Source organism: Ursus americanus, chromosome 4 (assembly GCF_024610735.1).
Source record: "Ursus americanus isolate L20-20 chromosome 4, mUrsAme1.1.p, whole genome shotgun sequence".
Lineage (NCBI taxonomy): Eukaryota > Metazoa > Chordata > Mammalia > Carnivora > Ursidae > Ursus > Ursus americanus.
The window spans coordinates 82,541,080-82,602,027 of record NC_142130.1 but is presented as its reverse complement, the minus strand read 5'-3'; the positions used below and the strand labels follow the sequence as shown (position 1 = coordinate 82,602,027).

The 60,948-nt window shown below is 39.6% G+C and overlaps 1 protein-coding gene and 1 long non-coding RNA gene across 2 annotated transcripts; one reads left to right on the top strand and one right to left on the bottom strand.

The window, feature by feature from the left end:
• Nucleotides 1-1,031: 1,031 nt before the first annotated feature.
• LOC148110278 (uncharacterized) lies at nt 1,032-33,171 on the bottom strand. The gene is made up of 5 exons (XR_015724248.1): nt 33,062-33,171; nt 29,204-29,337; nt 26,694-26,861; nt 16,697-16,769; nt 1,032-3,801 (listed from the first exon to the last, which is right to left on the bottom strand). It is a non-coding gene; the product is annotated as an uncharacterized LOC148110278 (long non-coding RNA).
• A 151-nt stretch (nt 33,172-33,322) lies between these two features.
• ADAMTS1 (ADAM metallopeptidase with thrombospondin type 1 motif 1) lies at nt 33,323-42,619 on the top strand. The gene is made up of 9 exons (XM_045785477.2): nt 33,323-34,522; nt 36,166-36,512; nt 36,878-37,010; nt 37,381-37,548; nt 37,992-38,278; nt 38,497-38,683; nt 38,774-38,949; nt 40,288-40,463; nt 40,613-42,619. The coding sequence occupies exons 1-9, from the start codon at nt 33,844-33,846 to the stop codon at nt 41,310-41,312; spliced, it is 2,853 nt and encodes a 950-aa protein (XP_045641433.1). The 5' UTR covers nt 33,323-33,843; the 3' UTR covers nt 41,313-42,619.
• The last annotated feature ends 18,329 nt before the right edge of the window (nt 42,620-60,948 follow it).

The window sequence follows — 60,948 nt, the reverse complement described above, 5'->3', positions numbered from 1 at the left end:
TGATGTGATTCAGCCAAATTACCTTGAGCTTCCAGAAAAATATGAAAGATGGGAGTTAGCAATTGTTTTGTTTCACTGTTTCACTGCTTTAAGTGTCTATGTGTTCTCCATAATTAGACAGAATTCTATGATCATAGGAATTGCTTAAGATAAATTCTCCCTTGTGCTCCGGTACCCTATTATCAAGAAACACTCAAGGCTGTTTCATAGTAGACAAGAACCTCTTCATTAGAAAGACCATTTGAGGAGGGGCAGGAAAGATTTCTTCACTCTTGGCCTTTCCTTCTGTGTGGAGAGTGTTCCATGGTTGGCACACTCCCAGCTCCCCTTACCCTCCCAGTCATTTCCACACAGTTTATCTAACTGGGGAGTTTGCAAAGATAACCCGGGCTAGCGAAACCAGCATCTTCTCTTTTTCTCTCGAGAAACAGCTGCCTGTATGTTCTACTTTACTTCTCTGTGAGCCAGCTGCAATTTTGGAGGTAGTGCCCGGTCACGCACTGCCGTGAAAAGGTGAGGAAGGCTATATATAACTCTATATAGCTCCATACATGGAAGCCAACGTCCTCCCAGATGCAAAACACATACTCCAATTTCAGTATGAACTGTAATAAGGGTGATATTTTTGTTCTCCATATGTTGGCTCATTTATTGTATTTCTTAATCGATAAAGAATTTGAATGGGAAGTAAGGTATAATTTATTACATCCCCCAAATAACTTCTAAAGGTATCGTACTGTTTTATATTATTAATTTAAATACATTTGTTATCAATATTTACAGTAGGCTTTTTTCCACTGTTAACATACTCCAACTACTACTTTAGTATTCAGTGATACTAATGCATTTTTGTCAGTTATTAGAATGTGCAGCTATCATGAATTGTTCATAGAAATTTGTCGTTGTAATATGAAATAAATATTTGCAAATGTGATTTGCAATATACAAGCATTATATTCTTAATTTACTTGTATTGTGACTTGATTATTTACACAGAGGCAAAAAAAAGAAGCAAATAATAAAAATCAGCTTTAACGTAACACTTTTTACTGGCGTTTTCTATAACCCGTAGACATGTAATAACCTGTAGACATGTAATAATGTATTCACTTGGATTCAGATAAGAGCGTCTGTTCATTCGAAGTTTATGATAGAGGCAAAACTTCAGAGAAAATCACATCAAATTATCCTACAAATGCCAATATTTTTTGATGACAAAAAAAACCCCCACTGGTCTTAAAAGCTAAGAGCTACAATTCAAATCAACTTCAAATGTTTTGTGTTGGACTGAAAATAGAAGTCATTTCTTCAGTACGTACAGTCTACAAGCTGCTGAGAAGACAACGTCTTTTATGCATTGAAACATAAAAGGAAACTGAAGTTTGTCAACCATCGCTCTTTTTTTTCCCCCTCATTAAATTACATTTACTGGAAGGTCACATAATGACTATCTGCTTTTTAGTGCCACCTTTTGGGGGGGTCTTGAATTACATAACAGCAAAATTGAAAAACTAGAAATTTGTGTGTGTTAATTAAAGTTACCATATTAAATTTATGCTTTTTATTTTTCCCATTAACTGCACAGTTTCTCAATAGAAGCAGATATACAGTTTAATGAATATCTGCGCCCTTATATTCTGTAATAAAACAGGAACCGAAAAGTTTCCTTAGAGCTTTCTGGCTCATAGGGTTCAACCCTGTCCATCCCTGAAAACAAACCCCAGCACTCACATCCATATAAACTCTGATCTAAGCTATATCTACTCTTCCCCTTATAGGAAACTTAAAATTCAGTGGACAACCGTGGACACCGAGAAGGACTGTGTCATCGATTGACAGACACAGCCAGAGAAAACTCCATGGTTTTTCTGATGCCTCACGATTTGCAGGTGGTTGAGCTAAAATCAAACCCAAGTCCATCACTGCAGTTCTGTGAAATACATTTACCCACTTCAAAGAAAATATTGGCTTTAACAAACATGCTTTGGTACTGCTGTCCTGGTGGAGTGGGTCGAACTGCAGGGAAGATGAGAAGTCGGCTCTCAAAATTTCACAACAAAAATAACAGAATTGCTCGCTGACATCTGGTGTTTTTCTAAAATCACAGTCCTGAATTTGGCCAATGACAAAGATGCTTTGCTCTAAGTTGGAAATGGGAAACATCACTGATTGACCCCGCAGCACCTGCACTGACTCCCAGAAGTCTTTCATTAAAGAGTCTATTTGGCGTATTTCCCACCCATTCATCTAGACCCCCAGAGTCCTATTCCTATAATGAATTAGATCATTGAAAAATAAGAAACCTAAAAATTATTAGCTTAGTTGACATAGAAAATATTTCACAGATTTATAGTATGATTTTCAGCCTTCAGGTCAGTAAAAACATCATCTCTTTAAACCTGATTTTAGAGTGTGCTGTAAAACCATAGAAGTTTGCCACTGAAATTTAATGTTCCTTATACAAGTACTTCTTTTACATTTGACTCCTGAAAAAAAACTGTTGCAAGTGAGTCTGTATCATTTAAATTATTATGACTATAAAAACAAAATTAGCCTAAATCTCTTTGCTTTCAGACAAATCAAACTTCGTGCCCAATTATGGTAATTAGATCATCTCAAGTACTTGATCCCATTTACTTCTCTGCTCTTTGCTGTTGACCTCTGTTCTGTTTTGATTTCATTCCAAATTGTCCTACCTTATGCTACGTTTACTTTTACAAATTGTCTTAAATCTTGTTGGATGGAGCTCAACTGCCAAAATGAAGGAGTTAATTCAGGAATTCAATTCCAGCAAGGAGGCTGTAGTCACTAGACCTTAGAATCATACAGGAGCAGTATGGAAGAGCCCGCTGCTCATGAGCCTTCCAAGACTTCATGGGTCTTAGCTGAGGCCATTGATAATCATTGCCAGCGGAGAGGTAAAGCAAAAGAAAACGAAAGCAAATAAGGCAAGTGCAGCAGAGATATGCATCAAACACACTGGGATAATAGGCAAGAAGACTCGCAATCAGTTTAAACAGAGCTAAAGATTTTTAAGAGAAGGCTTATGAAGCCCCCTGGGTCTGAACGAAAAGCTGGGTTAGCAAGAGTCTAATCACCAATGAGAAGTCAGGGTGTCTTATTGGAAACAACATCACAGTGGTCAGGAATTTAGAAGTTCATGACAGCGAACTGCAAGGGTAGAGGTAGCATTTGAGAAAGGGACCAGTGCTTCCCTCCTGGACCTATCCATTCTGAAAAACACTGTCTCCTTCTGAGAAATGAAGAATACAATAAAGGAAGAGTACAAATCAATGAATTGTATAAACGAATACATTCCATACAAGAAAGAGTACAGAATTGCATCATGTTCATTGGTTTTTCTAACCTTTGGGACTAGTTTCCATATGTCACATGGTGTGATGAAACACAAATTTGTTTCAAAGTCTTTGTCCTAGGGAAGTGTAAGTTGCCTGCTTTGGGTTTGTGTGTTGACAAAAATTAAAGCTAATCAACGATGTGCTACATATTTCACTAGAATGAAGAATAACTTTGTTTAGGAATCAACATAAATATCCACAAACATAGGAAAAACTACAACTTTTCAGATTCTTATTTGCTTTAAATTCAGGGAAGTATTTAAAAAATAAACACACTAAGGGTATCTGGGTCGCTCAGTCGGTTAAGCATCTGCCTTCAGCTCAGGTCATGATCCCAGGGTCCTGGAATCCAGCTCCATCCAGCTCCAGGTTGGGCTCCCTGCTCAGCAGGGAGCCTACTTCTCCCTCTGCCTGCCACTCCTCCTGCTTGTACTCTCTTTCTCTGTCAAATAAATAAATAAAATATTTAAAATAAATAAATACACACAAACCATGCAAATCTCATTGCCTTCTCCTTATTTTGTTAGTACATCAAGAAACTATTACTTCTAGTAGTAGAAAAGAAATACAGCATCTGTGATAAACTATTATTTCTCTTTTCTATTTACAAATTCTACAAATCAGTTAATTTATTGTTTCCTTAAATAGGATCCTCACATAGTGTTTATCCCCCACAGACTTGTCTTCACGCTATTTAAGAATTTCAATATATTGATTGTTCCTCTTTTACAAATTGGAAATGCAGCCTCAGAAATTACTTGATTTTTACCAAGTTCATTCAAATTTGATTTGCTCATTAAACTCTAGGAAATCTAGTAATTTTTTTTAAAGATTTTATTTATTTATTTATTCGACAGAGATAGAGACAGCCAGCGAGAGAGGGAACACAAGCAGGGGGAGTGGGAGAGGAAGAAGCAGGCTCATAGCAGAAGAGCCTGACGTGGGGCTCGATCCCACAACGCCAGGATCACGCCCTGAGCCGAAGGCAGACGCCCAACCGCTGTGCCACCCAGGCGCCCCAGAAATCTAGTAATTTAACGCTGCTTTAGTATTTTATATATTTAGATGTTAAAACCCTAAAGAATGTCCACAATTATCTGTTCTGCCCATTTGGCTCCCAACAGAAGATCTGGATGATACTTGGAGAACTTTATCTGAAATGTATACCTGGACTCATCTAAAAGAAATGTCTTCTAAGGTGGATTTATATCTTCTATATGCAATTATAGGTTTTATATTGCTCAAATCAGAAACATTTATGTTATGTGACTTCTAATTACAAAATTACATTAAGTGTAACCCAATTTTCAGGAAACACAGTTTTAAAACATTAATTCAAAACTAAAAATGATATTCATTATTGTATACTATATAGAATAAATTTACATGATAGAAAAAAACTAAAAACTACCATTAATCCAGAAAATCCATAATATTAACTGATACACCTAGGAACTAAATTTCTAGGTTCTTTTTTTTTTTTTTTTTTTAAGAGAGAGAGAGGGAGAGGGTGGGAGGTTAAAAGGGAGAAGAAAAGAGAGGATCTTAAGCAGGTTCCACATCCAGCATGGAGCTTGACTCGGGGCTTGATCTCACAACCCTGAGCTCATGACCTAAGCTGAAATCAAGAGTCGGACACTTAACGAACTGAGCCACCCAGGTGCCCCTAAATTTCTAGGTTCTTATGCAATTTCTCCTTTTAAATATAAAAAGTCAGAAAATCTATATAAATTAATTAAGTGGAATAGAATTTTTATTTAAAAATTACATACATTATTTTCAAATAAACTTATTTTTAATAATTCCAGATTTACAGAAAAGTTGCAAAGAAAAAAATACAGGAAGTTCCAATATACTCTGCATTCAGATTTTCCAAATGTTGCCTCTTACATAACCATGGTTTACTTGTTAAAATTAATGAATTGAGACATTGATTAATTAAGTTACAAACTTCATTCAGATTTTACCAGTTTTTCCAATAATCCTTTTTCTTTTTCAGGATCCAATCCAGGTAACCACATTGCATTTCACTATGTTATTTCAAATAAAAACATGTTTATATTTATTCTGGATATAAAGAACAAATATCAGTAATACAATAAATCTTATTTGAATTTTTAAAATAATGTAGTGTAAGTAGAAATCGAATACACTTATTTGCCAGTAGGCTTTATAAAACTTAGAAAAAAATTTAAAATACGTCTCTGATTTCAGTCCCTTTAGTACCTCTAGTGTAATTATTATTTTCATTTGCTCTTGGTTTATTATTAATTGACATGAGTCTCTTGTAGAAGCATAAAATTATATGAAAAGATTGAAACAATAAATTCACATACACTCTGAAAAAGTGGAATTTATATTTTCACGTGTTTATTATATTATTATTTGCCCAGTATATAGAAAAAGGTGGGAGGATGGGGTAACTGGGTGGATGGGCATTAAGGAGAACACGTAATGGAATGAGCACTGGGTGTTATATGCAACTGATCAATCACTGACCTCTACCTCTGAAACTAATAATACACTGTATGTTAATTAATTGAATTTAAATAAAATAAAATTTAAAAAAATAAAGATGGGTTTCTGTGACCACAAACTGTCTGGGTTAGAGACAAGGACAATTTATGTAGAGATGGTAGATGACATATCTGAGAAAGTGAAGAGACAGAGAGAGAGAGAGACTTCAGCCATACCAGGCTTGGGCGTATCTGGGGAATTGTGAATAGAGAACTACCTTATTAAAGACTTTTTGGAAATTGAATCTGGAACCACTACCTATGGATTTGTAACTGATATCATAGGGGGTATAGCATGGAGAAATCAAGAGGTGATCAATCCATTGCACTCAGGAGTCGTCAATTATACTGAACAAGGCTTTCAAGCCAAAAAAAAGTAAGGAAAACTCAGAAAAGACCAGAGGAATCATGCAAATATGGTTAAATGATTAGAAAACATGATCTTTAAGACATGGACTTGTTTACTCTAGAGAAAGGAAGCTAGAATCGATCTTCGGTTTGAAGTTTGGCTACTACCCTGAGGATGCAATGACTACATCTACCAACCCATAACAGATGGAATTAATCGCAACAATGGCAAGATGTATGTGAGATAAAGAAACAAAATTTCCCCCTGATTATGGAAGTTATTAAACTGTTGAAAGTTCAACAGTGTTTTCGTTCTTAGCAAGTAAAATGAAATAGCAATTTTAGCAAAATTGCTTATCATGTCCTTGATTTTCTTGAGATTGTCACCACTTAGACTTCCATCTTTTAACAACATGCCACGTCTGGGTGTTTCTAAACTTCATACAAATAGAATAATACTGGATATAGTATCATTGTTTGATACTATATATCAAAATTATATTTTTTGATCAAAATTACATTTGATCAAAATTATATTTATATAAATTAATCCATCTTAGGGTTGGGGTTTTTTTGTTTTGGTTCTTGGGTTTTGTTTGAGCAAAATTTGCTTGATCAAAATTATGTTTATATAAATTAATCCATCTTAAGGTTGGGTTTTTTTGTTTTGGTTTTTGGTTTTTTTTGAGAACGATCTTATTCTCTGGCACCATAAGGTATTCTGAGCAAATCTTATATTTCCTTTTCCCAGCCAACCACTTCACAAGAAGCCCTGGTTCCTTCTATCACAAAATGATATTTAGGAATCAAGATCTGGGCTCCAAGTGTGCTTATTTCTACTGGGTTGTCATTACTTTTAGACCTGCTCAGCACATAGAATGCAAAGATATGTTTATGTATACTAACCCATGCATACATACACATTATATTTATTTCTGTATCTATTTATTTGTGTATTGAAAACATAAGTAAATATTTTATAGAAAATGAGATGCAAGGACATATATTGAAAATATTATTAAATGTTCAAATATATATATGTATATATGTATATACATATCTCACAAGTTCATACAGACATTTCCAATTCCCATCCAGCACCACAGGGTTCCCTCTTGTCTTTCCCCCTTTGCCTATTTGTAAGGTTTTCCTCAGAGGGTAAGAAAAAAAAATTGGCTCCCATTTTCTACAGTATATTTATTTATTCAATCATAATGTAAATCATACTACATAAAGTAGTTTCATAATTACTAACCCATACCTCCATGAGAAACAAATTTACTCACTACAATGCATTATTTGTGTAACACTTTTTTTTTTTTTTTTGTATTTGGCTTTCGATTATCCACTTACTCTTTGTGGTGTACAGTTCTACCAGTTTTTAAAAACTGCAAAAAGTCAAGCATCCGCCATTATTGTTGTGATACCAAACAGTTTCAATGCCCCCCAAATCCTTTCATGCTGACCCTTTGGGTCAACATCTCCCCTCACTTCTTACCCTAGCAACTATAGATCTGTTTTCCAGCCCTAGAATTTACTTTTTTCCATAATAACATATAAGTGGAATCAAGCAATATGTAGTCTTTTACAGTTGGCTTTTTCTACTTAGCAAAAAACATTTAAGATTTATTTATACCGTGTATCGGTAGCTTTTTCCCTTATATTGCTAAATAAATATTTTCTTTTATGATTGTACAACTGTGTCTCTATTTATTCACTGGTTAAAGGATAACTGAGTTGTTACTAGGTTGGGCGATTAGGAATAAGTTTGCTGTACACATTCAAAGAAAGGTTTTCATGTTAATACAGATTTTTATTTATCTCGTGAAAATACTGAGGAAAAAGATTGTTGAGTCGTGTGGTAAGTACACGTTTAACTTTATAAGACTAGAATAAAGAGTCCAGCGATATTGATTTACATTATCAACATGGTGCTAATGTAATTCAATGGGGGAAAGAATGATGTTCTCAGTGTGATGCTGTGGTGGAGTAAGGATGACCACCAATTTGTAGATATCCCTTCCACTGAGACATAGTCAGTCTCCCTTCCCTCGAATCTGAGCTTTCCTATGACTTCTTTCCCCAAAAGAGTATGAAGGAATTGACACTATATCAATTTTAGACCATAAGTGGGCTAGCAGTTTCTACCTTGCTCTCTTGACACCATGAGCTGCTATTTAAGAAGTCCAACAACACTGAGGTCACCAGACAATGAGAATCCAAAAGGAAGAAGCCTCCATTGAGTATGAGCCACCACGTGAGATAGAGAGCAAGACAGAATAGTCAACGAGCTTGATCACCACACATTTGAGCAAAGAAGCCCTTTTGGAAGTAAATCTTTCAGCTCCAGATGCCCTCGGAAGTAAATCCTTCAGCTCCAGATGCCCTCGGAAGTAAATCCTTCAGCTCCAGATGCCCTCGGAAGTAAATCCTTCAGCTCCAGATGCCCTCGCTGATAACAGATCAAAAACAAACCACCTTACCAAGCCCTCCCAGAATTCCTGATCCAAAAGCTTATTATGGGGAAAAATGTAAAAGTTGGCTCCTACTTCATTTCACATATTCAAACATTAATTTGAAATGGATTATGACTCTAAATGTAAAAGGCAAAGTTATAAAAAAATACCCAGGTAACACATTGGAGAAAATCTTTATAACGTAGGATTAGGCAAAATTTCTTAAACAAGATTCAGAAAACACTAAGCATAAAAGCAAAAATTGATAAATCGTACCTCACTAAAATTAGGGGCTCCTGGGTGGCTCAGTCAGTTAAGCATCTGCCTTTGGCTCAGGTCATGATCTTGGGATCCTGAGATCCAGGCCCACATCAGGCTCCCTGCTCAGCGGGGAGTCTGCTTCTTCCTTTCCCTCTGACCCTCCTCCCCCAACTCCTGCACTCTTTCTCTCTTTCAAATAAGTAGATAAAATCTTTAAAGCGATTTAAGACTTCTGTTTTTCTAAAGACGACATTTAGAATTTCAAAAGGTTTGCCCATAGATTGGGACAAGATACTTTATAACACATATATTTTTTTTAGTTTTCCTTGCATATCTTTTTCCAATCCTCATTTTTAATCTATATATATTAATGCTTCTTAATTAAAACATAAAAATTATGGGGTGGTTCTTCTTTTATTATTTTAAACTAACAATTTGTCTTTTAACTGGAATACTCAGTATCCTCGCATTTAATGTACCTACTCATATAGTTACTTTGTTTTCTACTGTCCTGTGTTGCTATTCATTTTTTATGTATGAGCTAAATATCTATAGCTCTCTAATGTGTTTCAAAAAGTATTTTATTTTAATTTTTATCCAGTTTTTTAGTTAGTACTATGGAAACAATGGTCTGTTTTTACCTGCTGTATCCTATCTGAAGCCCTCCATATTATTTTTTCTTATCAGATAAGATATCCCTTTGCAGGAGTGTGTTGTGTCCCTCTCTCTTTTCTCATAAATTGTAGAATCAGTTTGTCAAATCCACTAATAAACTTTTGAGGTTTTTATTTGAATTGTATTTCATTTATTGATCAATTCAAATGCTATTTTCTTTAGATAGTTTTTCAATCCATTAATGTATTATATCTGTCCATTTGTCTTCTTTAATGTCTTTCACTAAGATTTTATATTTTCAGGAATTGTATCTTTATTTATTTATTTATTTATTTATTTATTTATTTATTTGATGGAGGGTGGGGGAGAGAGAGCACAAGCAGGGGAGGAGCAGAGAGAAAGAGAGAGAAGCTGAGTCTGCGCTGAGCATGGAGCACAGAGCCCAATGCAGGGCTTGATCATATGATCCGGAGATCATGACCATAGCAGAAACCAAGAGATGGTTGCTTTAACTGACTGAGCCACCCAGGTGCCCCAAGACTTGTGTATCTCTTATGAAATTTACTCCTACGTACATTTTGTTTCCAATATAATTAAAAATGGCTTATTTTATTTGATTTCATTTTCTGTTTATTAGTATCTTAATGCAAATTAGTTTGCATATTAATCTCATGTGCAAAAATTTGATATACTTTCTTATTAATTCCAATTACCTACAAATTATTTTTATTAGATCTTTCATAATGACAATCTCATAATTTACATATAATTATATCTTTTCTGACTCTCCAAAAAGAATGTTTATTAAAAATGGCCATAGCAGATATCCCTGATTAGTTCATATGTGTAATATTTCCAACATTTCTCCATTAAGTATAATTTTTACTGTAGAATTTTTATAGAAACCTTTAGTCAGGTCATAAAAGTTCCTTCTATCCTTGGTTTTCTATGAATTTATTTACAGTGTATGGATGCTAAGTTGCACTTCTTATTTTCCTGTATCTTTAAATACAATTGTCACATTTATCCCTTCCAATTGTTAATTGTAGTAAATTGCATTCACTGGTTTTCTTGTATTAAACTTCTATTGCACTTGGACACCTGGCCAAACAGTATTTTTCTTATTTTTTATACATTTCTCAGTCAGATTCGCTAATGTTTGGCTAAACATTTTTGCATCATTGTCACAGGCCTGAAATTATCCTCATTCACTCTTTTTGTCTTAAACTTATGCTATTCTTATATAATGAGCTGGAATGTTGTCTCTTGCTATTCACTCTGGAATCACTAATGGTAACATACAAGCTGTTCACTGACCCGACCCCCCCACCCCAGAAAAAACTTCCATCTGGGATGAATGTACCTTTTTTCAAGTACATATTTTAGGTTTTCCTTATTGAGAGTGTGTTGCAGGCAAATTCTTTTAGGTTTTCTTTATCTTAAAATGTCACTATTTTGCTCTCATTCTTGTCATTTTTCTAGTACACTACTCTGCACTCATAGCTATTTTTTCTCAGTATATTAAATACATTATTGCACTTTCTCAGTATATTAAATACATCATTGCACTTTCTTTTACTGTTGCTGTTAATAAATCATCTCAGAATAATTGTCGTTAACTCTAGATGTTACTGTGTATCCTGTTGGCTGGGTTTTTGGTTTTTTTTTTAAAGATTTTATTTACTTATTCGACAGAGATAGAGACAGCCAGCGAGAGAGGGAACACAAGCAGGGGGAGTGGGAGAGGAAGAAGCAGGCTCATAGCGGAGGAGCCTGATGTGGGGCTCGATCCCATAACGCCGGGATCACGCCCTGAGCCGAAGGCAGACGCTTAACCGCTGTGCCACCTAGGCGCCCCTGTTGGCTGGGGTTTTAAAACTATATCTTCTATTTCTTTTTTAAGCTGTATTTTTCTGTTTTCCACCCTATGGGCTCCCTTACATTCATGGATATGTCTCCATTATCTCTCTCCAGTTCACAGATTTGCTCCTCATCTTCTTCTAATACACTGATAAACTCATTTTATTCAAATTTTATGTGCAGTCATTTTTATGGACCCTTACTTATATTTTGATTATTCCATTATCTAATGTTTTTGCAGGTTTGAGTTTGTGATTCGTTTGTCTGGTTTTTGTTGTTGTTGCTGTTTTCCCCTGCTGGTTCACAGTCAACATGGCTGGCTTAGTTTGTTTTATTTTGTTTTGCTTTGCATTGTTTCTGTTTTTACTGTGAGCTCATGTTACTGTAGATATTATTTGAGCCCTGAGTTGAGGTGTTTTTGTTTTTTGTTTTTTAATGAGAGGGGGCTATTGTCCTGCCACTTCCCAAGGGCACAGCTAATCAGGGATCGCTTTACACTGAACACTTGTATGTTGAGTACTAAGACCACCCAGGAAGTATGAATTCAGCCAGTAAAGTTAAAGTCAGTTGGCTGTGGTTACTAGGTATAAAAGAAAGCTTTTTATTCCCCTCCATACAGTATCAAAGTTCAAGACAGATTAATTTTCTTGTCCTCTTTCAACAGGTGGATGCATGGTATATGGAGACACAAGTCCCTGAAAGCATCCCATCTTGTATATACCTAGGGTTTAGCTGTGTTCCCCACTTCTTTTTTTTAATTTAATTTAATTTTATTTTTTGATGTAAAGTTCGATGATTCATTAGTTGCGTATAACACCCAGTGCACCATGCAAAACGTGCCCTCTTCCAAACAGTTCCAGAAAACAAGCTTCATCCATAGGGAAAATTCCTTCAAGGGGAACTGATTCAGAGTTTTGTTTTCCTCTGTTGATTCCTTGACTTCTAAGAAATCCTTACTTTCTTAACTATTCACAGATGCATTCATAAAGATTTTATTTTTAATATTTCCTCCCTCTCATTTAAGCTGTTTTCAGCAGAAGGGGTCTTAAGGCAATCTAGTTCATAGCACTGCCTGAAACAGAAATAAAATCTTGCTCACATTTAAATCCTATATTATAAATTGAAACACCAACTCTCAGTTATCAACTCTTGTATTAAAAAGTTCTTGCCTAAACTGAAGGTCACCAGAGGGGGTGGGGGTTGGGGGAAATAGGTGATGGGGATTAAGGAGCGTACCTGTGATGAGCACCAGGTGTTGTATGGAAGTGTTGAATCACTATATTGAACACCCAAAACTAATATTACCCTGTATGTTAACTAACTGGAATTTAAATAAAAACTTTAAAAAAAGAGCAGACCAACAATTCAAAAAATAAAAAAATAAAAAGTTCTTGTCTATAACAATTAAATAGTAACTTAACAACTATTGTTTTAAATTATGAAAGATAAAGGAAAACATTTAAAAAAATCTGTCTCCAAATAATTCCTTCATCATAAAAGAATTCATTTAAAGTATGCCATTTGCATCCCATCATGGGCAAGCATCGTTTGTATATTAGTCTTAATAATTTTCAGTTCAGTTGATCTGAAAGGAACATTTGTTTGCTGAGTATCTATAATCAAAAAAAAAAAAAAAAGCTGCAGATGGAGATAAGCCAATCCCTGCCCTCAAGGACTTTACCCTCCAGTGGGAGAATTATATAAGTAACCAATTACCAAAATTGGATAGACATAAAAAGTAATAAAAGAACTATGGATACAGCAACAAAAATAGAAGAAAGGTGCTTGTTACTACCTCAGCCTGTCTCTTTGTAGGTGGGGGAGGAACTGGCATCATCCAGCATTTTTTCACCATGGAGTCGTCATAGAAGCATACTGAAAGTAAACAAAATTTCTCCCGCACAGAAGAGGCTGACCGGTGTTTTGGAATTCAGGAGGGGCAAATAGAACAGAGAAAGGTACAGAGATAGAAAGCAGCATTGTGCATGCAGGAAACAACAAATAGTGTTTACCCTGAGGACTCAAACGGCAAGAAGGCCTGGGAGAGGTGAGATTGTACACATTGCCACGGGTCATGGGAAGGAATGTGAATTTTATCTGCCACATGAGTAAGAAGCATTGTTTCAAGCAGCAAAGAAGCAAAATAAATGTGTAAATCAGATATGTTAGGTAGGAAATTCATGGAGGATGGAATATGTGGAACATGCCTACGTGGTTTTCTCTTCATTTTTTATTGTATTTCTTTATTTTGGGTTTAGCATTTTCTACAGAATCTTCTGTGTGTTTCTGTAGCATTTATTTATCATTATAATGGAAACATGCCATTTTATCACAAAGAAAATTGATTTGATACACACGTCCACATACACACACCCCATCAGAAGTTATATATATCCCATCTACCTATACATATCTATAGCTAGGTGAATGGCTAGATAGACGTATCTTTATATGTACATTTCCTTTTATGCACGTTTACATAGTTTTTTAAAGCATACAGTACATAACACACAGTTCACAATGCTTTGTAAACTTTTTATTAGCTTAAAAAAGATACCATGAAAGGGGCACTTGGGGCGTTCAGTTGGTTAAGCATTTACCTCTTGATTTCAGCTCAGGTCCTGATCTCAGGGTCATAAGGTTGAGCCCCGCATTGGGCTCCGAGCTCAGTGTGGAGTCTGCTTGCGATTCTCTTTCTCTCTCTCTCACTGCCCTTCCCCCCCTACTCACACTCACTAAAATAAATAAACAAATAAATAAATAAATAAAATCTTTAAAAAAAAAAAGGTACCATAAAAATTTGCCAGGTCTTTAAGGTTTCTTTTCACGATATCTTTATGCTACGTAACAGTAAATCATATATCACTATTCTAATTTATTTAAAATTGCTTATATTAGGGACACTGGGCTGACTTAGTCAGTGGAGAGTGTGACTCTTGATCTCGGGGTTGTGAGTTTGAGCCCCAACTAGGGTATACTTAAAAATAATTTTTTAATAACTGAATCTAATATTATTACTCAAAAATAATTTAATAATCTCTAAAAAATAAAATAAAATTGCTTATTTTAGAATATATTTTGATTTTTCACTATTAATAGAAAAAAATCACACAGGGAAACATCATCATACATAAATGCTTTAGCATACCTTTAGGTATCTCTTTAAATTATATAAATAAAAAAATGGAATCTTTCCCAGTTAAAGGTGAAAAACATGTGGAAAACATTTGTGGCACATTTCCAAATTGACCTCCAAAATGTTATGCTCATTTTCGCTACTCCGAAGAATGCAAAAGAGTGCCAATTTCTTCATCCTCTCATCAACATGGGAATGTAATTTGAGATTTAATTTCAATTTATTTGGTTATTAATAAAGGGTTTCTTGATATTTATTCTGAGGTCAACTATGTTTCTTCTTTGGTGAACTGTTTATATTATTTTAATTTTTTCATTGCAATGCCCAAATTTTAATAATTATTTGTAAATGAGCTTTGTGTTCTAAAAACATGAATACTTTCTCATACATGTGTGAATGAAAAAATATTATTCAACTGATGAAGAACAGTGAGGCAGGCTTTATTTAGGGGACCATAGTGATAGGTGTAGGAACCACTGGAATCCGGTTTTGCACTGGTGAGAGAGATGAGACTCTACTCCAAACATAGCAAGGAAAAGTAGGAGTTAGAGCCAAGGAGCACTGCAGAGGTCAGTGGATGGAAAATTACCCAGAGGGAGCAGCAGGGGTAAAGGAGATTTGGCCTAACTGGCCCAACAGGATTCTTGGCTGAAGGCAGGCCAGGGTGGTCAGACATCACCTGGGGGATGGTGAGGAATGAGGAATCTGATCAGATACAGAGGATGGGGGATTCTAGCTAAACTGACTCAGCAGGATTCTTGCTAAAACTGGACATTGCAGAGACAAGCATGGAAGCCCCCAAATCAAGGATTAAAGGAATTTGGAGGAACTTGAGTAGAGTTTGGTCAAAGAGAGAACTTCTGTCACATGTTTTTTTATATTATCTCAATTATGATAAATCTAACTTTTTCTTACATTTTTTGACACAACTTTTTTTTAAAGATTGTATTTATTTGAGAGAGAGTGAGTGAGAGAGCACAAGCAGGGGGAGGGGCAGAGGAAGAGGGAGAAATAGACTCCCGGCTGAGCAGGGAGCCCAACATATGGGGTTCTATCCCAGGACCCTGGAATCATGACTTCAGCCAAAGGCGGATGCTTAACCAACTGAGCCACCCGAGGTGCCCCAACACATGACAACTTTTAAGTTAAATCTATTGGTGATTTCTTTCTAATAATTTATATGTTGTTATGCTTTAAAACACTTTCCTTTCCCAATGATGAAACAGACATATATGTCTATGTTCTCGTTCTCTTAGTACTTCAATTTTTAACTTACGTTGTTAAAATTCAGCTAGGATTTGTTTGGTATGTGGTATTAGAAAACCAACTTGTTTCTTAAGAATTTAACAAACTTACTAAAGTGCAACAGTAATATAGTCTCTACTAGATCAAAATATTGCTTTTGTCATAAACTGATTTTACAAATAATCATAAGTTGTTCGTCGATTTCTATTTTGTGGTATATCTATTCATGAGCTAGTTGTTTGAACAAGTGTAGCTTTATGACATTGAATGTCTGCACATTCTCCTTCCTTGCTGTTCGTCAAAGATTACTCGCCTCTTCTTATCTACTAATTCTTATATAAGAAATTCAAAAAGATTTTGTCATATTACAAAAGAAACATCATTTAGCCTCTTCCAAGTGTCAAAATGTTATTATTTTTTGTCCACATAGTTAAAAAATAAAAGGGAGAGGCGCCTGGGTGGCTCAACCAGTTAAGCATCTATCTGCCTTCAGCTCAGGTCATGGTCCCAGGATCCGGGGATCGAGCCCCACATCAGCATCACGACCTGTCTCCCTGCTCAGCGGGGAGTCTGCTTCTCCTTCTCCTTCTGCCACCTGCCCCCCAATTTGTGCACTCTCTCGCACGTGCTCTCTCCCTCTCAAATAAATAAAATCTTAAAAATAAATAAATAAAATAAAATAATAAAAAATAAAAATAAAAGGGAACAAAAGGCTATAGAGTGAAATGTGTCTCCTGTACACTTCCAAATACTGAAGTCTCACCTGCAGACAATCAGTATTAATTACTGTGTATCTTTAAGATATATTTCATGCACATACATGAAAATTCTAATCTATTTACCTTTCTAGTGGTGTGGGAAACAAAGGCAAAAGAAAAATTAAATTTCCTTACTACTTACAGCCCGTTGACAAGTCCTTGGAACAGGCAGAGTGACCTTCCTCTAGGAGCTCAGCTGCCTCAATGTTAATGCGCTGCGAAGGACAAAACGCAATCTTAAGGATCCTGTAAGTCTACTTTAAACATACAGAAATTCTTTTGGAAACTTCCTTTATCTCCACCCCCCAAGACAGAGGTTGGCAGTCATCCCCAAAACATATGATCCACCGATACACGTCTGACGGGTCTCATGACCAAGGTTTTATTAGACAGTAATAAATGACCTTTTCCTAAAAGTTGCTAGCCCACTCAACATCCTGGAAACCTTGCTTCCAAAGTTCCTTAGAGACTTGCACTATCCCTAATCCCCTCCCAACTTGAAAGTATTTAAGGGGCCACTCCTCATGACCCCTCTTTCTGCCCACGCGTCCTGTCCCCGTGTTTTAATAAAACCACCTTTTTGCACCAAAGATGGGTCAAGAATTCTTTCTTAGCCCTCGGCTTTGAACCCTAACATCTTTCCTACATCACTAGTCTCCAGGTTTTTTTCCTGTTTCTTAAAAAAATACGGATATCTGGGTGGAAAGATTTATTTCCTTTCTCAATGCAGTAAACATGGCTCTCTGCTGTCTTCTGGGTTGCATCACTGCTGAAAGAATTCTGCTGTAACTTTGATATTCATTGCTCTATATGTAATGTTTCTTTTTCACTGTGTGCCTGGGAGATTTTTCTCTGTTTTTTGGCAATTTAACTACAATGTATCTAGGAACTTATTCATATTCTTATTATTTATCACTCTTGGGGTTTTCTGTGTTTCTTACATCCATGATTTTTTTCTTTCATTAATTTGGGGAAATTCTTGGCTGTTTTTCCTTCAAAGATGTCTTCTGCTTTATTCTCTCTTTTCCCTAACTGCAAGTCCACTTACTTGTATGTTAACAACTTGAATATTGTCCCACAGATCTTGGATATGCTAGTGATTTTTGTTTGTTGTTTTAAAATATTTTCTTCCTATTTATGTTTGAATAATTTTTATTGGCCTATTTTCAATATTAGGGACTCTTTCCTCAGCTGTGTTCAGTTTACTGATAAGTCCATTAAAGGGATCCTTTTTATCTGATGGTGTGTTTTTATTTCTTGCATTTTCATTTTACTTCTTTAGAAAGTTTCCATGTCTCTTTTGATGTGACACGTATGTTCATGCACGCTGCCTACGTTTATTCATAGTTATTTTAAAGTCCTAGATACTTTAAATAACTGTGTCATTCTGGGTCTGGTTCTGTGGACTCCTTTACCTCTTGATGTTTTTCCCCTTGCTTTTCAGGGTATATTTTCATTTTTTGTTGAATGATGGTCATCGTGTGCAGAAAAGTAAAAATCAAGGTAATTAGAATTTATTCCCAGAAATGGGTACACTTTTTCTCTAGTTCAGTCATTATGTGGGGGAGGGCAAGGGTCAAGCACTCAGTAGTTGAACTGGATTAGCTTCTGTTACCCTCAGTGCACCACAGACTTCGACCTTGTGCTCAGGGTGGGGTGTAAGGCACCGACGGGTTTTTATGATGCAGTGTCTTCCATGGACATGGATATGATATCATTTGACCAAATCATTTTGCATCTTTCAAAAGTGGTTCTAAATTTGTTGTGATTCTGGGTTTTGTTTTGTTTTGTTTTGTTTTTGCCATGTTTCTGTCCAGGATTTTAATAGTTTTTTATGGTTGTAAAGGAGGATTTTCTTACGCTGTATCTTTAAACTACTTGCTTTCTATATGTGTAGATATTATGACCATGTTAAATTATCTTATGTTATATAATAGTTTTTACTTGATTTTCTTAGCTTTAAGTAAAATATCAAACTGTTGAATGTGAAGTATGTTACTTCGCATTTCCAATTTTTCTTGTGATTTATTCCTCATGCCTAATATCATTGGTTAGTTCTTCCAGAAAAATGTTAGTTAATATTGGTAATAGTGGAATTCTTATATTGCTACTTCTATTATTTGCTCATTTAAAATGATGTTAACATATGGGTAAGAATGCCAGAGAATATTTTTAAAGTATCTAACTTTCTTATTTTATTAAGAGCCTTTATGAATCATGGATATCATATTTATTAAATGCTTTTTTCTGCATCTAAGGAGTTCAGAACATACAATTTTTCCCTTAGACCTATTAATAATAAACTATTAATAATTCATGATAATGAATTACCCTTGCTTTTCTGGCTTAAATATTAACTATACGGGGTTCTTTTTCCAATTAGAGGTTTTAGGTGAGTAAAAATGAATTAGGCCTTGTTTTTATTTTTTTTTATTTAAAATTCAATTGGCCAACATATATTACATCATTAGTTTCAATAATTCATCAGTTGTACAACACCCAGTGCTCATCACATCACGTGCCCTAAGCCCATCGCCCAGTTACTCCATCCCTCCACCCACCTCCCTTTCCACAACCCTCAGTTTGTTTCCCATAGTTAAGAGTCTCTCATGGTTTATCTCCCTTTCTGATTTGGTTTTATCTTTTTTTTTTTTTGGATGAGTTTTGTTTTGTTTAGATTCCATGCACGAGCGAGATGACACAGTCTTTTTCTCTCACTGTCTGATTTCTTTACTTAGCATAATGCCTTCAAGGTCCATCTATGCTGCAAGTGGCAGAATTTTTTTCCTTTTTATGGCTTAATAGTATTCTACTGTGTGTGTGTGTGTGTGTGTGTGTGTGTGTGTGTGTGTGTTCATTTTCTTTACGCATTCATCCATTGATGGATTCTTAGGTTGTTTCCATGTCCTGGGATCAAGCCCTGCATTGGGCTCCCTGTTCAGTGGGGAGTCTGTTTTTCCCTCTGCCCCCCCCCCCAGGCTTGTGCTCTCTTTCTCTCGGGTAAATAAATAAAATCTAATAAAGAAAGAAAAAAAGAAAGAAAGGGAAGAAACGAAACATTGGACAACACCAATGACTACATAAATGCTCTCTTATCTATAGGACATTGAGCACATCAATTAATCTCTCTAACCTTTTGATAATAATGGAATATACGTCATAGGGCTATTTTGATGTCAAATAAGCTAATACACAGAAAGTCTATTGTGTAGTGCCAGGCAATCCAGAAGTTGTCAATACACATGAGCTGTCTTCACTTCTACCACCTCCACCACCATCACCATCATCACATATCTAAATCAATTTCATTCAAGTATTTAGAAATATTTTATACATGTTTCTCTTGGATTATCCAATATTTTAAATTATTTATGTCTTTGACTCCTTCATCAGTCAGAACACCTTATGTGACTATGATTATTTTCTTAATTTTTTTCGATTACTTGGGGACCATTCTGGGCCTGTACATGAATGTCTACTTCAGGATCCACCAGACGGTGAAGGAGAAAAAAGAAGCCGTGTTGGATAAGTGTTTCATTTAAATGGCATTTTCAATTTTTTAAAAGATGCATGTTTAAAAATACATGATGGGATGAGCACTGGGTGTTACACACAACTATTGAATCCCTGAACACTACATCAAAAACTAATGATGTACTATATGTTGGCCAATTGAATTTGAATTAAAAAAAATATATACTATAATTTTCAAAGTGCCAATTCAGAAAATGTGCTCAAAATTGTGGTATTATCACAATTTGTAAAAATATGATTAAGGCATATATTGATTTCTCTAATATATATGTACATAATATCATACCAGAAATTAGTTGTAGGATAAAAATTAAATCATTTTTCACAAACTATTTTTGTTCCTTAGTATAAGTATTTCCCTCTAATCTGAAAACAGAATACAAAGGAATCTATTTTTCTTAGGAATATAAGATTATCTTCATTGATCCACTATATTGTACCATCGTTAACAAGAATCATTAGGAAAGTAAGGAAACTCCATGTAAGGAGTCCAAAAACCTATTCCTATAACTTTACTCAATTTTTTTAAAAGAACAAATAAATCATGTGTAAAGGAAAAAATATTAGAATATTAAAAATATTAAAAATTTTTATATTAAATTGAAGTCTTCAAGTTTAAGGGTGTGTTTTGTTTTATTTTACAATGCCCCAGTCATTCTTTACACCAAATAATAACATTTTAATATTTTAGTTTAATAGGCATCCATAATCTTTCCTTTTTTTTTCAGAAAACAAAGAAGTATTGCTAACATTCCTAAATGATACTAAAGAAAAGTTTTACAGAAATGCAAAACGAGTTAAACAATACAAGCCATTCATTAGACTTTCAAAATTAGATCTTAGCATAATTTTCTTTCTCATTTCCCTACTACTAAATGGATCTAAACTGAATTTCTCAGTAACTAATCCCTTTCATCTGTGAATATCTGCGAGTTATCATACCAACTCTATGTTGTTTCTATACAGAATGATTAATAAGGATAATTTAGTAGAATGTAGAAACTAAACCATACAAAACAAAATGTGTTAGGCCAAATGACAAAATATTAAATTGAAAAATTATTTCTAAAGTCTATGACCCTTTTCATAAGAAGAGAATTTTCCCATATTCTTACCTTCTTAGAAAAGCTACAGAAGCGGTGATACTATTCATATGCGACGTATTTTTATGAAGGTTCAAAAAAATGAAAAGAAGAAAATTGGATTGAAAACTCCTCTTTTGTGAAAAACTCACTGCGGCCCCCCACCTGCTCTTGAAAGTTAATGCCTCCATCTTTATGCCATCCCCTCCTCTTTATCTCTACCCTGCATTTAGCCATAACCCCTGGAGAGCAACTATTTAAATACATTTGTATATTTTTAATTTAAATTCAATTACACAACACATAGTACATCATTAGTCTCAGATATAGTGTTCAACAATTTATCATTGCATATATACAGTGCTCATCATATCACATGCCCTCCTTAATGTGCAACACCCAATTACCCCATCCGCCCACCCATCTCCCTTCCAGCAACCCTGTTTGTTTCCTTTAGTTAAGAGTCTCTCATGGTTTTTCTCCCTCTCTGGTGATTTCCCATTCAGTTTTCCCTCCCTTGCCCTATAATCCTTTATGCAATTTCCTATATTCCACACATGAGTGAAGCCATATAATAATTGTCTTTCTCTGATTGACTTATTTCACTCAGCATAATACCCTCCAGTTCCATCCATGTCGATGTAAATGGTAAGTAGTCATCCTTTCTGATGGCTGAGTAATATTCCATCGTATATATACACCACATCTTCTTTATCCATTCATCAGTCAATGTACATCTCAACTCTTTCCACAGTTTGGATACTGTGGGCATTGCTGCTATGAACATTGGGGTGCAGGTGACCCTTCGGATCACTGCATTTGTATCTTTGGGATAAATACCCAGTAGTGCAATTGCTGGGTCATAGGGTAGCTCTAAAACAAACAAACAAAAAAAGAAAGAAAGAAAGAAAGAAAGAAAGAAAGAAAGAAAGAAGAGAAGGAAGGAAGGAAGGAAGGAAGGAAGGAAGGAAGGAAGGAAGAAAGAAAGAAAGAAAGAAAGAAAGAAAGAAAGAAAGAAAGAAAGAAAGAAAAGGAGGGTACTTGATGTAATGAGCACTGGGTATTATATGCAACTTATGAATCACTAAATTTTACTTCTGAAACTAATTTTAAAAAAAAGAGCTTGCTTTCTACTGGGAATTGAGTGATTCAACATTAAATTTTAACTTTCCACATTTACAAAATAATGGAGAAAACTTAGATGATTGCCTCAATAGATTAATAAAATGCACAAAATCCATACATACATACATACATACATACATACATATACATTGTATAAGATTCTCAAAAGCAATTATTTAAACAATCCTGATAAGACTGTGAAACTTCAGGGTGCAGGGTGAATATCATTAATGCCCAGTACAGCAACTGACACAAGCAGATATGTAATCAACATTAAAAATTAAAAAGGAGGAACACAGGAGAGAAAGATGGGAAGGAGGGTGGGAGGGAGGGAAGAAGATTGATTAAGCCTCAGAGGAAAAACTTGATACAGTTGTTAAGAAGCCATTTGAATTGGTAACAAAGTTTCTTCTCCCATTTTTTAGCATGGATTTTATGCCTACAGTGAATGACTTGAAGCTTTCAACAGCCGACTAAAATGAGTAATATTCCTGGAAATAGCAAGATGGATGGACTTGTAATAAAATCAAATGTAAAATGTAAAAAGGAAAAGAAAAAATTGATGTGCGAAGTACGTAAACAAAGATATCTCTAATTTGACATACTGCTGATGGGGAAAAAAACCCAGTTTTTCTTTCCTGTCCTTTTGGTTTCATGATATGAGTTTTATACTGTCCCTAAAATCATCAAGTCTATTCTTAAACCACAAGAAAGAAATGTTTTACCTCATGGCACCTGGGCTCAAGACAAGGAATGGGTGACAGTCTCCGGGTTCTGTCAAAAGCCATATCCAAAGAACCAGCTACTCAGAAATGGCATCTGGGTTAGAAGGTTAATTCATTCAGTTCTTTAAGTTCGTAAGGTTTTGCCTTATACTTTTGGCTCATTCCATGTCATGTAGATAATCTCCTTGTGTTTTAGTTTCTCGTTTTGCCCGAAGAGGAACAAATGCCTGACTTGCGTCTCCTCCCTCGCTGTAGTGTCTCCCAGCATCGCCCCGCTGCCTTCCTGTCCTGCAGTTGCTGCACAGGTGTTCCGGCCCCGGCGCTTGTGCCTGGCAGGTGTGTTTCTGCCGCTCTCTTACAGCACGCTTTCGGGTTTCACCTGCTTCCTTTCGTTTGATCTCTAATTTCGAATGAGAAGTATATATAGCCTGTGCAGTTGCCCTGAGTTTGGATAAACGTCAGTTGCCGAGCAAGTCTGAGCAAGTGGCACATTCTTCTTCTAGGTAGGAAAGTTGATTTGTCCTAATTGCAAAGTTTACCATCTATTTATCCTTTCTGAGTTGAAACTTTCTCGTATAAATTTAGGAATGGCTTTTTGGCAGAGCTGTAATAACATGGATCAGTCTCTGTACTTAAGTATTCAATATATATTAGAGATGTGGACGGCGTTGATGGATTCCAGGAAACATTACATTTACCTACGCAGAGTCCAGTGTGCTTACTTTAAAGTTAGAAAGTCATAAAACTGAAGACCTCATTTTATATTTCCTGCCTCAAGGATACATTATGGAAATTTGGAATCTATTTCTGCTTTCTGATATATAAATACATACACACATACATACATAATATTTATATTTGTACTTATGTGATCCGCATATACACATATGTGACTTTTCAATTAAGTCAGAGAAACTACAAAATGTAGCCTTGAATCCTTTGGAACCTAAATCTCTTTACGCCATCATATTCTCCAGTTCTTCTATAGGTTTAATTATGTAAGACAAAAATGGGCTTATTCGATGTTTTAATTCATTGTGTCCTGACACTGGTGACAATAATACCATTAGCCACAGTGGTTTCATAGAAAAAGAAAAAAGTGTGTCTGATTTTTTGGCATGAGCACCATTCTAATTATGCCAAGATTTTACTGAGGAATAATTACCCCATCTAGGACACAGCATGTAATAAATTGCTTACACAGCAGAGCTATACCATTAAAACAAATATTCAGCAATTTGGATACCTATTGTCATTCAAAGTGCTAAAATTATATTAAAAGTTATAGAATATTGGCACTGGCTCTGTCCAACCTGCCCATGTCACAGATCTAGAAACTAAGTTCCAGAGAGTCTGTAATTAAGGTTATGGAGCAGGTGGTGGCCACACATCTGAAATGAGTTGTCCTCACCCCTCACCCGTCCTCTTTCTTGTGTACTCCCACCACCTTTAAAGAGTTTTAACTAGAGTTGTATACATTTTGTGCTTGATTGTCTTAAAGGTTGAAAGAACAGATTACCTGACTCTATCAATTATTAGCTGTGTGAGCTTGGCCAAATTTCTTAACTTCTCTGTGCCTCAATTACCTCATCTGTGAAACAAAGATAATGATAATAGTGAAACTACATGTGAGGATTAATTAGCTTAAATATGTAAAGTATACATGGCATAGCGTGAATATGAAAGAAATACCACACATTATTATCATGGGAAAATCCAAGAAAACATGAATTCAGATATAATTTCATTTACGATTGGCTCCCTTCCCCTGCCTAGTTTTCTTGAGTGTACCACAGTTCTTAATTGAGGAGCAGCATGAAAAAGAAGGCACATCTTTGCAAAGAACAGCAGGCAGCCACTGCTCAGAAAACAGGGAATTGGGAATGGAGCAGGAGTTAGCCAGGGGTGCCTGGGTGGTTCAGTGGGTTAAGAGGCCGACTCTTGATTTCAGCTCTGGTCATGATCTCGGTGGTGAGATCAAGCCCCTGCATGGGGCTCTGCCCTGAATGTGGAGCCTGCTTAAGATTCTCTCTCCCTCTCCCTCTGCCCCTCCCCTCTCTAAAAAGAAAAAAAAAAGAGTAGCGGTTACCCCTCTACACACACACACACACACACACACACACACACACACACACCCTCAGTGTTCTCCTAGCCCAATTTCCTGAGATCAGATGGACAAACAGAAAGTTCCTAGAATCATTGCTACTAGCCTAGCCTAGAAATCTGAGACAGGCACCAGGCGAGAATCATCCCCACCGATATTAATCCATAGTGGACAACCCCCACCAACTCTCAGAGAGCAGGTGGGACTAAGCTGTTTTCAGCTATCACTTCTAGACCCCCAGAATTTCTTGCTAGTTGATTGCATATACTCCAACAGGCCATATCATTCACCTTTAAATATTACAATTCTGCATCTTCACCGCAGAGGTTTTGTGCATGATAGCAAAAATTTTTACAAAAGTATAATAAACTCTTCTATAATGTCATACGTATAACCAAATTGTCTTCAAATTGCCTTAATCAGATATAATTTGATAGTATTACCATTACTAATGCAGTGCTTTTGACTAACATTGTTTCCACTCTTAGATTTTAGAAAAGATTTGGGGACCATAATTTGTATGGTCCATGTATCTTGAAAAATTTCTCCAGGACAGAAGGGGCTAGAAATGCAGGAGATGGGGCAGAAGTGAAGGAGGGCAGGCGTCTTTCAGAGAAGCAATCCACCGGCCCCTGCTGAGAACTTTAGGGGCTCTTGGCAACAGGAGGCCACTCTGCGATCCCAAAGAGGTGACATCTGCCTCTGACAATCTAGAGGGCCCCGGAAAATGTGGAGGTTCAAGATTCTCAGGCTAACCCACCCAAATGCCTCCATCTTAGGTCTGAGGGTCCCACATTTTTCTATTAGGACCCTGACTTTGGCATAAGTCCACTATACGGGATGCATTTTCAGATTTTCAGCACCATCTGCTCTCTGGCTGCAGGAGATAAGGATGACTTTCACAACACGCCTTGAAATTAAGAATCAGAAAAACAATCTCCCTTCTTAAAAATATTCTCAAGGCTTCTAAAGCAGGGGTTACCACACTTTTTCCTAACGGGCCAGATAATGACTATTTGGGGCTTGCAGGCCACGTGGCCCCTTTGCACTTGTTCCATTCCACGTTGTCATGCAAAGCAGTCAGAGACAATATGTAAACAAACGGTTGTGGCTTCCTTCCAGTAAAAGTTCATTTACAAAAATAGGTGGCCAGCCCACAGGCTGTAGTTTGCCAACCCCTACTCTGAAGCAACTGTCAAAAGCACCCGACACGGGCACCTGGGTGGCTCAGTCATTAAGCATCTGCCTTCCACTCCGGGCGTGATTCCAGAGTTCTAGGATCGAGCCCCACATTGGGCTCCTCCGCTGGGAGCCTGCTTCTTCCTCTCCCACTCCCCCTGCCTTTGTTCCTTCTCTCGCTGGCTGTCTCTCTCTCTGTCAAATAAATAAATAAAATCTTTAAAAAATAAAAAGAAAAAAAACCTATCCGGCCACACACTCTTCTTAATTACTCTTTTCCTCATTCTCTTTAAGAGCCCTGCTGCTGCAAACACCTGCCACCTCACCCTGCAGCGAGAGTCTTTGCCGTGACAATGCCACTGCGTGCCACAGGCGAGGCCACCCACTTACCAGCAGCAAGGGGTGTATATCGATGTCTGATCGGGGAGCAGTGCCGTCTACAGCATCTTCTGATACTCCTTGTTTGACATTCAGTTGAGCCCAGAAAGCAGCCTCAGGACAGGGCTTGTGGGCATGTAGTCTTTGAGGAGGTCGAAGGGCAAGGAGCCGGTAAGCTAGCTTAGAAAGCAGGAGAGGGAGACAAGCAAGAATAAGAGGAAGAAGGGATGAAGCCAATCCAAGGGTGCATTAGGGACACTTGGAACTTGGTTCTATCAGGACCCTCTGAAGAGACAGGTATAATGGACCTCTATTCTGTCTCCAAGGAAAAGAAGAGACTGCAGGGAATGAGATGGAGTCGCTCATGTCAAGCAGTGATTCAAGCAGTGAGGGGTGTTGCACCTCAGATCCCTTATTGCTGAGACCAGCACTGGGGGATAACACAGAACTGATAACCAGCAGAACCAGAGGAGGGAGGTCTGCGAAGGCCCAAGACTGATTAAATCCCTTTAAAAAGGGAGGATTTTTGTAGCAAACGTCAGGCTCTCCAGACACTGATTCCTCTGTGTCTGCAAAAAAGCATCTGCGGCCAAAGGTTCTGCCAGACTGATCTCCAAACAGAACAGAGATCCTCCTTGGCTGGATCATAAGCCGTAAGTGCCGAGAGCTGACCGGGACTGGACAGAGGTTCACCTCAACTGTGTGTCCACAGACTGACTTTGTGTTTGGTTCACTAACTTCCTACCCCGTTCTATCTTGTCTATTGTGTGACCTGGCTTGTAATTTGCTTTGTGTGATGTGTCAGAATTTAAACATGTGGTGAAATGTCCTTGAATTTGGAACCCTGAAACTGCTCTATAATTATGTTGACCTTGCCTTATGACTGCATACAGCTGACACTGTGGAAAGACACAACTCCGTGTGTGCCTTCATAGTGTGCTCATGACAAGGACCCATTTCCCACTGGCTCCAATTCTCATCAAGAGCTACCACCTGGCTATTAACTCCGCTGAGCTCCCCAGTTGCATTGCAGGACCATTACTCTGCAGCTTCGATGGGCTCCAGGTGAGAAACATTCATGACATAGGGTGCAGCTGAGAAATGCTGCCAGGTTACACCTGCCCAAGAGTGTTTAGTGTGGCAATGGCCAGAATTGAGGGCCCAGAATAAGAGCCAGGAGAATGTGAGGTAGGCAGGAATCCCAGGACTTTGAAAATATTCAAATTTTAATAATTCTGAGCTCATCATTCTAATTGCCATAGTGAATTGCCAATAAACCACAGAACTTCGTAATTCAGTCATTAGTTATCAATAAAATACAAAGGAGCATTGTAAAGTCATAAATCCTTATAGAAAGGAAGCTTAGAAATCATGAAGTTTGCTCTTTGGAATCTCAAAAATCACTTCCAAAAAATCTGGCTAATTGATTTACCATTTCTGCTTAAATGCTTAAATGCAGGGGTGGGGGGAGAAGGGAGGAGGGGAAGGGGAAGGACCAAAAAAAAAAAAAAAAAAGCTTCTATCTCAATCAGCTAATCAATAAATTATAAGCTGGGTGGGAATAGTTTAAATTTCTTATTCTGTGGTCTCATGTGCCTCCTACTGACTAAAACTGTCCACTTATAATTCCAGAATTTATTAAACTAGCGATACTATGCCAATATTAATTAATTTTAAGTAATAAAACATCCTCATAATACAATTTTAAATTCATGTGACATTTGGAAGTCACTTGTATTTGGGGTAGTCGAACATTTGCATGAAGTACTGGGGCTTAAGAATAGTTTTAAATTTTATCGTTTGTCACCACCTGGTGGTAGAACATTTTCTCATTTTCTTAGAATTTTGCACTTGGAAGTTCCTCTTTGTTGCCAAGGAAAATCTCTAAACCAAGAAAGTAAGTTTAGCAAGTATGTAACTTTAGCCTTGATAGTCAAGTATCAATATATACTAACCATACTTAGGTAGTTAATAGTAACATTTGTTTAATGAATGAATTTTTGTCTCAGTAAATTGCAATGTCTATGATCTTTTCATTTGAATTGCAAAAAAAACCTTTTAAATGTGATGAATGAAAGTGATCCACAGTATTACCTTATCAGAGGTGATTTCCTTTTTTTAAAGCTTAATCGATTTTTGGTTTAAGGTAATAGAACTACATGATTAAGAAGGAATTAGCTAAGGCATTTTATTATTATTTTAAGGATATAATTACATTTAAAACTTACAATATTTAAAAGATATTTTCCATGATATGAAAAGGTAAGAGAAAATTTGGTGAAAATGTATCGAATAAGATTGGAAAGGTGTAAAAACTGCAAGTTCCAGCCTTAACTATTGGGAAAAACAGCTGAACATCATTTGTTGTAGAACTTCGCCACCTCGTGGACCAAAAAAGAAGTACCAAAGGCTGTGCAGTTTTTAAGGTGGAAATTTTTATTGCCAGAAAATTCCTATTTAGAATTTAAATAAAACTCAATCATTGGAAACATCAGCAATGACAGATCTGACAACATACTTACCTACCAAAGCAATTAATTGGTAAAAATCCCAAAGGCAATTGATGAAAAATTATGAGCCGGTGTTCTTTCTAAGTCCCCAGTTTGGCTACATCTTAAGGCAAATCAGTTAACCTCCATGAGGCTCAGTTCCACATCTGTCGAACAAGGGGAGTGGATTAGACAGATCATACTCTTTTCAGTTCTTGCAAATGCATGATTTTGAGCTCATAGCTATTTTAAATCCAAATGCAATTTACAGCAATTTTTCTGTTTTCAATATTTGTATTTCTACTATGTAACTGGCTTAACATAGATGTTTTCTATTTTCTCATTTATGAGCAAATAAAATATCCGTTTGTCCAGTATTATTTTAGACCATATGTTCCCCCCAAAAGTGCTAATGCTAAACAGCTTTCCTCTTCTAATTGGTAAATCCTCTGGTCTGAAAATATGAATAGCATTACATGTTTATGAAATATGTACATTGTTTCTGTAGACAATGTTTACATTAAAACAATGCTAATAGCTCATGTATTTTATCAGATTCCTTCATTTCATGGTTACTTGAATACTTAATCTGGTATAGACTTCTTGAGAATTATGAATAGAGTATTGTGTCTGTAGTATCTGCATAAATGAAACACATACAACATGTAAAGTATAAATAAGAATGACTACTTGTTTGTTTCTTGTACTTTAAACTGCGTGAAACTTTTTCTTTTCTCTGTTAATAGAGGACACAGATGCTTTTAAAAGGTCAAACTGTTAATTGTAAAAATATTTTTATGCCAAATATTTTAACTTTTATTAGGTCATCTCTACAAATAATAAAAACTGGTTGAGGCCTATAAATTAGAACATATCAAGATTTATGCTTCCATAAGCACATATGTATTCTATAAAAAGAAAACCAGAAATATGGTAGGGGTGAATTCAGCATGTGAGCGTCGGGTACATGTTTAAATCAAGAAGCAAACATTTTATGAGTGGGTGTGCAAAACTGACTTACAAGGATCCAATATCACATGTCACTTTTACTAGCACCATGTACAAATTTCATTCTTTTGGTCTTGTTCCTCTAGTAAAGTATGTTTTTCGATTCACAATTTTGTTTATAAGTATATTTATACGTACATATTTGTGTCACACCACAAATGCCTGAATGGAGCGCTGGTCTTTAAAAACAAAAAAGTAAGTAGATTAAATGTTCTTCTGAGCATAGATGGAGTTTTTCAAGCTGAGTAATTGGCAACTTCTACATCCATGCCTCTGTTGAAGCGATTAAAAAAGAATCATTTCCCAGAACTACAGGTGCACAACAGATTGGAGTCATTATGCAAAAGAACAGAAATCTGGAGAGAAACCCAGTGAATAAAAAAGCCATGTTCCTGGCCATTCTTTTGCTGTTAGCTCTCTGTTTTTTCAGCTCTATTTGTATATACAACATGAAATCTGCAAAAATTATAATGGATTTGAAGTAAGCCATTCAAGATTAGAAATGTATGCCTTGAATTAAACAAACTTCCAATAAGAACCCCACTGGAGGCAGAAAGAGACTAAAGGCCCAACTTGCTCTAATATAGTTTAAAAGCTAAATTTTACATAGGGGAGTTCAAAGTTGGGAATGCATTACATGATTTTAAAAACTACACATTTTTCTGCTGGTTTTCTGAATTTCCCATTCTGTCCCCATTCAAGGGAATCACACTGAACCTTATTGATATGGTAAGTCTTTCAGCCCCTGGACCACCTCATGTACCTGAAATCTCCATCTCAAAACCAGTCTGATCACCACCTTCTGGTCACCATCTATTGTTTCCAGAACTCTCCTCTAAGGAAGGGTTTTGAAAACTTACTGATGGCTTTGCCATCATGTTTTCACGATCCCATAGTCAATATCTTGTAAGTGTAAAGTGACTTTTCCTCAAATGTTCTCTCAAGTATCTTACCTTTCTTCTAGGTAGAATGAAAGAACAAATGAATTGAAATCATTAAAAGGTGGTACATTTGAAAACTACTGTAACAGAGGAGAGAAATGTAAAAATGAAGAGGAAAAAGAAGGAGGAAGAGGAGGAGGAGAAAGAAGAAGAGGAGGAGGAAGAAGAAGAGGAGGAGGAGGAGGAAGAAGTCTAGAAACCAAATCCAGAGGAGCAAGAATGTTTGAATGGGAAATGACACCTTGAAGCAGAGTGAAGTGAATTGCTTAGTTCCAGGATGAACAGAAACTTAGGCTATGCAACGTAGAAATGAACAAGGCCACTCACGAGTGTAGGTCAATATTAAATTTGAAGAAGGAGAAGAGTAAGTGTGCTGGGAAGGGAGGCTGGGTGAAAGGAGGCAGGAAGAAACAGTGTCAGAATGTTAGTTGGATGGTGGGAAAGTGGAACAGCAAAGACAAAGGGGAAACTAGTCATTGACATACTTTAAGCTGCTATTAAAACGTATGTCATTCTCCAATGGATCATTCAGCATTTAACTATGACAGTGACCTTAGCCAGCAACAATGGCATTCAAGAATGCATCCATTCCTCAGCGTGTGGGGCCAAGAGTTGTTACTGCCCCCAGCAAGAGTGAAGCCTGTGTGTTTCTCTGTGTCATTCTTTCCCATTGGATCTTCCCTGAAGGGTGACAAGCAAGGCTTTTGTGTTTGTGTTTGTTTTTTCCAGCAGGCAATCTAGAACTCTGAGAGGAGAGGAAGTTGGAAAGTATTCTGAAAGCAAAAGTTGGAAGAGGGGCGGGTGGGAGGACTGGAGGGGCGCTTCTAGCTGGGGCGGACTGAAGTTGGGAAGGTCTGGGGAGGAGTGAGGAAAGGGCTGACACAAAACTTGGTGAAAATAGAGGGGCGGGGGCCCAGAACACCGGGCAAAGAAGAGGGAGCCCCCGCGAGAGGGACACAGGTCTGCCCCGAGATTGAGGCGGCGGTTCTCATCATTGTCCCCTGGTTTTCCGCCTGTGGAAGCATTATGAAACATTTCCTTCCTCTGTGTCATTGAGCCCCTCCCTCCCTCTTTTTCGATGGAAGAGCGGTTCAGCCTTTTCTTAGGGACCTAGGAGGTGGAAAGGCTCATCTTTGCTCGCTTTCATAACACGGATGCAGACTTTTCCCTTCCTGGTGGGAAGGAGAGGGAGGGGTCAGGGAAGGGAGCCACTTCCCAATTTCCCCACTGCACACTTTCTAGCCTCAGCGATCCCGCTGGTCCCTGGGTGGAAAAGTGGGGTTCCTTCGCGTTTCTGCCAGCCTGGCCTACGTTCTGCGGCAGCTATTAGGTAGAAGGCGGCAGACTGGGCGGGAGTTGATTATTTCTGGAATGAAGAAGAGAAAGTGCAAGTCCCTCCCTAGGCTCTAGGGAATTGAAACGCGTTCCAGATCACCTATTCCGGAAGTATGCGCCTAGTCCCCAAAGAGAAGTCTCTATGTCAGGGGATGAGAGGGGTGGAGGTAAAGGTCAGTGCGAACGTATTTTGAAATCTAGAGCCTGGGAAGTGTCCCTCAGACCCAGGCATGCTTTCTAGGGAGGCACTGACCAAAAAAGCTTTCCCCGAGAAATGCTGGGGCGAAGAAAGAGCAAGCTGCACAAACCGGCCGTGGCAGGCCAGGGAGATGGAGAGGTGGGGTGGGGTATTTTTCTAGAAAGGGCAGTCCCGGCTTATCTCACAAACTGAGGAGTCAGGGGCTGCGGGAGGGGGTGACAAAGGGAGGAGGCACAGTGACAGCCCCCGGACAGGGAAATCTTGGGAGAAGGGACTCAGCTCTCCACCCCCACCGTCCCTTCTGGGAACTGCAGCCCAGAGCGCGAACTGCGCTCCCGCACAAGGGCGGCGAGAAGGGAGGGTGGTCCGTGAAGCCCGCGAGGGGGAAGGCGCAGTGGAAGGGAGTACCTTCTCCCAGCATCAGCCCCAGACGCACAAAGTGCTGGTCACAGCGCCCCTCCTGCGTCTTCCGCCCCCAGATTGACGAGCCCACGGCGCCCTGCCAGCGCGGAGGCCGTCCCCTCCCCCGCCCCGGCCCGCGGCGCTGAGCGCGGTTTAGCACCAACTGAGTTTAGGGGGCGGTGTCTTTGGGATGGAAAGGCGGCCAAGAGAGAAAGGGGGGGGGGGAGGTGGAGACGCAGTCGAGACTATAAAAGGGCGGCCCGGGCGGCCTGGTTCTTGCACTCGCTGGAGAGCGGCTCCACGCCAGGCGCCACTGCAAAACCAGGGCGCAGAGTAGGGCCGAGAGGACCGAGTCTTGCGCAAAGCCAGCAGCCCTGCGGCCAAGGCGGAGACCGAAGAGGGGCTCCAGGCACCGATCCTCGCGTTGCCCGTTGCCCCCTGCCCCGGAGGCGTCCCAGGGCACTTCTTGTCCCTGCAACAGCCTCCCTGCCAGCCCCTGCTGCGCGGTGCCTCCAACTCTGCTGTAGAAGAAAAACTTCCCGCGCGCCCGTAGAACTGCAGCGCCTCTTTTCCAGTGACTCCGGGAGTCCTGTCCGCGGCCGGCCCTGCGCTCACTTTCTAAGAATAATAGTAATTGTAACAACCCAGAGCGAGGCCAACGAGGCTCCGTGCTCCCAACCCGAACAATAGCCCCCTCGCTCCGTGCACTGCGGTGCGTGGTGCCTCCCGGGACTCGGGTGCATCGACCAGTACCCGCGGGCTTTCGAAGGAGCACAGGAAGGAGCGACATGGGGAACGCGGAGCCGGCGCGGCGGCCTCGGGGCTCACAGCCTGCGCCCGCGCTGCTACTGCTCGCGGCGGCTGCAGGGCTGCTGCTCCTGCCCGGCGCGCGTGGGCGCCCCGCAGAGGAAGACGAGGAGTTGGTACAGCCCGTATTGGAGCGCGAGCCGGGACTCACGATCACCCACCTCCGCCTGGACGCCTTCGGCCGGCAGCTGCACCTGGAGCTGCAGCCCGACCGCGGCTTCTTGGCGCCGGGTTTCACGCTGCAGACCGTGGGGCGCAGGCCTGGGCCCGACGCGCTCCGTCCGGACGCCGCCGGCGACCTGGCGCACTGCTTCTACTCCGGCACAGTGAACGGCGACTCCGGCTCGGCCGCGGCTCTCAGCCTCTGCGAGGGCGTGCGCGGCGCCTTCTACCTGCAGGGCGAGGAATACTTCATCCAGCCCGCGCCTGTCGCCGCCACCGTGCGTCTCGCCCCCGCTGCCGCCGCCGCCGGGGAGGAGCCGCCGGAGCGGCCCAAGTTCCATCTCCTGCGGCGGAGGCGGCGGGGCGGCGGCGGCGCCAAGTGCGGGGTCACGGACGACGAGACCCGGCTCGCAAGGGGCGCGGGGCCGGCGAGCGAGGACGCCGGGGAGCAGTGGCTGCCGCGGGACCCGGCGCCGCAGCGGGCGGGACAGCCGACAGGTATCGATCCCTGAAGAGTTGCTCTCACTTGTCTCGCCATTCATCCCCCTTTCCTCACTGTCTCTGTGCTGCGCACGTTGAGGGTGAAGTCCTGTTCGCAGGCAGGACCAGATGTCTGGGGACGGGATGGAGGCCTGGTGTGGAGGAATGTGGCTTGAGGTTTGGGTTGGTGAACTATTCCCATCCTGCTAGAACAGAATCGTTTGCCCGAGTAATGAATGATCAAGAAAGGACAGACAAATCAATTTTCTGCTGACTGAGGCGCAAGGACAGGGAAGGGAAGAGTTGATAACCCCACTCCTTCCACTTTAGTTTAGTGGGAGCGCGGGTGGCTTCTTTCCGTCCTGTGAGTTTCTCTTTAACGATGGTGCATGTGTTCTTTGGTCGGGTTGCAACTTTGCTCTTAGTCTCCTAACTGCTGCCTGTGCCCGCACCCCGCGCCCAGAGGAGGGCGGAGATGGAGGGCGGAGGCGCGGCGGTGACCTCGCAGAGCGCAACCCGCGAGCCTGGACAGCTGCGCTAGAATCTCTGTTCCGCTGGCCTCCGCCTGCTCCCCCTTCCCCCGTAAGAGTCTGACCCCGACCGGCTGGAGACGACCGGGCCCCTCTGCAGAACCTGCCTGGGAGGTCTTTGCCCGGCTGGCCCCGCCTCTCCGCACCTCCCACCCGGCCTCCCAGTTTGCGCTCCCTCTCGCGGCCAAAACTCTGCTCTCAAGCCCTGTTGCGTGTTAGTCCCTGCTGAGCTTTCCTGCAACGCCTCACCCTGACTGTTTTCAGTTGTGTGCGGTGCTCACTGTCCTGTTCTCTTCATTCTATCGCTTTGGTGCCTTTGTTTCGTCCTTAACTTTCTCACGTGTCCTGTTTTCGAGTTTTCCTCTCTTCCCCTGGACATCTGCTCCTTGGAGCCGTTACGCGGTCAGCGTCCAGTTTAGGAGTCCCCTGGGGGCTGGTTTTCAGTCAAGAGTCAAAGGGCTCTTTTCTGAATAATCAAACGTGGCCCCACTGCGCAAGGCAGGAACTTAGTTCCCTGGGGCAGGGGGAGTAGGGCGATAGGCTGCTGGGCAGAGTGTGTGGTCCTTGTGCCCGGATTTGGCAAGAGCAGAGCACCCCCAGGGACCCCTGGAATGAGAGAGCGGAGCGGGCTGAGATTCCTTCAGGCCCGGCCCCTTGGCAGAGGCCCCAGCCCTGCCCTGGGCCTTCCACGTGGAGTCGGATGATCTCATTCAGGATTTGGGCCCTGGCCTGTGAAAGAGTGACTCAGGGGCTCTGCCTGCCGCCCTTGCTCCAAGTTTTTACTACAGCTGGGCAGGATGATGTGCATACTGCCTTGTTCAACTTATAGGATTACAAAGAGGACAAAAGAAATCCTGCTCACCAAAAAAAAAAAAAAAAAAAGCCTGAACCCTCAGTGACTCACATGGCTTTTTTATTTGAAGCAAAGGAGAGAGAGAAAATAATAAAGGAAATAAACTTTAAAAATAACACTTTCAGTGAAAAGAGATGCAAATATTTTTGTTATTGTTGCTCTAGTATATTTTTGTGTTATTTGCTCTGACTGGTTAGGCTTTCCTTATATACTCTGGGAAGGTCAGTATTCTTGGCAAGACCGCCCCTGAGCAAACGATCTTTTCTGTCTCTTTACAGGAACTGGAAGCGTAAGAAAGAAGCGGTTTGTGTCCAGCCACCGCTATGTGGAAACTATGCTTGTGGCCGACCAGTCAATGGCCGAGTTTCACGGCAGTGGCCTAAAACACTACCTTCTCACCTTGTTCTCGGTGGCAGCCAGGCTGTACAAACACCCCAGCATTCGGAATTCCGTGAGCCTGGTGGTGGTGAAGATCCTGGTCATCTACGAGGAACAGAAGGGGCCAGAAGTGACCTCCAACGCCGCCCTCACTCTGAGGAACTTCTGTAACTGGCAGAAGCAACACAACCCGCCCAGCGACCGGGATGGAGAACACTATGACACGGCGATTCTCTTCACCAGACAGGTGAGAGCAAGACCCTGTGGATGAGGACTGTCCTCTGGGGAGTCAGCTTTGTCACAAGCAAATGCGCCTAAGGCTTTTCCCCAGTGTTTTGCACTTACTTTTTGTTTTGTTTTTTAATTGACTAGCCTGGTCCCTTTTACTTAGGTCTTCCTTAATTTTAGTATCTCAAGTCTCCCCGTCCTATGTGAATAGCATTAGAGAAAAATCGTAATTAAAGTCACCCAAAGTAGCCCCAAAGGACAGCTCAGCAACAGTGAATGGAAGTGCTTCCAAACAAATGTGGAGATAGATGTTGCCAAAAAGTTAGGTGCCAAGCTTTGCGCTCTCTGAGCCTATGAGTCAGGACCCACCTCTGTGCCTTTTAGGACCTGTGTGGGGCCCAGACATGTGACACTCTTGGGATGGCTGATGTTGGAACTATATGTGATCCCAGCCGAAGCTGCTCAGTCATAGAAGATGATGGCTTGCAAGCCGCCTTCACCACAGCTCATGAACTAGGTGAGTCCATTCAGAGTAGGAGCGAGTCCGCTTCACGTGTGCTCGTTGAAGGGGGGCGTCAGCAGGTTATATTGCTGTTTCCGGTTCCAGAGCTTTCTAGAAACTGCAGGAAGTATTTTTTTCCTACTATTCTAAACATAGCCAGCCTTATTAGGATTCAGAATAACATAGGAGGAGCTCTGGACCTTTGGAAATTAACATATTTGTTTGCACCTTGTGAAAAACAGACACATTGTATCTGAACTAGATTGTTCCCAACGTACATTTCTTCTTCTAGAAATACCACTTTGAGACAAATGAATCCCCCATGAGGGGAAACAAATGCTGCAAATGACCTATATTTTGATGTCGATTTCGGGTTGCTCCTTAGGCCACGTGTTTAACATGCCCCATGATGATGCCAAGCAGTGTGCCAGCATTAATGGCATTGACCAGAATTCCCACATGATGGCATCAATGCTTTCCAACTTGAACCACAGCCAGCCCTGGTCTCCCTGCAGTGCCTACATGATTACATCATTTCTGGATAATGGTCACGGTAAGATGCTTGAGCTACTCTTTCTAGATGTAATCCAGCTTCCACGTGGAAGGTTCTAGTTAAACCAGCTCTTTCTCTCTCTTTTTTTTTTTTGTTCTCTTTCTTCCTCCTCCTTCCAAATTACTTTCATTGTCAAGAGCATACATTTTTAGAATTTAATTCCCCATAACAGATAATTCTTCTGGCCGAGTAGCTCCTAACATACATTAATTTGAGTTTTTCAGCAGAACAATAACTTCCGGTCACTGTTAACATGGAAATACCCCTTAGAGGACAATATCTTACAAATTGTGTAAACCTCCCTGGCATTTTCCCCAGAAGTTCTAGTGTTCAAATCACTCTGCTATATATTATGTCTTATGATCCATATTTTCTGAAACTGAGCTGCCTTTGACGTGTTTTCATTTCCTGTTTTATAATACGAGCTGGCATTTCTGTTGCAGGGGAATGTTTGATGGACAAGCCCCAGAACCCCATCCAGCTCCCCTCGGATCTCCCCGGGACCTTGTACGATGCCAACCGGCAGTGCCAGTTCACATTTGGGGAGGAGTCCAAGCACTGCCTGGACGCAGCCAGCACGTGCATGACGCTGTGGTGCACGGGCACCTCCGGCGGGCTGCTGGTGTGCCAAACCAAACACTTCCCCTGGGCAGATGGCACCAGCTGTGGGGAAGGGAGATGGTGTATCAACGGCAAGTGTGTGAACAAGACGGACGAGATGCACTTCCATGTGAGTTTTTCTGTGGCAACATGTGCGTACTCCTTTAAAATTCAGAATTGGAAGGAACAGAGTGATGTTACAGCATCCGATACCACCATAAACACCCCTGTCGGTGGCTTTGATGATTCTTTTTTACAGCTGTTTCTTTATCTCTTGTTTTTCTCTTCTATTGCCTAAGAAGACCTCCATAGAGAGTTCTAATGCTGATCACTTGTGTCCTCGTTTAGACTCCTGTTCATGGAAGCTGGGGGCCCTGGGGACCCTGGGGAGACTGTTCGAGAACCTGTGGTGGAGGAGTTCAGTACACAATGAGGGAGTGTGACAACCCGGTCCCCAAAAACGGGGGGAAGTACTGTGAAGGCAAGCGCGTGCGCTACAGGTCATGTAACATTGAAGACTGTCCGGACAACAATGGTGAGTAGACACGGGGACCGGGTCATGTGGCCACAAACCAGCAGGTAAGGGTTGAAAACTGGTGATGTCGTTATATCCTTTTCTTTCCAGGAAAAACCTTTAGAGAGGAACAATGTGAGGCACACAATGAGTTTTCTAAAGTTTCCTTTGGGAGCGGGCCCGCGGTGGAGTGGACACCCAAGTACGCTGGCGTCTCGCCCAAGGACAGATGCAAACTCATCTGTCAAGCCAAAGGCATTGGCTTCTTCTTCGTGTTGCAGCCCAAGGTAGTTATTCTCATTCGTACTCTTGCCTAAGAAACAAGGGCTTGAACTGTGGACTTTTCACACAACTTAGGATACTGGTTCATTAGTTTATATGTTAATGGGTTCCATTTCAAATCAGGTCTCCTTAGATGGCTTGGCAGCTGTCTGCTTTGAGTACAGCGGTGTTGTCAGTTAGGAATAAAGCTTGAATCCAGCACTCAGGATTCTTGTCATTGCTTGTTATTACTGTGATGTACAAAGAAAAGCCCTTCATGGTTAGATAAATTCGCATGGCAACCAACCAGTAGTTTTGGAAAACAGCTTAGGCATGGACCGAAGTACTAACTGGGGATTACCACTGGCATGTGCAAATGGGCTTATTAAAATGAACTCTGAGCATTGATAACTCTTGTGTTTGAGGACATATATTGAACTAGTAGAAGCATCATTTTGCTGTTTTGCTGAGGGGATAAATCTGGTTCTGAGGTTAAAAAAAAAAAAAAAAAAAAAAAAAAAGAATTTGGGGCGCCTGGGTGGCACAGCGGTTAAGCGCCTGCCTTCGGCTCAGGGCGTGATCCCGGAGATCCGGGATCGAGCCCCACATCAGGCTCTTCCGCTATGAGCCTGCTTCTTCCTCTCCCACTCCCCCTGCTTGTGTTCTCTCTCTCGCTGGCTGTCTCTATCTCTGTTGAATAAATAAATAAAATCTTTGAAAAAAAAAAAAAAAAAAAAAAGAATTTTGGTTGAGATTATCATGTGCAGTGATCACTGCGGGCTATGAAAATACTTCCCAGTTGCAGATTCAACATACAACTGACTTACTCGGCACCTACAATTGCTGGGTATTATTCTGGGCACAGAGCAAACTGCAGTAAACAAATTGACAAGCTCTGCTTTCATTGACCTTACCTAGAAGTGAGATGGGTCAATAAACAAATAATCAAAAAAATTTAGAATTTTTTCAGACATCTACATCTTAACCAACTGAGTCACCCAGGCACCCCTGTTTACCTCATATCTTAAGTTAACTTTCTTTAGATCTATTCAGTGCTTGTTTCTTAAGGCGAGGAGTCCCCCATAGCAAAGATTTCTTTGTAATTGTGTAAGGATTCACACAATCATATCATTCTTTAACAAAAAATTCCTATCTAATTTCCAAAAACCATTCTCTGGTTTATAATAATGTAATAAAAGCCACCAAGAAGGGTAGTAGGTGACATGTGTCAAGTTCTATTTTAACTATGATGGTTAGGAAGGCAGAGACAGTATGTTAATGAGGGAAACCTTCGTAATTAGCAGCACATCATCTCTTTCCGGTGTTAACGTGTGACACCAGGTATATCGCTCCTCCTTCTTCAGGTGGTTGACGGTACCCCGTGTAGCCCAGATTCCACGTCTGTCTGCGTGCAGGGACAGTGTGTAAAAGCTGGTTGCGATCGTATCATAGACTCCAAAAAGAAGTTTGATAAATGTGGTATCTGTGGAGGAAATGGATCTACATGCAAGAAAACATCAGGATCAGTGACTAGTGCCAAGTGAGTTTTAAAACGTCACACCCCCAGAGATCTTATTCTTTAGATGTAATTTTACGGGTCTGATAAAAATTACATGCTACATGACGAGCTAAGTAATAGAATTACCCAAGGGACTGAGAGAGTCTTGTATCTGTTTTTCCTGCCTGCAGACCTGGATATCACGATATCGTCACAATTCCGGCTGGAGCCACAAACATTGAAGTGAAACAACGGAATCACAGGGGATCCAGAAATAACGGAAGCTATCTTGCCATCAAAGCTGCCGATGGCACCTATATCCTGAACGGCGACTTCACTCTGTCCACTTTGGAGCAAGACATTACGTACAAAGGGACCGTCCTGAGGTACAGTGGCTCGTCCGCCTCGTTGGAAAGAATCCGCAGCTTCAGCCCTCTCAAAGAGCCCATAACCATCCAGGTCCTCACCGTGGGCAACGCCCTTCGCCCTAAAATTAAATACACCTATTTTGTGAAGAAGAAGAAGGAGTCTTTCAATGCCATCCCTACTTTCTCCGAATGGGTCATCGAAGAGTGGGGCGAATGCTCCAAGTCCTGCGGACTGGGCTGGCAGAGGAGACTGGTGGAGTGCCGGGACATTAACGGGCAGCCCGCCTCCGAGTGTGCGAAGGAAGTGAAGCCGGCCAGCACCAGACCCTGCGCGGACCTGCCTTGCCCCCACTGGCAGCTAGGGGATTGGTCACCATGTTCCAAGACTTGCGGGAAGGGTTACAAAAAGAGAACCTTGCAGTGTCTGTCCCACGATGGGGGGGTGTTGTCTCACGAGAGCTGTGATCCTTTAAAGAAACCTAAGCATTACATAGATTTTTGTACGATGGCAGAATGTAGTTAAGCAGCGTGAGTGTTGAGGGAAGGACAAGGTGTGGAAGGGCTGATGCACTGAAATCAAGAAGGCTGGAGGGATCCGGTGTACCTTGCCCGTGATCAACAAGGAGTGTCAAGGAGTTGGGAGCGTAGAGGTAGGTAGAAAAGAAGTTAGAGTGTCAGAATATCCTGCCAGTTACAAATCTGATAGGGGAGTTAACGAGGGTTATTAATCTCTGAGCAATGATATAGCATGATAAAGCCCCAGGGCATTATTATTATTCCTTTTGTTACATCTATGACAAGTTTAAAAAACAATAGAAACAATTGTCAGACTTAGTTTAAGGAGTATACGATCCCTGTTTTGTGGTACTGATTAAATTCTTTGTATCAGGCGGGTTGGGAATGAAAAGCAGGAGAGAGAAGAGATTTTTTTTTTAGTTTCCGACAGGGCTTACTTTACCTCACTAACAACGGAGGGAGGAAAGGGGTGCAAATAGCATCTGTAACCAGCACGGATTATGGCTGCTATCATCTCGGAGAACGTGCCTGCCGTCTTTTCTGCCCCGAGGTAAGAATTCAAGACTGTCCACCACGAGAGAAATGCTTAACAACCTCAAATGACTCAAATGAACTCCGTCTTTACTTTCTTGTGGCCCTTGTTGTGTCTTTATTCGTGATTTCCTTTTGACAAAGAAACACTTCCACGTGTTGGTAAAAATGCGGGACGTCTACAAGGGTTAAAAAAAAGCAGCAATGAATCAGATGCTCCTGCAGATGAGGCAGGATGGGCTCAGACCGCCTACTTTCTTCCCTCTGTGTGTAAGCCTACTTTAGGAATGTGGATATAAAAAAAACCAAACCGTTCCTGTGTCAAGAAGGACCGGGTGATCACACAAAAAGGATGTAATGCTGGTATAAGAATGGGGTGTGTAGAGTGGGATCCCTGGTGTTTGGGGGCACGGAGATCACTCGTCTCACAGCGGGGAGGCTACTGAGGGGTCGCAGGTCCATCCCCAGCAGCTGGCCCAACAGTCATATCCTGGTGAATGTCTGTTCAGCTCTTCTACTATGAAAGAGAATATGACTTTTTTTTCCCATATGTATATAGTAAAATATGTTACTATAAATTCTACATACTTTATAAGTATTGGTTTGTGTGTTCCTTCTAAGAAGGACTATAGTTTGTAATAAATGCCTATAATAACATATTTATTTTTATACATTTCTTTCTAATGATAAAACTTTAAGTTATATCGCTTTTGTAAAAGGGCATATAAAAATAGAGTATTTATACAATATATGTTACTAGAAATAATAAAAACACCTTTTGAATGTGTGTGTCTACTTCTTTTTTTTAAATGGGAATTCATTCTTTGGAAGGAAATCTGAGACGCAAAGACTGAATTTGAAGACTGAATAATTTTCTTAAATTCTATAGAGATAAGGTTTCATTCTCATGAAATGTGTTTTATGTATCCTTAATGTATGCGATTGCTACCGAAAAAATCTATTATATCTTCGGTGATAGATTTTTGTTAAACGTACACCAATGGTTGGCAGATGTTTTCTGTGAAGAGCCAGATCGTAAATATTTTCAGTTTTGTGGGATGGATCATCTCTGTCACAACTCTGCACCTGTGCTGTTGTAGCATGAAAACAGCCGTAGACAATACATCAACGAATGGGCGTGGTGGTGTTCTAATAAAACTTTATTTACAAAAACTGGGCCAGATTCATTCTGTGGGCAGTTTGCCAACCTCAGACATAAAACATTAATGAGAAAAGGTGAGGTTCTGGGTGCATTTTGAATTTGTGTCTCTTTGATTATATCATGCGAGTAAAATTTGTGAAAGCACTGAAGCTACTGAGTAGAAAATGATGCCTCATAAATTACGTTTGGGGCGAGAACTGCATGGTGAGCCCAGCCGTCCAAATGTTCCACCTGCTTTTCAGGAACACGAGGTGTTTTGGAGAAACCCTGGAACGCCCGTAAATCACCGTAATTTAAATACTGAAGGGTACGTCAATGATTTTAAAAGTTGAGACCTTGAGACCGCGTCCAAAGTAACTACATTTCTCTCAGGAAATAGCTTATTTACTAGAAGACTCGGATTATGTGGTTAACCACAGACAGCTCCAATGTTACATTTTCATCCTTTTTTTTCACCCTCCTTAGTTTTCTCCAGTAGTTCTATATAACATGCTAATCTCAGATTGAGATGATCATTTCTACTTTGCCCTCAGAACTACTCAAAGTTCTTCCCCTGAGCAGCTGAATATAAGATTCTTAAGAGCCAGGTGCATAGGTCAGAAAGGGTCAGGGGCAGGGGAGGGCAGAACCATGGTAGCCTATGGTTTAGTTTGTTCCTACCTACTGGCCACTGAACTGAAAGGTGAAAGTCAAGTAAGTCTTCTTATCCTGGGAACTAGTCTTGGTCCCAGAAAACACAATTAAGCATAGAATTTGGCCATGTAATTCAGTGGGCAAACGTGCTCTTTGTGTACCAACTACCATCATAATTTACTGGCCTAGATTACGGTGTACAAATCCCCATAGTAAGTGACATTGAGGATGTACACACACGAGAAATGCCCTTACCCTCAATAACTATACAAGCTATTTGAAAAAATAAGATAAATATACCTAAAATGATAATCTATAATATAAAGAAGTCATTTGTAGATCTTGCCTAATTCACCAATGAAGAGCCCTTCCTTCCTTCCTTCCTTCCTTCCTTCCTTCCTTCCTTCCTTCCTTCCTTCCTTCCTCCCTCCCTCCCTCCCTCCCTCTTTCTTTTTTTCTTCTTTCTTTCTTTCTTTCTTTCTTTCTTTCTTTCTTTCTTTCTTTTTTCTTTCTTTCTCTTTCTTTCCCTCTCTCTCTCTCTCTCTCTCTCTCTCTCTCTTAAAAGGCTTCTGTTGATTGGATGTGGTAAGCAGAAGGCTGAAACTCAGGACACAAAGATAGAAGCAGCCAGAAGACTTTCCACCACCCTCTTTATTCTTGGTCCAAGGTAATGTTAAACAACTTTCTAAGTTGCCACATTATATTTTCAGCCCTCTGTTGGTAAGATTTTCTTTTTATCAATAAACTGAGCAGTTTAAGATACTTCATTTGTGCAGCAAAGAGAGTTTAGGTCAAAACACACACCTCGTTCTGTGAGCTTGACCGGGCACCTGCTCAAAAGGGGTGAACTCTGTGCTCACTCCTGTTGTGGGTACCAGTGATGAGTGGGCATGGTGTTGAGTATTACACCTGACACCTAACTGTCAAAGCATGCAGTGGGCACTCTTTCTCTAGCATTTCAGTAACCACCATGCAAGCACAACTTTTGGGCCAGAGCTTTCACTTAAAAATTGGCAAAAGTCATTTCCAATTTTTGCTCTTATTTATCTTGTGAAAGAGGGCACTACAGATCATAATGTGACTGAGAGGCAATAGACAACAGCACCATTTGCTAATCTTGTTGGTTTTCCAAAAGAGAGAAAAACAAAAGTTACTAATGGAAAGCTGGTGGTGCTAGACCTGTCGAGGAAATTGACCAAAGCTACCTCATTATAGACGTGTGGCCTGTTCTGCTGTATACATACTTCCGTGACATGAATGAGCTCATATGGCATTGGCAGAAATGGAAACAGGAAAACACAGAAGATGCTTAGTTCATCAACAAGTTTCCCAGCTGATAAATGTTCTGTACCTTCTTGTAAGAGCAACACAACCGAAAATATGCTATGTCATAACCATGGCAAGTCACAGAGGAATAGAGAACTACACACAATGCCCACTCACCCTACTTGTCTCCGTTTGGTCTCAGTCTGGGAAGACTGGGAAGACCAAACGTGGTCTTTGTTTAGTTTGCTCTCGGCTCCATGACTCAGAAGCCTGACCCTTCCCTTTCAGCTGCCTCCTATTAATCACATTGCCTTTATTTAAGGATAAGTTTCTATAATTACTATCTAACTATTTGTTTCTAATTTAGCATATTTTGTTAGCTATGGTCACTTCTTTTTCTTTAGGATTACTATCATTTTGTGTTCTATGGATCTTAAGAGAAGGTATAAAACATTTACTTGCCAGGGTGGGAAGGAGGTAGAACGTAATTTTATGTCAACTAATCCACGAGAGCTTTCTCCATAAGGAGATATGTGGGAAGAAACCCGAGGGGTGCAAGGGAACAATTTTCTGAGGGATGAGATTACACAATAGAGATGTGGCCACCACAGGTGAGAGTGAGCTCAACTTCTTGGAGTGAACAGCAAGAGGCTGGAACAATGAGCAAAGGGGAAGGAGAGGGGTTGCTGGAGGGCAGAGAGGTAATAAAAAGAGGTGAAATTCTGCACTTCAGGACTTTGAGATTCGAAATTGGATATAGATGTGAAAGCAAACAAACAAAAAACACTATGTTTGAGTCCAAGTTTTTTGTTTCTTTTTCTGTTTTTTGGGGAGGAGTGAGTGTTCTGTGCAATATGGAGGTATACTATACTTTAAAGACAAACAAATTAAAAATACAAGATTTTTAGTAAGTATTGAAACTAGTTTTAAACATATAGCTAAATATAAATAATTGTTGAAAATACAGTTTCAAAATTAACTGAAGATATAAAAATAAGTTAAAACAGAAGGTTTATAATGTAGAATATTTTAATAATAATAATTCATATCTAAAACCATATGTCATATTGACCAAATCATAACAGCTGGATAGAATTTTCATATATTGAGAGTTACCAAAGGGCGTCATTTTATTTTTGAATTTTTTTTTAAGATTTTATTTATTTATTTGACAGATAGACAGAGACAGCCAGCGAGAGAGGGAACACAAGCGGGGGGAGTGGGAGAGGAAGAAGCAGGCTCCCAGCAGAGCAGGGAGCCCGATGCAGGACTCAATTCCAGGACTCCGGGATCGCGCCCTGAGCCAAAGTCAGACGCTTAATGACTGAGCCACCCAGGCGCCCCTCTTTTTGAATTTTATAACTAGACAAATACAGATGAACGATCTTTCCTGAAAACAAATTTCCAAAACTGTCTCTGTGGAAAGAGGATGTATGCAAAACACAATCCATAAAGAAAACAATGGAAAGCAAAACATAAGGTGTCCGAATACCAACAACATTATCATGAAAATATGTTGTTTAACATGTCCTATTAAAAGACAAATATCTTCAGAATACGTTTAAAAATAAAATCCAATGACATGATAACTAAATGAGAGCTATCTAAGTCAAAATGGGGTTTCTTCAAAGAAGTCCAAAGATTTATCAGGCAAAGAGTAGGAAGAAAATAAGAATAGAATAGGATATCAGCCAAAATTATATTTCAAATGGAGAAAAACAAAGCAAAATAAAGAATAATATTTCTTATGGATTAAAGGTAGAATCTATAATAAAATATGTGTCCCAAATAATAGAAGATCTGTATGTCAATTAAAAATTGTTAAAAGTACAAAAGATAATCAACAGGTAAGAACTAGTCTGTTTGTCTTTAAAATCTCTCTCTAGGTAAAAGCAGACATTTTTTCTACGTAAGAAAAAAACTGTAGAACTTTAGAAAGGCATGGAAGAAGACTTGAATACAGCAAGAGACATACATTTCTTTTATTCTAAATCGTAAACCTTTTGTTTTCTCCCAAAATAATGAGTAAATTTAATACTATTCCAATCATTAGCCATTCATTAATTTTTTTTGGAAATTGACTAACATATGTAAAGTTCATCTAAAGAAATACATTTGGTGAAGATGAAGAGAAACACAACTGAAAAACAAAGTGCAATATAAGACACTTGTTAGACGTGACTTGAAAATGCACCATATATTGTAATAGGGTTGCATAGCGACAGATGGTAGCTACACTTGGGAGCATAGCATAACTTAGAGAGTTGTAGAATCACTATGTTGTACACCTGAAACTAATGTAATATTGTATGCCAACTATACTTCAAAAAAATATTTACTTAAAAAAATATTATTGCAGAGCACCTGGGTGGGTTAAGCTTCTGCCTTTGGCTCAGGTCATGATCCCAGGGTCCTGGGATGGAGCCCCACATTGGGCTCCCTGCTCAGCGGGGAGTCTTCTTCTCCCTCTACCCCTTCCCCCTGCCTGTGATCTCTCTTTGTCTCTCACTCTCTTTCTCTCAAATAAATAAATAAATAAATAAATAAATAAAATCTTTAAAAGAAATTATTGCAGCATAAAATTACAGTTAGAAAAAAGTGATACCTGTGGAATTATTGACAAGCATAGCCCTGGGTGAGAAAGATAGCTCAGAAATAAACCTTAGTAACCATAACCACAAAACATTACTATATGATGAAGTCAGCAACATAAATCTGTGAGCAAACAAGAATCATTCCAAACATAGCCTTAAAAAAAAATAGAAAACAAATGAACAAAGAAAAAAAAGAGACCAAAAAAAAAAAAGAAAAACCACCCCACCACCACCAACAACAACAACAACCCACACTCTTAAAAGAGAGAACAAACTGGTGGTTACCAGAGGGATGTTGGGTGGGGGGATGGGTGAAACAGGTGAAGGGGAAAAAAATAGAAATTCATTTGGAAAAAAAAAAAATAGACCTTTCTTTCAGACCATTCATCAACTTAAATTCTAGATATGTAAATAGTTAAAATATTTAAATGCAACCTTAAGAAGTACTAGCAAGTATAGAGAAATATTTATCTGATATCTGAAGAAATGATGAAAGACATTACAGTCAAGGCACATACACACACACACACACACACACACACACACACGGGTTGATGTGATTGGCTTGAAAACTTTAAGCTGTGTTTCAGAAGAATCCTTGAAAAAAATGCAAGTGTATTTTCATTAACACCGAAGACAACCAAGGTTGCATAGATGCTTTCCCACAGGCCATTGGTTTCTCCCCATGATTCCAAATGGCCACTCACTTAGCAGCTAATTATGCTTTAGATCTCAAACTAAATGTGACTTTTCCAGGGAAACACTCCTAGAACCCTTAGGCTATGTGACACTCTAAAAGCACTCTGCACTTTCCCTTCTTGTCACTTCTCACAAAAATCCTCTACTCTTCTAGCTCTGGGCCTGTTTCGCTCACTCTTATTTCCCTAGTTCCTAGAGTTTTGCCTGTGTGATATTTTTATTCCCTTAAGCATAGTCAAACTCCTGGACATAGAAATTTTTATTCTTAGGAAACTGTGCTAAATTATCAAAAAAGTTCACAAAGATTTGTATATGAATGTCACATAAATCTGAATACAGGCATCAAAGGGGTACGCTGAGGATTATTTATGACATAACAAAATGATAATCACAGTAATAATTAGGGCCAACATCCCTGGAAGTTAACTGTGTGTTTTACATAAGTTAGTTCCATTAATAACCAACCCCCCCTAAAAAAAACTCTGATGTAGATATTATTACTATTTCTATCTTATAGAAAAGGAAACAAGCAAAGAGAAATTGAACTACTCGATTGACGTAGAACAGTTAACAGGCAGCTGAACAAGGCTTCCAATCCAGGCAGCCAACCTTAAGAGCCTGTACCCTCCCCACTCTTAAGCATTAAATCATATTAGGGGTGCCTGGTGGCTCAGTCGGTTAAGTGGCCGATTCTTGATTTCAGCTCAGGTCATGATCTCAGGGTCCTGGGAATCAAGCCCTGCACGGGGCTCCATGCTCAATGTGGAGTCTGCTTGAGGAATTTCTCTCTCCTTCTCCCTTTGTCCCTCCCCCCACCCATGTCCCCTTTCTCTCTCTCTAAAATAAATAAATAAATCTTAAAAAAAAAAAAAACATATTAGGGGCGCCTGGGTGGCTCAGTCGGTTAAGCATCTGCCTTTAGCTCAGGTCATGATCCCAGGGTCCTGGGATGGAGCCCCACATCAGGCTCACTGTCTGCAGGGAGCCTGCTTCTCCCTCTCCCTCTGTCTGCCTCTCCCCCTGCTTGCGCTTTCTCTCTCTCTCCCAAATAAATAAATAAAATCTTAAAAAAAAAAAACAACTCATGACTTCCTTAAAAAAAATTAAAAAATTTAAAAAACCGTATTATGGTTACCAAGTTGTATATACAAACACACACACACACACACACACACTCAAACATAAAAATGCATATACACGAAAATAACATAACTGGTTATTTTTATTTTCTTCTCTGTACTTGCATGTATTTTCCAAATTTTCTACCCAAACACAAATGCATCTTTTTTATAATCAGGAAAAAAGTCATTTTTAAAGGGTAGGAAAACCCTAAGTGGAATGAATGGTTTTCATTGTGTGAATTCATTCTAGCCAGTAATTTAGAGACAAATGTTATGTGTTTTTGCTTTGTTTGCCGCCTCCCCAGTAAGAACCCTTTAAAAGCAGAAGCATTTTTGTGATACCATGACATTAAAGAATGATGATGGCCATTCTCAGTACAAAGGCAAAAATCAGGATAGATAAATTGGTCAGTTTATTACTAGGTGGTTTCTTATTATAATTTCAGTATATATGTTACTTCCCAAAGAGATGTATACTACATACCACTAAAAATTATTTAAAAATTGATTTCAAGTTCAAGTGTGTTTGGGTTTTCCACCATTTTATATTCTTCTACCTCTCTGTTCCTATTTGTCAGTAAAGAGGATGAATGAACAGTAAATCCCCAAGAATTTAGAGTTACTGACTCTTTAATTTAAGGAGAAAAAAAAATGTGTACCTAGCAACCGTAGGAGACCCAGGAGAATCAAACTCATAAATTCCTATCAGGCATAAAATCCATCTGGCTCGTGTATCTATGTGTGTGTGTGTTTCATTGTGTTAGGAAGAAGTGCTTTAGTTCCAAAGTTGTGCAGAGCACAAAAGTAGCCAAATGTTAGTGTTAAGGAAAAAACTGGGATCAAGTGACATTATCAATTATCAATTATCCTAGATTATCTATGAAACAGAAGAATTCATCAAAAGCTAAGAGCAAAAGAATAAACTACAATTTTCCATATAGACATACACATAAAGAAGAAAGCCAAGATGTGATGACGATATTCCTCTTTATTTGCAAAAATTTGTGAAAATAACCTTCACATTGCTTACATTGTCCTTTTTAGTTGTCCTCATTTTCCTTATGAAAACTGTCAGGGGGCAGAGAATTTTTTTTTTTTTTCGTTTTAGCGGTAGACAGAAAGGACATCCAAGAGGCACTGACAGTAACATGTTAAGATGGAATAATGGCCTTTTAATTCACTGGTGTTTATTGCCTTGAACAACACATCAGTGGAAAGGTCCTATCATCTCATCACCGAGGAGATATTTCCAAATTGTCTGTTGTTTCAAAAACTAAAGCTAGATCCTGAAGTAAAATGATATGTCTGGAATTTTCTTTAAAATTTTCAAGCAAAAACAGAAAAGGCAGGGATAGATGAAACAAGATCAGCGAAGTGATAATTGTTAATGCTGAGTGATGGATAGAGACTCGTTATCCTTTGTTCTCTACTTTCATGTAATTAATTTTTTTATGGGATGAAAAGTGAAAAAAAAAAACTAAAGAGAAGTTATACGTCTTTTGTCCAATTTACAAATCAAGTCAGTCTTGAAGTAATTGAAGATATAACATATATTAGTGTCCTTTTCTACTCTCCCATGTGTTCCGGGGAATGAATAAATGTATTTAAAGTACACACACTTAAAAGCACAGAAACATTCTCTAAAACAGCTTGGTGTGGAGGGCAAGAGGCAATCATATAGTAGCTGAGAGAAAGAAAGCGAAGAAAGGAAGGAAGGAGGGAGGGAGAAAGACATTCTTTTTTTACTTGTAGCACTGCAAAATGTAGAGTGATTCAATGAGTTCTCTGTTCTAATCGGCTGTAAATTCATCACTTTTTTCCTGAGGCCTGATTTACGTATTATCTGAGTCCTTAAAAAAAAAAAAAGTCACTATTAACGTGTTACAGCTTTTGCATCAAGAGGAAGAATGTAAAAGCAAGTAAAGAGAATGAAAATGGAGTCACTTTTACTCAGAAATAGATGTGAAAGGCAAGCTGAGTGGGGGGAGGGGAATCGATAGGAAGAGACTCAGAGGCATTCTCAGTGCCCCGAAGCTGAGAAGCTGAGGGAGGTGAGGCCACCACTGGTGAAGCAGGAACACAATGTTGGGCGCAGACAAAGGACACATTTGGCAACCCTGACGTTGCAGATGAGGGAACTCAGCTGAAAGATTTAAGCAATGGGCAAGGATCAAAGATCTCTGATTTCTATCTGAAGCTCTTCACCAGATGTATTCGATTAGCTGTGTGCAGAGCTTCTTCCCTTTATTCTTCTTTAAAGTGCGCTAAGACTTTACCAGTCCGTGTTGTATCGTGCATAAAAGCAGGGAAGGGCACCAAATAAAGAACACCAGAGCCCAGCAGCCGCCTGCAATGAGGAACGTTATTATATTGTCCTGGCTTTTCACTTATTTCAAGTTGGTTTACTCAGTTCTGAATGTTCCAGAACCTTTCACCCTCAAAATTTTCACCAAAGTTGTTAACTAGAGTAGAAGCAACAGGCTTGGCTTTCATCCCCTCTCTTCTCAGAGCATGCCAGAGGCAATGAATAAAATGGAACTCGCTCCAAAGGGTACTGGAGAGGAAAAGGAAGAAGAGCAGAAGCATACACCATCCATGGGCAGATAAACAAATTCTGAATAAATGGAAGTCAGCTGGAGGCCTTCATCTCAAACAGTAAGGTCACAGATTCTCAAGTGCTAGATCTTCAAGTCTATGGGCAGGGTCCCCTCCTCTTACAGATCCAGGGAGATGATATCTAGTTCTCAAAGCACAAGATATTCTGGAATGTTCCCCAAAATACTAGGACAATTTCTTTTAGAAGTTGGACAACAGTGTTTTTCTAATTAATATACTCTTACCCTAATACTGACATTCCAGTACCATACCTTGTTAATATCCCATTAGTAGGTAGCAGTGATAATAGAATTTTCTTGCATAGACCTTGAGCATGACTTGAGATTGGAGCTCCACATTTAAGAAACAACTGTGCAAGATTGTTAAAGAAATTTGGTTTTGGTCTAGGCTCTCTCTTTTCTTTTCTTAAAACAAAGGTCATTGGTTTTTCTACCAAAAGTCATAATAGCATTGCATTTTATTTTCTTTAACAACCGTGTGCCTGTGAGACATTTATAAGATCAAACTGTAAACAAGCCTGAACACCTGGGAAAGCTGTGATCCCAGACAGCAGTAAGCATGTCTAAAATCCTCACTTTGGATTACACTAAAAATTGCAGGCACAGTTGAAACATAGGAATATTCAGTTCTTACCATGACTGTGACAAAGCAAAAGGTATGATTTTACAAAAACAAAAGCAAAAACAAACAAACCAAAAAAAAAAAAAAAAACCCAAAAGGCATTATTGAGAGCGCAGAATCAGAGAACTGAGCATTTATTTTTCTATTTTTGTGGGATTTTGCCAGCCACAACTGTGGGACTTTAAAGGGGAAAGTACCATACCATTGGTTCTTTCTAACATATCTGACTTAAATTATCAATAACCACCAAAAAGATACAATCTAAAATGTGAAGTTTTTGTAATTGCAGAGGATCAATCACAATAAAGTTGTTTGTGTGCAGATAGTTGGATATCATACTTTTTTGATTTAGAACCCAAAAGAGATAGGAAACTAACACTGTCAAAAATAAATGCTTACTTTTAAGTAATATTTTGGCAGAGAGTGCTGAAAAATCAAACTGTCAACCCTAAAGGTTTAATGGAGCAAGAAGAGTCATTTCATTTAACGACCTATGTTAAAGAAAAACGTCACTTGTTAAGAAAGTCTGCCTTTCCCTAAAATATAATTACACATCTTTCAAGAAGGATAAGCTCAAGACACACACACACAAAAGAAAATAATCAACTTAATATTTCCTTAAGAAAATTATAATAAAGAGGATGAAACTGTGGGGCAGGCCATTAGCTCATCAATCCACCGACGTAACAAATATCTCTAAGAACCAGCAAGCAGGCTATCGCTAAGAACCAGTAAGCAGGGGCGCCTGGGTGGCACAGCGGTTAGGCGTCTGCCTTCGGCTCAGGGTGTGATCCTGGCGTTGTGGCATCGGGCCCCACATCAGGCTCCTCCACTATGAGACTGCTTCTTCCTCTCCCACTCCCCCTGCCTGTGTTCCCTCTCTCGCTGGCTGTCTCTATCTCTGTCGAATGAATAAATAAAAAATCTTAAAAAAAAAAAAAAAAGAGAACCAGTAAGCATCACTATGCCCCTATTTTGTCAAAGCACTCTCCTAGGAACTGAGGAGCCCACAAGAAAAAGAAAGTGAGAGAGAAAGATAAGAGGATGGAAGAGAGGGAGGAAGGGAGAAAGACAACCTTGTCTTCAGTCTTCCAATAGAGCTGGATAAATAAAATGTATACAAGTGAAAAGTTAATTAACAACACAAGGAAGTGAGTCCAATGAGTTGTATGTGTCATGTGGGCTGAGATAGGGAAGGGAGAAATCACTGCAGGCCAAGGGGTCAAGAATAATTTCAGAGAAGGAGTGGAGATATAAACAAGATACTTCACATTGAACAAAATTGAAAAATAAGCAGGAGATGATATCTTCGCTCAGGCTGATAATAAAGCACATAGACTAGGTGGCTGATAACCAACAGGAATTTATTTTCCACAGCTCTGGAGGCTGGAAATCTTAGGTCAGGGTGTCAGCATGGTCAGGTTCTGGCGAGAGCTATCTTCCAGGCGACAGACGGCCAACTTCTCGTGGTATACTCATGTGGCAGAAAGAAGGCAAGAGTCCTGTCTAGGATCCCTTTCACACAGGCACTAATCCCATTCATGAGGATTCCACCGTGGTGACCTAATCACCGCCCAAAGGCCTCCACCTCTTAATACCACCTTGGGGTTAGGATTTCAACTTATGAATTTTGTGGGGACACAAACATTTAGTCCATTGCAGACATGTTGCAGATACTGGGAGAGGAATAACAGCAGCCAAAGTGACTGATTCACGTGATCCTTTCTTTCCCAGCTCCTCACGGTGACAAACGAAATGCAAAAATGATGCCACTGGCTGGACTGAAGAGACAGGGAAAAGAATAAAAACCATGTGCACGAGACCCAAAAGATGCTTTCTGCCTTGCTGCCTTCATCCCAACTCACTCCCCTAGGTAGGCCAATTTAATTTGCTGAGAAGTTACCTAGAGAAAGTATTGAATATTTCGATATTATAATTTTTAAAAAATAAACAGAAACTACAGAAGCAAGTAATGTGACCTTTGAAGATAAATATGCCAAAACTAACATATCTAAATTAATGACCCTCCTCCCCCCAGATTCCTCACTTTGGACTGTAAGCCATGAAGCCAAGAGCAGCCAGTCAGAGAAGCAACCTGTTTCATGGCCTCGCAGCTGTGTTTCATTTTTGACCAAAAATGGCATCATCCAGCTTAGATACCCACCTTAGTCATCATACTTGGCTGCAAAGACCCTTAGTTGCGTCCAAAATAAAATCCTCCTTCAAAGAGTGATTTGCCACCACAGGGGATATTCAAAGAATGAGCTGCAGGCACCGAAGGCAATTTCAATGGATCCATTCCAAAAATACTGAAGCCATGGCAGCATTACCAGGAAAGGTGTATATACTTCCCAAATGACAACCTTAAAAGGGCCAGAGTGCCATTGAAGGTGGGTTTTGGTTTGTCCATTGTAATTAATTCTATCCTGATAATAGAATTCAACTCACAAAGTTGCCCATAGAGGCTGACATCACACAGGCATTTTCTTTTCAAATGTTGTATTTTTTTCAATTTCCCCCCATTATTCTGTCATTTTAATTGCTAAAAAAGAAATACCAGATTTGGTTTAAATGACCTTTTTTAGCCCAGAATCACTTGAAGGTTTTCACTTTTAACTGTATCATTTTTCATGTGCTAAGCTCTCCAACAAGCATGCATTTCCCATAAAAGTGTTCATCCAGATTTTATGCTCTTTTGCTATCTCTCTCTGAGTGGATTTTATGTTTCTTAATAATAGAACCACTTTTTTTTTTTTTAATATATATAGCTCTCCCTCCTGTTGAGTTCCTAGAATTGTAGTTCACACAGAGTAGAAACTCAATAAAGGTTGTACTCATTGACAAACACGGGCTTCCTGCAAAAAGCAGCCATGGCTTCGGACGAACGTTCACCAGCTACTAGGGATGAAGTGGCTTTGCAAGGGGATCTGCCTTCTTACAGCTCCTGACGCAGACAGATCTGTGCTTGTACATTTCTTTGGCAGCTTACAAATTACTTCATCTCTTTTGAGTTTCAGGTTCCTCTTTTGTAAATAAAGATCTACCCAAAGGATTGTTCTAAATAAAATAAAGGACATTTCAGGTAAAGCTTGTGACACAGCGGAGTAATGTTACTATAGTTATAGAGATTAGTATCTGGCACACATCACCCTCCATCCCACCGCGACATATGGATTCACCAACTCAGTTACTTTAGAAGGTTTCTCAGTAATAAGAGCTGATCGAGTTAAATTAGCCTGCAGAAGCTTCTAGAAACTGACAAGTTTATCATCTCCCACAAAAGCATGGACAAACTAGAGTTATCCATGCCTGGAGGGGGCTGCAATAGAATAAGCCCTCTGGGCGGTAAAGTTTACTCCACAGAATCAATCTATTTTTCCAAGTATTGAGTTAAGAGTAAAAATATTTTTTTGATGATGAAACTTAATCAATTCCCAACTTTATGAGTGTCCTTTTGAGAAATTTTATTTTCATTATAATTGAGACCAGATGATGATGGCAATGGCTATCCTAGATGACCAAGGTCCTGGACTACTGCTTTACTGTCTCAGGGCTTGAAATCAAAATTCCATGTTCCCCTTTTCCTGGGTTCACATTTCAGAATAAATTATAAAATAAATGGCATGCGCTTTTGATCAATCAGTTTACTGCTGGAAATTCAGAGCTTCTAGAAATATAAGAAAGGGCGAGCCAGTGGGTGTTTTTTTTCTAAGTTCACTAGAAATGACACAAACTATATTTCTCATTTATTGTGATCTTTTTTTCACGTAAAGAAACACACTGTCATCTCTATTCAGATACACGGAGTACTGTGACTTCTTAAAGAGATTTTTTTTAATGATGAATGTTACCATAACAGGAAATATAGAACGAAAGTTTAAGCATTGTGAAAAGGTATTAGAACTTGTTTTTATTTATCGTGGATTCTAATAAGTACTGTTACTCTCACGGTGATTGCTCTTTTTAGCAATATTTTGTTCTCAGAGAAGCCACAATAGCAGTATCTTAACTTTCCTGGAAAAAAGGTATATAAACTGAGACCTCTAGTGGGGCGAAGTGAGAATGTTCCACTTGCTTTCACCTCACAGTGTAACAGATTTTCCCCTGAAATACATAGGGGTTTCAATAGCTTTTAAAATCTGTCTTCTTACCTCCTGAACAGTTAGTAACAACATTTTATTATACCTTTAAATAGTTAAGAGTGAGAATGATTATATATCAAGTTTGAGAAACCAGTTGTGGGCACCTGGGTGACTCCGTCATTTAAGTGTCTGCTCTTGGTTTCCGCTCAGGTCATGATCTCAGGGTCTGCGCTCAGCACGGAGTCTGCTGGAGATTCTCTCTCTCTTCATCTCCCTCTGCCCCTCCCCCTGCTCAAGCTCTCTAAAGAAATAAATAAAATCTTAAAAAAAAAAAAAAGACCAAACCAGTTGTTAACGATTATAAATGCTTCTGGGAATTTAACATACAGTCTGAAAAGTAAAACTTTATTTGGATGGAAAGCTCTTTTATTCCCTAGTGAAATGACTCACTGTGATTTTGTGCCCTGGGGATGAGGGGCACACTGGGAGTCTGGAATCCTGTCGCAACGATGATGCAGAGACTAAAAATACTTGACATTTCTACACTGTTTGACATACTGTTACAAGAAAGCAGTGTTACAGTGCTGTATGGCTATCCTAAGCCCAAACCAAATGATAAACACTGCAGTGTACCTCCTGAAATATGAGACCAACTTGAGAAGGAGAAATGGCAAAAGGGAGGTTATACAAAATATTAATAATGGGACTGCGAACAGAACCTAAATGTCTGCACAGATTTAAACAGCTGTGCATGAGTTTGCTGAAAAAGCGGTTTAGATCATATGTTTTCCATGTACTTTAATTTATGGTTTTATTTATTTGCAATTGTAAAACAAAAACCAGATTGAGTCTGAAAAGAGGATCCCTAAGGTATCATTTATAGATAACTCTGGTTGGAGATTATCCAAGAGGAATGAGACGATTCAGCTTGGTAAACACTGCTTTTTCCAGTGAAATAGCTCTGAATTCGGTAGGAAAAAAAATGCTCAAAAGATAAGGTTTTGACATGACCATTAAAACGCCAGTGATTCCGAATGAAAAATGTTGTTCCCAAAGTCATACATAAGCATAATGTCAAAACACTTGCCCAACACACTACGCTTACCACAAACCCAAGGTAAAGTTTAGAAATGCACGGGATTGATCTCATACAGAGCAGGATAGTGGTATGTTTTGTTCAATTCATTTTCTGGGAAAATACTTACTAATCATCTCTTGTATAGAGAAGGGTATGGCAGATCAAAGATTGAATTTCTCCATGCTTGAACTCTTCTTTGGGAGGTCAACATCAGATGAAACTACTAAACAACAACCATGTGTGGTATGCTTTGCTACCAACGGTTAAGTTACAGATAAAATGGGCCATAGGGTGAGCAGAGAGTAATATAGACTTGGATGCTTGGGAAAGACTTTGTGGAGGAAAACGAATGTGAAGTATTCCCTAAACAATGGGTGGGATTGGGATAGGCGAAGAAAGGCATTCCTAGAGGTATGACAGGACCTGAAGTGAAATCTTAGAGGTAGAAATGAACCTGAGACAGGAGTTTCTTTTAAGGAAATCATGGAGGAAAAAGGATCTACAAAAAAAGAACTGAACCATTTTGGACTTGGGATAGAATGGAGGTAATAACTGTAAGCCACAGGATTCCGTGAAAACCTGATGGGTGCTATGGGAGCACTGCTGATGATTCCAGGAAGGAAGTCAGTGATAACTTGAGGCTTCAGAGGCTCCATATCAATATTTGCTAAACAGTGAATTTCCTCTGAGTGCGTTAATAGGTGGTATTGTTACGATATTAAAAAATATAAATCTTGATCCAAGCTTTAAGGAAAATGTAAGTCAATTGTCTAGATAAAATCTGTCCTCAAAAATATTTAGAAACAGGGGCGCCTGGGTGGCACAGCGGTTAGGCGTCTGCCTTCAGCTCAGGGCATGATCCTGGCGTTATGGGATCGAGCCCCATATCAGGCTCTTCCGCTATGAGCCTGCTTCTTCCTCTCCCACTCCCCCTGCTTGTGTTCCCTCTCTCACTGGCTGTCTCTGTCTCTGTCGAATAAATAAAAATCTTTAAAAAAAATATTTAGAAACAAATACAAATAACTCATGAGTAGTATGAAACCTGATGAACGGCTAAGATAAGTCAGAGGCTAAGAAACAATGAACCAATGAAGTTGCAGAATCTTAACTTTCTGTACATGTATCCTGTTTTTAAAGGAAGTACAGTATTATCATGATGGTTAAGTTTGTGTGTCAACTTGGGTAGGCCGCAGTCCTCAGATGGTGAATCAAACTTGCTTAGATGTGGCTGTGAAGCTATTTTCTAGCTGAGATTAACATTTGAATCAATAGACTTTGAGTAAAGCAGATTACTTTCTGTAATATGGTGAGCCTCATCCAATCAGTTGAAGGCCTTAAGAAAAAGACTGTGCTCCCCCAAGGAGGAGGATAATTTATTTTAAGGAACTGATTCATGCGATTGTGGAAGCTGGCAGGTCCCAAACCTGCAGGGGAGGCTGGCAGGCTGCAGACCCAAGAAAGAGCTGATGTTGTTCAAGTCCAAAGGCATCTGTAGGACTTGAAGGAGAGTAGTCTGCCTACAGACGCCTTTGGACTTGAACATCAGCTCTTCCTTGGGTCTGCAGCCTGCCAGCCTCCCCTGCAGGTTTGGGACCTGCCAGCTTCCACAATCACATGAATCAATTCCTTAAAATAAATTTTTGTCTCTCTCTTTACATACACGTACACAACGATGAAAGCAGCAAACAAATCCCTGCATGTAGAGAACTTCTTCAGACGTTCAAATGTGTTTTGTTGGGCTGCTTTCTGTTTTGTCTTCTTTTCCTTGGAATGGAAGATTCATTTCAAATCATGATCAGAAATAAAGTTAATTAGAAGTGGAAACCAGTGAGAAAATGGTCTACCCAAACGCAGGTAATGGTGAATGGGCCTAGAGTCAGATGATTAAATCTTAAGCATTAACATAACATGAATGAAATGTAGCCATTAGGAAAAATGAAAAATTATATAAATTTTTATATCACCAAAAATATATTTATGAAGAGGATGCCCCTCTTTCAAAGTGCCACTCCTCCAGTCTGGCAGTTCTTCAAAAAACTAAACATAGCATTGTCATGTGGCCCAACAATCCTACTTCTGAGAATATACCTCAAAGAATTAAAAGCAGGGAGTCAAACAGATATTTGTATACCAATATTCATTGTAGTGTTATTCACAAGAGCCAAAAAGTGGAAACGACCCAAATGTCCATCAGTGAATGAATGAATGAATGAATGAATGAACAAAATGGGGTATATATGCATGATAGACTATTACTCAACCACAAAAGAGGAATGAAATTCTAATATATGCTACAATATGGGTGAACTTTAGAAACATCATGCTAAGAGGGGCGCCCAGGTTGCTCAGTAAGTTAAGCATGAGACTCTTGAATTTGTCTCAGGTCATGATCTTAGGGTTGTGAGATCGAGCCCCACATTGGGCTCTGCACTGGGCATGGAGACTGTTTAAGATTCTCTCTCTCCCTTTCCCTCAGCCCCTACCCTCCTCCCTCTGCTCCTATCTCCCTCCCTCCCTACAACAGACAAGCAAGCATTATGCTAAGAGAAATAAACCAGAGACTAAAGGTCAAATGTTGAATGATTCCATTTACATGAGGTACTCAGATGGTCAAATTCATAGAAAGAGAAAGTGGAATGGTAGTTACTAAGGACTGAGGGAAGGAGGGAATGGGGAGCTCCTGTTTAGTGAGTACAGAGTTTCTGTTTGAGATGATGAAAGAGTTCTGGAGATGGATGGTGGTGATGGTTGCACAACAATGTTTTTGCCCCTGAACTGTATACTTAGAAATGGCTAACGTGGTAAATTTTGTGTTGCACATTTTACCACAATAAAAAAGTATCTCTTTTCTGGGCAGGCAAGTGAGCCTGGAAAGGGGGCAGAAAAATTAGTAGCTATCAGAGTTTGGCAGAGACATCCTGAGTTTAGGAAGAGAAAAACAATTACACTGGGACTAACACTGGACGGAGATAAAGAAATCTGCTGAATGTGAACTTGAGGGTCTCAAGACAATGATAGTGTCTGTATCCCGAGCCAGTAAGAATTGAAAAAGCCAAAATACACATAGTAGTGAGTAGCTTAAGCCCCTCAGAGGATACACCCCCACACAAAAACACACACAAGAACTTTCCATCTAAATATTTATTCATGAATAATAGTGGCGATTGCAAACAATCCTGAACTTGTTCTTGAAACAGTCATATAATTAAAGTAAAAAAAAAAAAGAAATTATTGAGCTCC

Coding starts and splice junctions, on each gene's coding strand:
- ADAMTS1 (XM_045785477.2), top strand. CDS start 33,844: ATGGGGAACGCGGAGCCGGCGCGGCGGCCTCGGGGCTCACAGCCTGCG. Junction 34,523..36,165: donor GCGGGCGGGACAGCCGACAG/GTATCGATCCCT, acceptor GTCTCTTTACAG/GAACTGGAAGCGTAAGAAAG. Junction 38,279..38,496: donor CGGACGAGATGCACTTCCAT/GTGAGTTTTTCT, acceptor GTCCTCGTTTAG/ACTCCTGTTCATGGAAGCTG.